The sequence below is a fragment of the Rutidosis leptorrhynchoides genome, chromosome 7 (assembly GCF_046630445.1).
Source record: "Rutidosis leptorrhynchoides isolate AG116_Rl617_1_P2 chromosome 7, CSIRO_AGI_Rlap_v1, whole genome shotgun sequence".
In the NCBI taxonomy this organism is placed as follows: domain Eukaryota; kingdom Viridiplantae; phylum Streptophyta; class Magnoliopsida; order Asterales; family Asteraceae; genus Rutidosis; species Rutidosis leptorrhynchoides.
In genome coordinates, this window is record NC_092339.1 from 378385272 (window position 1) to 378457360 (window position 72089).

At 33.1% G+C, this 72089-nt stretch overlaps 2 long non-coding RNA genes across 7 annotated transcripts; both read right to left on the minus strand.

Moving 5' to 3' along the window:
- Positions 1–12801: 12801 nt before the first annotated feature.
- On the minus strand, positions 12802–17199 carry LOC139857749 (uncharacterized). 3 transcript variants are annotated; one of them, XR_011762672.1, is made up of 8 exons: positions 16868–17199; positions 15752–15937; positions 14253–14346; positions 14039–14120; positions 13634–13665; positions 13340–13417; positions 13177–13254; positions 12802–13101 (listed from the first exon to the last, which is right to left on the minus strand). It is a non-coding gene; the product is annotated as an uncharacterized lncRNA (long non-coding RNA). The 3 variants fall into 3 exon arrangements; XR_011762671.1 differs by having other exon boundaries at positions 15752–16059; XR_011762673.1 differs by having other exon boundaries at positions 14039–14136; positions 15752–16059.
- Positions 17200–18007: 808 nt separating this feature from the next.
- LOC139858067 (uncharacterized) lies at positions 18008–22372 on the minus strand. Of its 4 annotated transcripts, none has more exons than XR_011762800.1 (8): positions 22145–22372; positions 21152–21286; positions 20821–20906; positions 20593–20675; positions 20248–20390; positions 19202–19310; positions 18988–19112; positions 18008–18180 (listed from the first exon to the last, which is right to left on the minus strand). It is a non-coding gene; the product is annotated as an uncharacterized lncRNA (long non-coding RNA). The 4 variants fall into 4 exon arrangements; XR_011762802.1 differs by having other exon boundaries at positions 18008–18207; XR_011762801.1 differs by having other exon boundaries at positions 19202–19393.
- Between the last annotated feature and the right edge of the window lie 49717 nt (positions 22373–72089).

Below are 72089 nucleotides of genomic sequence, written 5' to 3' on the forward strand. Positions count from 1 at the left end.
AAATATTGAATATAACATATGAAACTAAACAATTCTTCAAGTTTGCCACTTGATTTCGTCTTAAACCTCATTTGTATCTTCACGATTACATTCTGCGTTCAAACCTTTCATGATTCTTGAAAACACCTCAATCGATAGGATGAATCAACCGCACTTCATCTACGGAAGGAAAGATTTATGCATATAGTTATGCACCTGAGAAACTCTCGGCAATTGAGTAAAAGTTCAACACGTAGCCGCGTCAGATCCTTTGGCATTTATTAACAAAAACAACTTTGCGATCCCTTTTCAAAATTAGCCAATTTTGTCACAACTCCAACAAGTCAACTTCGACTTTTCGTACGAAACAACCTTATTATAACGTTTATATATACGCGTGCTCTTTTATTGTTACCAGGTAACCTTTCATATTCCATCATATTACCATCAGCGTTTAATCATCTAAAAACACAATTCTCCTGAAACCACCTCGGATTAATAACCGATGATTCAGATATCATAGCATTAAATGCAGAGGAAACAGAAAAATGGTAGATGGTCTAAACGGACAAAAGTTTGATGATAAAGAAAGGAGTGTTAGGAACGCTCGATAGAAAATTGGGTATTGAAAAACAGATTGAGTTACCCATGAAGGAGACCAAGGACAAATACAAGGACCAAATCCTATATTCAAAGGATTCAGGTAATTCTGGATCCGTTGAAATCTTTAGAGAATATCTTGCTCCGAAGTCATGTTAAAATCTTGCGGAAAATCTTTCTCCATCAACCGTCAAACTTAGAAATTCCAAAATATCATCATCAATATCTTTGATATTTCTGAGGATATTTTCATAAATATTCTCGTCCGAAATTATATACCTCTTCGTACTTCCTGTGTATCAATATATTGGAAACATTCAATAGAAAATATAGTACCGAAAAGCAGATTATGCGAAACTATGAAGAAAGCCGTGGATAAATCACAAAGAATAAGTTTGACTTCAAAGAATCCAAATAATTCAATGTCTGCTAAAGTCTATAGTGAATAACTTGCTCCTTACTCTAAACCCTTGCAGATAATAGTTTCTATCATCCTCTGATCTTAGATATTCTGAGATATTATCGTACCTTTCATTATAAATATCCTCCATATTTCTGGAGATATTTTTATAACTATTCTTATCTAAAATCATTAATCTTTTCGTGCTATCAGTATTACATCATATAGAAACTGTTAGTTTCTATATTCTGTAAATTTTCAAGCTTAAAATATGAATGTTATTGTAGTAATGATGGGAACTGATGCATGAGTTAGTATAATATAATGACACTTGATCAACGTGATTATATTACAGTAAGTCATGCTGAGTTTCTAAATGAAACGTGATGATTCACAGATCATAACGTCATCATGTGCCATGTTACATAACTCTTTCATCCTACTTAACTCCGTAACAAATCAAGAAAATGTATTCTTGATGGTTCTATCTTCCGTGATGTTGATAAATTTGAAAATCAAATCGTGCTATCACGTTCCTTCATGCTTAGAACATTATAATCATTCGAAACTCTATATCTATAAATTCTGGACCATTATTCGCTTGACTTGAAGTCGGGAAGAGAAAACAAAAGCATAGAGATTTGAAATATAAGGGAGAATATAAAGTCCGATAACAACACATAAATTACAAACCGTGTATATCAATGTTTATCGCAACATAAAGACACGGGAGAATTAAAAACATTATAATCCCGAGGGCGAAGTAGAAGAAAGCAGATTCCTTTGGTGGAAGTTGGAAAAGGAGAATGATTGTTGCGATAGTAAGGATGAGGACAAGGATCAGAACTGGATTAATCATTTTCAGAATCTTTTGGATGTATGAACTAAGAAAGAAAGTATAAGAATGGTGAGAATAATGGAAAGGAAGAGCTTAATTTATACTGGAAATATCAGACGTAGTAATCGGGGCAGATCACCGTATTTAATTAAAGAGATCTTAATTTCCATAAATCCCGAAGAATCAGATTTTATAGATCTTCAAGATTTTCTTTAAATCCCTTAAATTCCGGAATTCAACCAAGGCAATGTCAAAAGTTAAGACGCGCCTTATTTTCTAAATTCAAACCTGACTACGTCAAAAGTTAAAAACAAATCTTTGTTTCTCATTTCATTCTTTTGTGATAGCTTCTCTCGTACTCTTCGAATAATCGAATTGTTTTATCTATATTACTCAATGATGATAAAACTCTATTTATCAACTCATATTCATCATGAAAACATTTTTATTGTTAGCCATGACCACCTCACTCAAATTTCGGGACGAAATTTCTTTAACGGGTAGGTACTGTGACGACCCGAAAATTTCTGACCAAATTTAAACTTAATCTTTATATGATTTCGAGACGATAAGCAAAGTCTGTAAAGTTGAATCTTAAAAGTTTGAACTGTTTCATATGTTCATTTGACCTTTGACTGCTCTCGACGATTCACGAACAATTAATTGTAAATAGATATGTGTGTATGTATATATAAATAATAATTCGAAATATAATTCGAAGTATTATATGTTGTTGTTATTAATAATTAATAAAATAAAAATAGGATATTATAATAACTTTTATTTAAAATATATCTATAGATATAAATAAAGTATATTAAAAATAAATATTAAATGATTGTAATACTCGTCTGATGTTCTGATTGATATTAAGCAAGTTAATTTCAAACTTATGTAATTTTAAAATAAACAGTGACACGAAAATGAGTTCTATAAATTTTAGACTTATTTAAAATATATTCAGAAACTATTTGTTGAATTTTAAAACTTTTTATATTTTACTTAGAGTTGGGAGTGAATAATTAATGTAATTTTTATTTAATAGTTAGTGACTGAATTTTATACCATAATGACTAAAATAATTAAATATAGTTAATTTAAAAATATGGGATTTTTCTGAAGACTTTTATCCGCCACTGATTAACAATGGGCACGAAATAGCACTCCGTGGAAAAAGCGTCGGTAGAAACACCCAAATGAAAGGCTTCTAAGAATAAACACGTTTTAATCTTTATTGAATATTAATTATTATTATTATATTATTTTATTTTATGTTTAACCGGATGTCTTTGCTTCCCAACTTGTCTATAACATATATTGTATTATATATATATATATATATATATATATATATATATATATATATATATATATATATATATATAATTTACCACAGTTTCGGTTTCCTTCTATATGATTCACGACCACAATTATTGTTATTTGTCAAAAAGTAAGAACCCATATATGTAAGTGTGTATTAGTAATATGATATAAATAACCTCTTTGTCCTTATGTATAATACTCTAAAACACAACTAACAACTAATATAATTAATTATGAATCACACTAAAATTTGATATATGACAGTTGCCAATTTAAAATAAATGATATCTACATATGATTTAATATTCAAATTGAAATCTTGGAAAAGCATAACTAATAAATAATTGAAGTGTTGAAGTAAAGTTGAATATAATATAAATAATAAATAAATAAATATAATTAAAGAAAGCGACTGGTTAATTGCAAGTGTCTCATTTTTTTTTAAATAATATATATTGAAACAACCTACTTCTCAACTTTCATGTCGCTTCTCTTCCCTTGTTCTTCTTGTTCCATGTTTCTTCTTCAAAATAACTAATCTAACACTATAATCCTTCATTAAAATCATTATAAATACACACTATTTGCTTAAAATCTAGAGAAGGCGACCGCCCCTCCCCGCCTCCACTAAGATCCGCCCTTACTCCCATATATCTCAACTAAAAAAAAAAAAAAAATAATGGAAGCAAATAGATAAACAAATACGTCAGGTGGTTACGAAGTACAACATAGGTAGCAACTTCTGATCAGTTTCACGGTGCTCGTTCGGTTTCGATTCAGAAGGTATAACGTGATCCCAACTTGAAACATTAATTATTAGTATACTATAGTAAATATAAAATGTTCATATATATGTTATTATTGAACCAACTCGTATATGTACATGTTTATAATCTCCGTTCATATATGTTATATATATATATATATATATATATATATATAACTACACGAATCACCGATTTAGTTTATGAATTTCATAACTTGAAATGTGTCATAAAATAATGTAATAATTGTAAATCGTAATATAAAAACTTATAGTTTTCAAATCTTGAATCCTAACTCTATGTGATAAAAATATAAAGTTTTTTTTTTTTAACGATGCTTAACTAATGATTTTAAGGCTAAAAATAATTGACAATCCATTTTCATTAAAAATTAGATACGTACGAATAAAGATTAGTTGATATTTTATATTTACAATTACAGTCCCTAAGGTATAACCACTTTTTCAACTTTGCATATAAAACTTATGATATATACAATTTTAGTCCCTGATGTACATAAAGACTTAAGCATATAAAATTTACGGATGTATTTTGTGATTTAGACTTCGAATATTCAAATTGGGTCCTAATCGTTATATTTTTTTTAGTTTACTTGGAATTAGATCACAACAATAATAAATTTGACTTTCACCTCAAAATCTATCATACTAAAATAGCCACATTCATTATAATATAGCCACATTCATTATAATAATACTTATTGAATAACAAATATACTTATATATTTAATAACTATGAGTTAAAATAATAAAAATGTGGAAAACAATAATTTGAATTGTAAGTACGAATGTATGTCAACATATTAGTTTAAATTTTTGGATCTAGTCTATAATGTATATACAAGATTATAAGGAAAGAGGAACAATTTAATATATTTACATCTAGTCATAGGACTAATTCACCATCCAACTTTAATATGGTCGACTATATGATTTAATATATATACGAAATGAATTACATATAAACATTTTATATAAAATGTAGTATTTATATACATATGAAACATATTATAAATATAATATATGAATAAAGTATTTTATAACACTTATTAATAGATTACAATAATAATAATAATAATAATTATTAGTTAAACATATTAATATTAATTATGTAATAAATTATTTTAATAATAATTTAAGATGTTAATAATAATAAATTATTTTGATAAAATTATAATAAAAATTAATATAACATATAATATAATAGGTATATTACTAATATTAATATGTAAGCTTATTTGGTTACTGTTATATGTTTTAACATATATAAATGATATAGGTTCGTGAATCCGAGGCCAACCCTGCATTGTTCAATGACGTCATATGTATTTTTACTACAAAATACAGTATCGTGAGTTTCATTTGCCTTTTTACCCTTTATATTTTTGGGCTGAGAATACATGCGCAACTTTTATAACTGTTTTACGAAATTGACACAAGTACGTGAAACTACATTCTATGGTTGGATTATCGAAGTCGAATATGCCCCTTTTTATTAAGTCTGGTAATCTAAGAATTAGGGAATAGACACCCTAATTGACGCGAATCCTAAAGATAGATCTATCGGGCCCAACAAGCCCCATCCAAAGTACCGGATGTTTTAGTACTTCGAAATTTATATCATGTCCGAAGGAGGATCCCGGAATGATGGGGATATTCTTATATATGAATATTGTTAATGTCGGTTACCAGGTGTTCAATCCATATGAATGATATTTTTGTCTCTATGCATGGGACGTATGTTTGTGAGAAATGGAAATCTGAAATCTTGTGGTCTATTAAAATGATGGAAACGATTGTTTAAGTTAAACTAATGAACTCACCAACCTTTTGGTTGACACTTTAAAGCATGTTTATTCTCAGGTACGAAAGAAATCTTCCGCTGTGTATTTGCTCATTTTATAGATATTACTTGGAGTCATTCATGGCATATTTCAAAAGACGTTGCATTCGAGTCGTCGAGTTCATCAAGATTATTATCAAGTCAATTATAGTTGGATATATTATGAAATGGTATGCATGCCTGTCAACTTTCGATGTAATGAAAGTTTGTCTTTTCAAAAACGAATGCAATGTTTGTAAAATGTATCATATAGAGGTCAAGTATCTCGCGATGTAATCAACTGTTGTGAATCGTTTATAATCGATATGGACTTCGTCCGGATGGATTAGGACGGGTCTTCACAACAAGCATAAACTTGCACACCAAACCCAAAACCCGACATTAACAACAATAAATCCGAATCTTGGTGTTAACCTTCAATTAACAACTAAATGGGTTTCACCTATGAATCATACAATCAAAAGCCCTAAACTTGAATGATGAACACGAAAATGAATTTCGGAGTTAGAGCTTACCACTAGTATCACCGTGTAGCTAAGAACGAGGAGAACACACTTGTCAACTACGCCAAAGATCAAAACCCGCTTCTTCCTTTCCAAAATCCCACTTGAAACACTTGGGGTATTTGAGTTTCTTGAGAGAAAATGAAAGAAAAGGAAAAAGAAAATAAGAAATGAAATGGGTGGACCAGATTTTAGATCCCCATCTGGCTCAATCGTGAAATGACCAATTTGCCCTTGAACTTCATTTAAATTTACAAGAATCTGGTGCCAGTTCGCACCATTTGCCGCGCCGCGGCCTAATTCGTCGCGCCGCGACGATTGCCTTGAACTGGGATCACTTTTAAACGAACTTCTGGTCTGGATTTCTTCGAAACGCCGCGCCGCGGCCCTCTTTGTCGCGCCGCGACCTATAACTGGGTCTGGGATCATTCTTTGTCGTACTTCTGATCTCGACTTCAGTTCATTGTCGCGCCGCGGCCTCCTTTGTCGCGCCGCGACACAAAGCTCGACCTGAGCCCTTCTCTCGCGTACAAGACTTTAACACCCGAACATGTCCCGAACCCTTCATAGCCTATCGTACATACACAATACACTTATAAATCATGTACGGGGAAAAACGGGGTGTTACAACCCCACACTATATGAAATAGTTAATATAAGTGTATTAAGTTCATACAAAAAGTTTCAAGTCTCAAGTATTGGTCATTATTTTTATAACCCGAAACATTTGCAAAAACACAAGTTTAAAACAAGGTTTACAGCAGCAACTTCAGTGATTTTTAGAAAAATCATCGCAACTCCAAATCAGTCACCGCCAATTGGAGATGCGGAATTTTTAAGTGGAGAATCTACCCAATTTTTCGTATAGTCTGATTTGTCCCAGAAAAGCCCCAGTTACAAAATACGTTAAACTATGTTCGTGCAGTTTTCAGAAATCAAACAGCATTTTTATTAACATGTACCAAACTTTGAACAAGCGTCAAAGTCTGAAGAAAATTCGAATCGACCCGATTCTTGAGTCTAATATCAGTGGTTTTTCAAGTCCAACAACCCTATGAACTTATATTATCAGTTATATGTCATTTAGCATGCCAAAAATGTTCACCTTTAATCATACAAAAACATAACTTCAATCGTTCATAACTTAAGTTCTATAAATCGAAAACATATGATATCTAAACGAAAAATTAATAATTTTTCAAGCTCTTTTCAAATATTATCATGCCAAGAACAGATTGTAAACTCAACTTTTCCAGATTAGCATTATCAAATAAGAATTTTCAAACCAAAATCAATTAATCACAATTTTTGATCTAGAAATCGAAATCGCGCAATATCTATATGAAAAATTAACTACTCTTCGATAGCAATTCAATTATTAACTTTTATTAACTGTATTTAACATGTAAGAATGAGTTCATATCAGTTCAAAAATGGGATTTCATTATAACTACTCAAATGATCAATTAAACACCATTTCATTTGTAAATATTCAAGGACTTGAGCACTAGACACTATATCTACCCTAATATGTATCAAAAACATGAAAACTCAAAAATTAGAGTTTTTAAAACTTACCATAATCAAGAAATTATTGGTATAGATGTGTAGAGCTCTTCGAGAGGAGTCCGAATATGTAAAAGATTTTATGATCAAGTGATTTCTTGAAGGTGTTTTTAGGAAGGAAGATCGATGAAGATGATGAATAGTAGATGGGTGTTCTTAAGAGAAAAATTGTGTACGTGGTTGTTTGATGAAATGAATCTGATATAGATAATATAGATAAGATAGAGTCACGGGTAAATATCAATCTCAATAATAGATATCACGGGTATTAACTGTATAGTCACGGGTATAGATATATCATGGGTGTAATATTAAATAAACACGGGTTATAAATTTTTGTAGTCACGGGTTTAATAGTAAGGAAATATAGATATAATATATAGTCAAGGGTAATTAACAATGGCATTTACGGGTATCCCTAAAATATATATATTAGATATTTATTAGATTTTTATCCGTTATCTAAAACCCAATGTATTTTGCCTTAACATGTTTCTGTGATTGATAAATTTTATATTTAAAAAAAAATACATCTATGTATATTGTTCGAAACCTTTTATATTTAATTCCAGTCAATTATTAAGATTATGTTTAAATATCACTATAATATTTAAATTATATGATAGAGTAATTATAATGTTTATAAGTCATGTATTACGTAAATTATGGGAGTAGTTGGCAAGTGGGTTACGAATTTTTATATCCATTATATAATATAAAATATTATAATAATAAACTGAATTATTAGTTTGAATTATTAAACTGAATTATTAATTTGAATTATTAATTCATTTATTAGTTTGAATTATTAGTGTATAAAACTATATATCTAGAAACGTTCGTATAATACGCGTATAAATACTTGTTGAATTAAAATATAAGTATCATCATCTTATTTAATTAAAATGATTTTCAAAACTCAATTGTTATATAACCTAATTATTAACGAGCTTATAGCTCAGTGGTACCCGATGCCTTTGATCCCTGGGCCCACAGTGGGGGAAGCTTTGATCCGAAGAAAGGCGCAAGTTCGATTCTCAGTCTGGGCGCCCCGCATGGAATTATTTCTCCCTCCGGGGGGAAATTTGTGAAGTGTTTCGGGGGTCTAGCTAGCTGGGGTAAAAATCGCCTTGCCGTCACTGTGGTACCTGGGAGGAGGTACTTTGCCGGCACAGGTCTCTTTCGAGGTGGGATTGGTGAGTGCTACGGCACACAGGGTTAGCGTGTCCCTGCCAACTTACACGTTTTGATCCGAAAATTAATAATCATACATTTTGTTGTCTTAAAATATTTTTTTTTTCGTTTTCACTAACCGTAGTGTTTTCAATAAAAAAGTAACCAATATTAATAGTAGTATATTATTAAAAAAAATACATATAAAATTGTAGATTTTAAGTAACGGTTGTTATGTTTTTTTAACGAAAAGTTAACGGAAAAAGTCGGGTTATTACATAGTGTTAGCAAAATAACAAATTAAAATAATTACAATAACATGTTTAATCCATATTAAACTTATACTTATTTTCATATTTTTATCAATTCTACAATTTTTCAAATAAGCATATATGAAAATGTATACAAAGTTCATAAGCATTCAACTCAAATAACATGTTAAAATAACCATTACTAGCAATTAAACAAGTTTCAAATGGCATTTATATCAAAATAATCAAGTTCATGAATTTTAGACTTAAAAAGTCCACTTTGATGCTTAAAAATCATGTTTAGGATCAATGTTTGGATCATTTAACAACCTAAACATGTTACACTACTTAATTTAGCACTAATTCATAACAAAAATCGGTCATAACCTGTTTATATCAAAAAGCCCCAAATTGCTCAAGAACACAAACTCTAGATTTCTAAAATTTTTGAAGTTTAAGGCTTCAAATCATGACAAATAGCATCAATCTAGGCTATACAGGCATAATATATTAACAATTTAACTCTAATTATACTAGAAATCATCAAAATTAAATTAGGTAAAAATTTGCTCAAGAACACTAAAATTCGAATTTAAGGAGTTTAGGGGTAGAATCGTTACCTTCTTTGAAAAACTTCTGAACAAACGCATGATTAGAGCGGATTATAGCAAGAAAATTGGTGAATTTTGGTGAAGAATTGCGAATTTTTGAGGGTGTTTGGGAGAGTTTTCGTGTATGTGTGTGTTGAAGTGGGAAGACAGAGAGCAGCTCGCTGTTTTTTGTTTATGTCCAGATTTTTACTTCCATGCTATCGCATGGTTATTTTGTGCAAACCCCATGCGATCGCATGGGGTCTATTTTTTTTTTTTTTTTAATAAAAACCTTTATCTTGTAAAACACTTGATTAACTTAATTTTAAAAATTTGTTTCTTTTTAGAATGAGGGCGTTTCGGTACGTTGACCTAGTTCGCCCCTCGACAAAATTTAAAATTTGTCATTTTAAAGCGATTGTTTTAAAAGCAAAGATTTTTGAGTTTTTTTTTTAATGTTTTTGGCATACTTTAAATCAATAAGATTAAAAATAATGATAACAAAATTTCTCGCCCCGCCCTTGGGTAAAGCAATTTCGGTTCAACGACCTAATCTTCAACTTACGACGAATTTTAAAAATCATATTTTTAACTTAATGAAATAAAGTACATTTTTGTTTTTAAATTCACACCAAACTTAAATTTAAAATGCATAAAATTAAAAATTCATATAAATATCATTAATATTTTTATACATTAACTAGCTTAAGACCCACGAATTCGCGGGTTTATTTATGAACGAATTAAAAATTGATTTGATAAAATAATTATATTTTATATAGCATTTGTTAGGATGTTAACAAACCAAAACAGTTTCAATAGTAAAGTTGAATTACTAATAACAAAGCAAAAAAGTTATAAGCTTCACAAAATAACTCATAAGTGGAAACCATATACTGAAAAAAAGTTTTATTTTGCAATTAGTTTTCTCGATCGAGTTTCCCAAAGATTACTTTATAATTTAATATTTTAACATGTTAACGAATTATATATAAAGCGAAAGCTGTTTGTTCTTATAATTTAGAATGTTAGAATGGTAAAAACAATTGCCTCTTTAGCATATGTTATGAATATGAATATTATTATAACATATGGTTTTATTACATGATGAATCTTTAACAATTTGCTTGGATTGTTACCACAATTGCCATATATCTTGAACTTTTTAAAATAGTTTAAGATCTGTAAAATTTGTGGATCTTTTTCATGTCTCAATTTGAATAAAACATTTTCAATAAAAATTATTTGTTAAGAATTGGAAGTTAGATTACAATTGAGAAAATACATTACGTGCCACGTGTGGCAGCCCGTGTATCCTGGTCTCCTTGGTTGTTTTTGCTTGTTTCCTAGCTCGTAACTTTGTTTCCGGGTCGTAACTTGTTTTTCATCGTTTTTGTTCTAGATTTTTCGTTTTAAGCCCATTTTCTTCCATTCTTCTTACATTGCCTTCGTAATTACTTAATCTATAAAATAGAGCAAATAAATGCCTAATATAGAAGTCTGAAAGAATCTTTAACTACGTACGCGGTAAAATAAAAGAAGTAAATAGACTTCGAAAGTACTTTACAATAAATATGATAAACAACTACATGACGTAGTTAAATTAAATGGTCAAGCCCCTCATAAATTACTAAATGCTATCTCTCATGCACATTAGTTTCATTTGTAACTCAAAGTCTAACTATAAAAGCAATAAAGTCTACAAAGCTAAAAGGCAAGCTTCTTACATTTGGAATTAATTATGTTACCTTCTTAAGTTTCAAAGCAAGTTGCACACAGTAGTATTAACACAAAATACAATATTTAACATTCATAAATCACTGTATTTTTTCTCTACTTTCTCAAATCACTTGAAAAGGACAATGTACCACAAAAGGAAAAGAAATTTAAACTTATACACTAAACAATTATCTTAAGGGGTTTAAATTGCAAGTTATATGGAAACAAAACTTATTATTTCCAAATTGCATAGTTAGGTAACGCAATTAGAATGGTCACTTTAAAATACTAATATGCTAGGTGCAACGAATAAAAAAAAAAAAAAACATGACATAATGAAACGACAATGTAAAAAGAACAAAACTGCATAAAGTTGGCATAAATAAATCTATGTAAAAAAACGAACTCTGATTTTGAATTGTGAATTTGAACACAAAACATCGAAGACCTCTCTCGGGACAAACTCTGCAATAAGAAGATGCAAGCCCACATTCAAGTAAACAAAACTTGAAGCAGTACAACACATCACATGATCTAACTAACAAAGATAAAAAAAAAAAACTAATAGTGATTACCACAACAAATTCATATCTGAAAGACACGATTAGTGTTTTCTTGAGTGTTATGAACCCGTGCATTGCACCGCTTATTATTAATGGCCATATATAATAAGTTTTGAGTTTCTCGAAGTGTTATTTTTGTGAATTACCCTGTATCAACTACTCCTATGCAACATGTATGATATCCATTAGGTTCTTCTATAGTTGAACTCCGAGTTTTAAAAGTAGTCCATTACGTTTGCGTAATATTATTGCATTAATAGATCGACCGCCCATAAATCACTACAAGAAAAAAGAGCTTTAGTAACGAGGGCTTTTTGGTCACTAACCACACAAAAATGGTCACTAAATCAAATTAGTGACCAAAATAAATTGGTCACTCTTCGTCACTATAGGTCCGTCACAAAATTTAGTTAGAGACCAAAATATGAAGTAGGTCACTATAGTGAGGTCACTAATATTAGTGACCAAAAAAAGTAGTCACTCTCACTTATCATTAGTGACGAAAAAAATGGTCACATTATTGTTGTTAATGACCATAAACATGGTCACAATTTAGAGACCTAAATGTGGTCACATATTAGAGACTCAAAAGTGGTCACTATTTTTCTATTAGAGACCAAAAATGATCACAAATGTTAATAAAACATCTTTTATTATGCTATGATTGTTATTGCATTCAATTAAACCTCAACTATATATTAAACAAAATCAAAGTGTTTTCGGAATGTAACAACGTACAAACAACTAAAGTCAAATGTCAAATTCGTTTACTTACAAATTGTGCTGGAAACAACTAAAGTCATTGAATTACATAATCTAGACATAAAATGTTCTACTTATTTCAGTCAGTTTCTTCGGAAGTGATCTTTTCTGCAACATTAGCCGTTCTTTTTCTCGAACAACCTTTTGTAAAGCTTCTGAAACTCGGATTTCTTCTTTTGACCAAGAAAATAGTTGTTCTTCCTCCTCCTACAAAAACAGTATTTGGATCAGTTCATAGTTTAACAAGACATGTAGCATCATTGTAATTAAAACAATGTATACCTTTAGATTCACTCCTCTGACAGCAGTTACATCATTAAGTTTCTCAATACTTTTGATCTGAATATGCTTTGCTTCAGACTGATATGTGCATAAAATTTCATGAAAGAAAGACCAAGTTAGATAATAGTTGAAGAAAACTTTAAGACAATAAAAGCCAAACTACCTTAATGAAGAAACGGGTGCTTCCAACGGCTTTTTCTGACCAACAGTTGCCTTTTTCGGGGGAGTCTTTGCATTACTTCTGAGAACCAATGAAGAGTTTACAGCAGCCTAGATGTATTTTAGAGATTAAACATTTACAAATTTAACAAATAATTCAGAAAATAATCAAATAAAAAGAACTGCTAAAACGAGTCATATTACGTTTGAGTTGTGCACTTAATTGATAATACAAGATGAAACCGAACCTAAAATGCTACCCTTATATCTCTAGTTAATGAGAGGTGTGAAAGCTTACCTTCATTTCAACATAAGTTGATCTTGAGTACCCTGGATACAAGACCAAAAAACTAAATTAAAAAACAAAAATCTCAGAAGATGAGATATTGAAAAACTGGTAAAACACTAAAACAACAAGGGATTCATCATGAGTTTTAAATTCTCTAATAATGCAGTTTAAAGTCTCCTTTTCCCTGCAACCATAAGGAGGACTCGTGATAAAAGAATCCAATATTTACCATGTAAACTATTATAGTAATTGAAGTACATATGTGGTTGAACTATGTGATTGATGTATGATGTCACATACATATTTATGGCAACAAATGAGTGACATGGTAATGCAATACATTGGCATTGTCTTATATTTATTTGGTACCTAATACTTTATCAACTAAAGACAATAAGATTTCGAGTTGCTTACTCGTCGATGGAGTTGTAGAATTCTTCGATAGGTGGGTTCAAATATGAGTAGGTGGTTGCGGTTCCTGAAAGTTGTGGTTGATCTGCAAGGCCAATGAACTTAAAAAAATGTGAAATCTGTTTCTTGTAAAACTTGTTGTAATGGTAGATATAAAGAATATGAGTAATGAGTAGTGTTGTGTGCCTCCAAATTTTTTGACATAAAATGAACTTACAGCTATTATAATCGGTTTTTACGTAGACCTGTACACTTTCGTATCGAATTTTTTAGCAGGGTCATTCCATTGTGCCAACTCAATCACATTGTCACTACATCCGATCAACAAACTGAAGTTAGTAAGGCTTCGTATATTGAAATTAAGTGAATGGTAATCCTCTCTCTCTCTCTCAACAAAGAAATAAAACCCTAAACTAAATCTAGTCGCCGCCATCCGTTTCTCTCCTCCGGCCGTCGGTTTTCGCCGGCGGTCCGGAGGACCTCCCTCATCCTTCGTTTTTTCTATTCACTGTTCTCCCTTCGTTTTATTTCGCTATCTTCATTCGTTTTAGGTGTTTCAATTCGAGTGTATTAAGGTTGAGTTGTTGAGGTGTTGAGGTGGATCTGCCGGATCTTTCCTCGTCGCTTTTTCGGCGTAGATCTACAGGTGTCATGCAATTAGTATTATGTGGGTCTTTACGATTTATCGGAGGTTCGCGGCTGCCGGCAGTTTCGCTTCCTTTCTCCGCCGCCGGCGGGTTCGGTTTTCTCTTGCTCCATCGCCTTCCTTCTGCTATTGACTTCAGGTATTGTCGTTGTTTAGGTTCGTGGTTGTGGATTTCGAGGTTGTGGGTTTCGTGGTTGTGGGTTTTGATTCGTGGGTGCGTGGGTGTTGATTTGTGGGTTCGTGGTTGTCCTTTCGTGATTGTCGATTCGTGATTGTTAGTTATGCGTACGAAGTTTGAATACTTCGATCGATCTATTAGGTACCGGTGTTGGTCTCGTGATTTCTAGTCGGTGGACCCCAATATTGGAGGTCTTGGATGGGTGGTTTCATTTGCAGGTATCCCCGTATCTTGATCCTCTGTCGTGATTATTGTTGGGTTCCCTTGGTTCGTCACGTGGTGTTCAATCTATTGAATGGTTTTTTCTTTGTTAATCGTATTTACATAATACATTATCACCACTCGGTTTGAATGTGTGATCGGATCTTTGATTTAGATTATCGTGGGTTTTTCGGGTCGTTGTAAGTGTGCTCTGCTTTCATGATTTAAATTGGGTGCTTGCCCTTAAGTGGTATTGTGATATGTTTTGGTTAACAAGGGGTTTCCTTAGATTGTTGGCCCGTTCATTTGTAGTAACTTTTTGTTAGAATTCGTGTTCGAGTTAGTTTTAGAATCGTTGATGTTGTATGTTTTTTATTTAGCTTGTTGTGTGCTAGTCGTTTCGTGAGTCATTGCATTGTAGAAGGTTTGGTGGAGGTCGTGTTATATGTAATTCGCTTTGCAATCCTAGCATCTTGCTAGTTTTTATCAATTTAATATAATTATTATTGCCTTTCAAAAAAAAAAAAAAAAAATAACAAACTGAAGTTCGTATAGTCATTTCTATATTTTTTTTCATGGTATGCTATGATGAGGGTATCGAATGTTATTATAAATCTTACTTTATAATGGCAATATGAATGGTACAAATCATAAAACTGTGTAGGTGAATAGTATGAATGTTTTACATTACCTGTCAGGACTTAGCCTGTTGGATATCTATCTTGCAGCTGATCATATGGTTTGAATCTGAAATAGTGTTTAAGAAAAACTGTGGCTAGTATATTTTCAAACCCTATGTTTTACCGAACTTGACTGGTGTAAGCTTTGGCACAACTCTTTGCCATTAGTGAGGTGTCTTGAGGATAAATGCCAAAACCTTACAAGCAAAATCAAAACAAACCACATCCAAAACAACATCAGCATAAACTTTTATAATTAGAAAAGAAGTATTACCAAAAAGTAGCAAACTTGTATCCCTTTCTTGCAAACATATTGCCACTACAAAAGTTTCAAGAACTTTTCATGTCAAACATTAGGAATCCTAATGATTGTAAGCTCAACGTATAATATTAATAAGGTACATACAAGAGATTTTACTAAAGGCAATGTAATAAGAATAGTACATTCCATAGATTGACTTAAGAACTATCTATAACTAACAAACCAGTTTAAGTAACACAACTGCTAACGGCAATACTACTTTTATGCAAACCATTGGTGATTTAAGGATAGTACCTTACTTAGAATTAGTCTTGCCCTTGGAGAAATGTGTTTTAGATTATATTTTAGCAGACACATTACTTTTTTAAGCTAGTTGGGGATGCTTATTTTGAGCGCAAGTTTCAAGCCCCAAACACTTCATATAATGCAATTCAACTCCAAACACCGTAATATTTCGAGGAACATTTTCGAAGGTATCACAGGAACAGCTCAAACAACATACACAACAAACTAATTCATCGTCTACGATTAACATTGATACAATTAGTCAATTACATCTATGCCAAACCTTCTTAGAGAAAGTAAACCATAACTTCATCATCAACCTTTCCCTCAAATTAGACAATACAACTTAGTTTACTTTACTTTAATTAAATATGCAGATCATAAATTAATAGCACAATAAGAATTTCAACTCGATCTGGTCTACTTAGTCACCAATTTAACCAATATCTTTGAACTACCTATTAATCACAACATACAGAAAAACAGGATGACGAATTGAATTAATCAAGTAATGTACCATTACGATATGTATATACACATATATGTATCTATATGTATATAATGGAGTAAACAGACTAACCGATAGTGATCTGGAATAATGAAATAGCCACGAACGTGCCAATTTTCATTCCTTTAAGTGCGAGGCCGTCTAATTGAAAGCTGGCACTGTCTTCATGCGTTGTAACGGAATCCGTGTGTAAGGCGGTGCAGTGTTAATTTACTGAAATCTGGAACTGTTGATTCAAGTAACCTAATATATATTGGAATCATGAAGTGTGTGGAGGTGGAAGTGTGTGGCGGTGATGTTGTTGATTCACCGGAGCTCAACAAACTTTTTGGAATAGGACCTCTAGGGTTTACAATTGGGGAATTTTAATTTTGTTCACAAAAGGTGAAGCTGTACGTGCTTATGTTTTTACTCGTATACACATCTATACGTAGTATAGTTTATTACTCCGTATTTAAGAGTGTTACTACGGAGTAATACTCAACACTTAAAAAGCGTGAATTTCCTTCGGGATTAATATCATAAAATATGTACTGACTTTTCACAATCACATTTAAGTTAAAAAATGCTATTCCGTATTTCGTATTTTAATATCTCTGAGAACTTTATACAAACTAATTTGTTTACACACTTCAAAATGAGATCAAAATTTATACTTTGAAAATAAAGAGGATGTATATGTATATTTTCAATACTAAATATATATTATGTTATTGTATAACTTAAAAATTAGAGAGTTTTTATAGTTATGTGTAAAATTCCAAATTGAGAGCACTATTTTTTGGTATGTACTTCGATAAATTAGTGACCACATTTTCGTCTCTATTGTGCACATATCTTTGTAACAACTATTTTTTGGTCACTAATACCGTATAGTGATCAAGATTTAGTGACAACTTTTTAATGGTAACTATATGACATTATTAGTGACCAAATAAAAAGTCGTCACTAAAAATTGGTCACTAATGACCTTTTTTCTTGTACAGAATATAAACATATAAAATTGCAAATGTGAGATACATTACAACTGCATCTGGCAGAAATTCTTTTAGGCTCAACAATTTTGACAAAACATTCTTACCAGAATAAACACTATGAAGATTCATTCACATATAAAGTACGTAGTAGTAATTTTGATCATTGCTTATTTTGACATTCAAACATTTATTTAAAGCTGTCTCAACATCAAAGTACTAACTACTAACTGTAGGCAACACATAAATTTATAGACATTAAAAAGTCTAATAACTAATTTAGTATATTCAATTTAAAAGTTTCATAATCGAAAAATAATGGCATATCAATAACTTGAAGTAAGATAATCCATATCTATATTCTTCAGAGCACCTCAAGGATGTTTGTTGACCATAGTAATAGCTATAAATCTGCGTAGACAACTTTACACCATGAATCTACAGGTACATAAGTAAACACAATTGAAAAGAGACATCAATATTATATAGCAATCCACATCCATAGCAATAATTTAATTAATAAAAGTTTAGATAGCCTTCTTAGTGGATTCTATTGATTCAAATAGATACAGATTAAAATCAATGCTGATTCATTTTTAAGATCTAATGCATATTGATCACTTACTCTGTCCTGATATTAGTTTAAATTATCATTCTAGAAATCCGAATTTCAATAGTAATAGGAGTATGTATATTGAACATCGTATAGTAAGGTTATAACAATCAGCTTTGTAATGGCCTCAAGTCAATACCGTGAATGAGACAAAAAGTCAAGGATCAAAAGTGGGATTCTCCACCCGCCAACATGTCCGATAACCCGAAACAAATTAATAACTCATTATCTATATAAAAACCAACCCACCAACCCAAATTGTCAAAATGATACTCGTTTGACCCGTTTGCCTAAACTGTATAGAGCAGGTTAGGTTCTATGTTCAAGGCTTTCATCATAATCATGACAAATTTATCTTTATGGTTACATACCATGTTGATCAATCCCTGAATTTAAACATAAAAACATATATGTAGTATATGTAGTATAGATGATGAACAACAAAAAAACAAAAATAGAAGAATAATTTTGAAAAGAAAAGTAATTGCTAAAAAAATGTAGTCAACACATACCATAGACGGAGATGTTCGTAACAGACATATAACGTAGTCAAACTGCACCAATTTATGCGATATTTAATAATCTAAAGAACATCTAACACGTACCATACACATCACGAACATCCAGAACCCTATCATAAGCCAAAGAACACATCCTCTTCAATCTCCCAAATCTTAAGATTTGTTATTCATTCTGTTACACTGTTACACTTTGACGTAGTATAGTCAAACTGCACCCATTTACAGTGTCCATATAAGCATTCATTATTAATTATTATATAATATAATATAAATTGCTTCATGGTTAAGTAAATTGTACCTTGTACCTGAAGTATATAACACGACTGCGATTCAGGACAAAAACAAAACTAAAGTAAGCATCATCACAATCAAATTGGGAATGTTAAACCTTGTACCTGAAACTCGAGCTTGAAAACCAAAAAAGTGGAAGATATTATTAGATTTCTTCCACTTGTATGATCCTTATCTCAGTATATAAGTTCACATATATCTGTATTCAGTACACAAATTTTTATGCCTGCAATTTATATGTTCATTACATGACCACTTTCTCCCTGTCAAAAGAAAGCGGCCATGCATCAATGTGGAGTTAATAAAGATCTATGACATAAACTACACACATAATACCACAGTGGTGTATAAATTATACACATAAAAATTTGCGGAGTTTTTGTAACGTACAAATCAAATATCGAATTGTTCTAGTAATATGATATTATATATATAGTACGGAGTATTTGTTAGGTTGTTTAGTAAAAGATATATTGAGAAACGATTTAAAATGAACTATATCTTTTTAGAAAATATAATCAGATAATTCATTTAGGATGAAGGTCTTCATCTTACCAATAATCATGTTACCTATATATAGTAATAATAACTAAATAACTTCTTAACAGTAGTATTATCATCATATTACCTACCTAATTGGTCATATGTGGTATGGGTACATACAGAAACAATCTCTTTAAAAAGCACTTAAATGTTACGGAGAAATAAGTAATTACATATAATTAACAAAAGAATATGAATTATAATGTAGATAACAAAGACGTAGTACATAAGTAAATGGGAAATTTTATATACACTTATATATGAACTTAGAATGAAATTTCAGTCATATTTTAAGGAATTTGTCGGTGCAGGAACGCGTTCAGTAGGATCCCTATGACCCTAAACTGATACCATATGATAGATCATCCAGGGTCTTTTTCAGTCGAGACAAAAGAACAGCGAGTAAAACTTGTAATACTAAGCATGTTATTGTGAAGTCATTCTATAGGCATGTATTTCAATAGGTTGGTCCCTAATTGGAAAATTACCATATACAAAAAAATATTATACCTTTCTTTCATTCTTTGTATAATTGTATGTCAATGGCATGAATGTAAATATCATAGAAATTCTTCGTCTTGATCAATCACACTGAATCCACATGTACCAATACTTTTTCCACCAATATCAACTTGCTTGATTCTATTTTAGGTCTGCAACAATATTTTTTAGGTACAGAAACATAAAAAATTTAGATTGCCAAAAAAAAAAAAAAATCTGTTTCAATCATTAGCCATCGTGTTGAAATTGAATTCCATTAGGACTTGCATCAAAGAACCCAAAAAAAAAAGTATTATAAACTTGTTGTAAATTCAAACATTCATATGAAAAGGAGGAGACCCAAAGATTACTTACATCGGAGGACCAATAGTTTTTCATCAAGAGTACGGACATTTAGGCTCTACCATAATGAACATGCTTTCACCAACCAAAAGATCCTACAAATCAAAAACATAGAGTATACAGTATCAGTTTCAAAGCAATATCACATATCACATTCATAGTACTTAACAATCAGTTTATATTTCCAAATATAGTAGTTTTGACTACCAAAGATTAAGTTTTTCAGAGTTAACATGGTACCTCTTTTGTACCAATCACTGGCAAGAACAGTGTGATCTCCGATTGTCGACTTAAATGCCACCGTAGCCTCCAACAGCCATGGTAACCTGTACACCCAACAAACTGCCAATTTATCAATATTCCCTACAAAAACTACAAAATCCAATTAGCATAATGACACAAATAACAATAAGAATGTGATATTCATGATTTTAAATACAAAGTAAACCTGTGGTTTAACACTCTATGAATAAATGCGACCATAAGTAAATTAGATTTTAGCTAAAAAAATCAGAGGCGCAATGATTGAGTATATGTTATAGCCTAAAACATACAAATATATAAAGCCCACCTCAAATCATGTGAACATTGCTGGTTCCTCTTCGATTCCAACTCGATCAATGCCAAATAACCTCAATGAAAACCCAGAAATCAAAATCCAAACAAACTGACCATATACTCTTTTTCTTTCCAGCCACTACACTATCTACATTCAATCACATGCCACAAAAGAATCAAGAGAAAATAACCCATTAATGTTACACATTAAACATGCAAAACTTAAATTTATAAATAAAACCAATTATTCAAATTGTAATTTAAATCAATAAAACAACATAATCATATTAATCAAAAAACAAAAGAAAATTTTAAAGATTAAGAGCTTAACAATATCAAAACAAACTCCCAGTTCTTCGAATTAAACAAAAATTAGTACTCAAGACAGAGTGATTAGTGCAACTGTTGATGATATCGATTCCATTTGTAGACCCTTTCTACAATTGAAAACGAAACACTGATGATACAACATCTCAGTTTGGAGTTGTACATCCACATGTATCACTGATTTAAAGAAACCAACTAATCCAAACACCTGAAAAATGACAATGATTAAAAAAATGAGAACATTAAATTTATAAGCACCTTTTAGCAATTGATTATCCAAATTCAGGTTTGAATATTCTGAAATCCTGTAATTTTGAGTTACTAAAAATAGTTGCACTAAATTCGACCACTTCTAAATTCGTCTAGTTCAAGCAATATTTCTCATACCCAATGAATACATATATAATCCAGTATATTCATACCCAATCGATACATATATAATCCAGTATAATTATATGTAAATATCATTCAATTGAGGTTCAATCAAAATAAGGTTCAATCAAGACATGTATTGAACCGTTCAATTGAATAATTACACAAAAAAAGACGATCGTAAAATATCAGATTTTAAAAGTTAGATATAGACAATTCAATTGAACCCTAGATGAAAAATTGAATTGTAAAATCTGAGATAAACAAAACTTTGATTCTGATTTAGTCATTGATGAATTAACAATACCTTGTTCATTGGAAATCAACCCGCAATCGTTGATTCATTGACGTGAATTGATTAGCAGTTGAAGATTCAACGTAGACGAAACCTTGATAGAGAGAGTCTTACCCTAATTCTTAGTTTGTGTGTGTCGACTGAATGATTTTTTTAGGGTTCTAAGCTTGAAGAAATTAGGGTTGTATGTTATTGAAGAGAGAACTCGACTGGAAATTAGGGTTGATGAGAATGGGGTGAAGTGCGTAAATGGCATGACCCCTATTCAGTTCAGATACTCCCGTAATTTTTATTGCATGAAGGGTATTATGGGAAGTCTTATGTGAATGCAATTAGTTATAAGGTTATAGGTTGATCCAATGGTTATTAAGCAAGGGCAATTGTAACACCCCAAATATTTAAGGTATTATTTTATGTAAAATTTTATTGCTAAGAAATTAATGGTAAAGGATATTTTATGTTAAATGGACGAAAGTTAATGTTGTTAGTTAAGTTTCAAGGGACTAAAGATGCAAGGTTATGATTTAGGACCTCCTTAACTATAGTTTACATGGGGAGGGTAGAAATTGCAATTATGCCATAGTTGTTTTAATAAAAGAAATTAGAAATGCTGGAAATTGATTATTATTCACAAAAAAATAATATACAGAGAGTGCTCCTGGGTTGTGTATGTCGACATTTGCAAGGGAAGAAGGAGGATCCATCATTTGTTGAAATTTAACTCATGCAAGCTTGAATTTGTGAAATCTAACACACCCTAATCACTTTAGCAAGCTCTAATCTTCCAATTTCATCTTCATTGTGCACAATTAGGGTTCTTAAAACTCTAAAAGACAAGGTATGGATTTTGTGTCTAATTATTGCTTGCATTGTATGCGAATGATGAGATTATGCTTAAGAAAGTTGCTATTTGTTAAATTGTGCACATTTGGATGAGTTAGTATGGATTTGTTGTTGATTTTGGAAGTAATTACATGTATGAACTTGCATTATAGATTTATGGCATGATTATGGTGAGAATGATGATGTTCTAGTTAGATTTCTAGTCATGCACACCAAGTGTTTGTTAAAATGCCTCAATGAGATGATTTTGTGTTCTAGCTAGAAATTTTGATGAAGGATGCTCATGTATGAACTTTTGTTATAGTCATAAGTTATAGAAATTGATAATTTGATAAGTTAATGGTGTTAGTAATGAAATTGAATTATTATGCACATTTGATGTTTAATGAAAGGATTAAAGGAAAAGTTGCATGATAAAGCTAAAAGTGATGAGTTAGTAATATACATGATTAAAATGTGATGTTTGATTGGTAACATGCTTGTTTTAGAAAAGATGAGTTCAAAGTTAGAAAGTATGAATGAATGTATGTTGTGATTAGGGGGTAAAGTGTAAGTGTAAGTATGAATGACGTAATGATTCAAGAAAGTTGTGATTTTGATTTAGTTATGTGATTAATGAGATTAGCTCATGTATAGGTGCTAATCAAGGAAAAGAAGTTACAAGTGACCAAGGAAATTCAATTAAGCAAGGTGAGTTTATAGGGGGTAATATGGGCGGGTCAAGAGTGGCTTAGTGTTCTCGGATTGCATCCGTGCAAGAGAGTAACGACTAAGTGCACTAGTTACGTAGCTTAGATAGAACTATTGGGTTAGCTCAATAGTTGTGTCTATGGATGATGCTTAGCTTAGGCAAGGTTATTACATTGCTAGTAATCTTGCCTATGGTTCATGTTAGCTTAGACACTTCGGGTGTCTATGTATGAGATGATGATAGCTTAGGCATATTTAGTATGTCTATGTTTAGCTTAGACATGATTACTAGGTTCGGCCTAGTAAGTCATGCCTATGGTATGAATGATCGGATCCGAAAGTATGCAAGCAATCTAAGGGTTGAAGGATAAGTGTTTTGAATATGCCCAAATGATTTATGTTTTGTGTTTTGTTACTTTCCTATAACTCACTAAGTGTAAAAGCTTACCCCCATGATGTTTTATGTTTTAGGTGTTAAGGTTCATCGAGAAGGTAAGGAACCCGTGTGAAGAGCTGGAGGAGCATTGGCATTAGCGTAAGTGGTATTGCAAGTCCCTTTTGTAATCACGCTCTATGGTTACCGCTTATCAAACGCCATGTATTTGAAGTGTCATGTTTGTCATTATTGAATTTGGGACCAAATGATGGTTGTGTTTCATGAAAACACGTTTGATGTCTAAATGTTGTTATTAGATGGTATACGATGTTAGAAACTGAATCTTAAGTTTGTGTATGAATTTGGTTGTTTTAAATGTGTTTGAGAATGATGGAACGTGCAAAAGTTGGTTTAAATACAATGTTGCAGGTCAGGCACCCGGATTAGGGTTATGTCGCGCCGCGGCAAAGGGGTCCGCGCCGCGGCATATAACTGAAGTTGGGAACAGAAGCAAGGTTAAGGAGTCTAAAATTTCCTGTGTTGTGTCGCGCCGCGACAAGGCTTGCCGCGCCGCGGCATAAGCCTTGTCCGGCCAGTGACTTAACTTTTCAAAAAAAAAAAAAAAAAAAAAAAAAAAAAAAATTTTACTCGAATCAAGGCGTTAAAAGTTGGTATCAGAGCTGTGGTTTAAGGGACTTGGGTAATCCACGATAGGGATTATCTAGGCTTAAACCATTGTTGTGAAAGGATAAGCGGTTTAGGACTTGCATAAGTGTTATAGTCGTATAGTTGTGCCATGCTCCATAGGGTAGAGTCATCGACTAGACCCGTAGTATAATGATTGATCTATGAAAGGAGTTTGATACCCGTTAGCCATGATGTCATAGTGGACTTAATGTGTAATGAAATGGTGTAATAACAACAGGCCATTGTTATTACTTCATTTTAGTACACATGAACGTCTACTATAGTCATGGTGAATCGAGTTAGGAATTCTTTCGAATGGTTTGGTTTTGTTGAATAATGGTGTTATCGGTATTTGAACTAATGGGTTGAATGTAATTTTTTTTAGAAATGGCTATTGTATCACCAAACCGAGGTCAAGATGAGGATGATGAGTACGTCCGCACCCCATCCGCGGAGTCTATAGAAGACTCTCAAAACGAATCGGGAGAAGTTAACATGCCAAATGACATTTCGGGGCAAATAGGGCAAGCCTTGATACGTTATACTCCAACTTTGTTAGAGAAGATTAAGACGTTGATCAATGATCAATTAGATGAGAAGTTAAAGACTTTTGTTGCTAATAACCCTACCTTAAGAGGTGAAGGGGGAAGTGGAGTAAGGCAAGAAGAGGTAGAAGCCCCTAAGAGAAAGGATGACCGTTTTGAATATAAGAACTTCGCAAATTGCCATCCTCCCGAGTTTCATAGTAAGGTTGACCCTATTGTTAGTCAAAGATGGATTGATGAGATTGAAGAAACCTTCATGTTGTGTGAATGCCCCGAACATTTGAAGGTAATTTATGCGGCTCATCAAATGAAGGGTAGTGGATACGAGTGGTGGAATTTATAGTTAAGTCTCATGGGCGAGACGTGGCTACGAGTTTCTCATGGGACAAGTTCCGTGAAATGTTTATGACCCAATTTGCTCCACCCGCCGAGGTTAGTAGGTTGAAATCCGAGTTTATGAATATAGAGCATGGAGGTAAGTCGGTGACCGAGTTTAATGCCGAGTTTAATGATAAGTCTCGTTTTTGTCCGGACTTCGTGTCAAGTCCCAAGTTGATGATGGATCATTATCATGAAAAGTTGAATCCCGAAATAAGTGAGTTTATCGATAAGAGTACTTATAAGACTTTAGCCGAGATGATGAATCGAGCACTTGTTAGAGAACATGAACTTAGGAAGAAGGCGGCGTTCAAGCGAAAGTTAGATCAAGACTCCAAGGTAATGCAAAATGTTAGTCCGAAAAAGGGTAAGTTTGGTTTCGAATCCCCGCACAAGTCAAAAGGGGGTTTTGTGTCGGGTAAGAGCGGTGGGAAAGAAGCCAAGTCGTGTACCAGGTGTGGTAAGAATCATACGGGTGAATGTAAAGCGGGTACCACCGATTGTTACTCTTGCGGGAGGCCGGGTCATAGGGCCGCCGAATGCCCTAAGAAAGGTAAGCAATGTTACTATTGTTTTGAGAAAGGTCACTTTCAAGCCGAATGTCCGGAATACAAGAAGGATTTAGCTAGTGGTAGTGTTAAGAAAGAGGTTAAGACGGAACCGAAGACTAGTGATAGCCGACCAAGGGCCCGAGCTCATCAGATTACCGCACTCGAAGCGAAGGAGTCCCAAAATGTGGTGTCAGGTACCTTTATTGTAAACTCTTTACCTGCGCATGTTTTGTTTGATTCCGGTGCTACGCGGTCGTTTGTATCATATTCTTTTTGTAAGCATTTTAATATGACCCCAAGTATGTTAGAACACCCATTAGAGGTTGAAATAGCGGATAATAAGACCGTGATGGTGTATAGTATCATTAAGGGGTGTGAAATTATTTTGGATGATGAAAAGTTTGTCATTGATTTAATACCCATGCAAATGGGTGAATTTCAAGTAATTGTGGGCATGGATTGGCTAGATAACAATGAGGGGATAATTTTGTGTCGTAAGAAAATAGTGTTAGTTCAATCACCAAGTGGAAAAGTTATATGGATTTATGGGGAACGAGCTAGGCGTGCAATTCCTATATGCACATATGCTAAGGCTAAAAGATTTTTGTCTCATGGGTGTTGTGCGTTTTTGGCACATGTTGTTGATGATTTGAAAAAGGTTGTTGAATTAGATGATGTACCAATAGTTAACGAGTTTCCGGATGTGTTTCCAAGTGAATTGCCCGGTGTACCTCCCGAGCGAGAGGTAGAGTTTAGAATAGATTTGATACCCGGGGCCACGCCAATTGCCAAAGCTCCATATCGATTAGCCCCATCGGAAATGAGAGAAATGATGACTCAATTGCAAGATTTGATAGATAAAGGTTTTATACGCCCTAGTAGTTCACCTTGGGGAGCTCCGGTTTTATTTGTGAAAAAGAAGGATGGAACTATGAGAATGTGTATTGATTATCGAGAATTGAATAAAGTCACTATTAAGAATAAGTATCCGTTGCCGAGGATAGACGATTTGTTTGATCAATTGCAAGGTGCAAGTTTCTTTTCAAAGATAGATTTGAGGTCGGGTTACCATCAATTGAAGGTGAGGGAAGAAGATGTCCCTAAAACAGCTTTTCGAACAAGGTATGGTCATTATGAGTTTGTGGTTATGCCGTTTGGATTAACAAATGCTCCGGCCGCGTTTATGGATTTGATGAATAGAGTTTGTCGACCGATGCTTGATAGGTTTGTAATTGTGTTCATTGATGACATTTTGATATATTCTAAGAGTGAAGAGGAACATACGGTACATTTAAGACAAGTATTAGAGACTTTAAGAAGGGAAAGATTGTTTGCTAAGTTCTCTAAGTGCGAGTTTTGGCTTCGTGAAGTTCAATTTTTGGGCCATGTCATTAACAAGAAGGGTATTTGTGTTGATCCGGTGAAGATAGAGGCAATTATGAGATGGGAACCACCTACGAATCCTACCGAGGTTAGGAGTTTTCTAGGTTTAGCGGGGTATTATCGGCGATTTATACAAGATTTTTCTAGAATAGCCACCCCACTCACCAAGTTGACTCGTAAAAGTGTGCCATGGAGATGGGAAGAAAAGCAAGAACAAGCGTTTCAACTCCTTAAGGAAAAGCTCGTTCAAGCTCCCATATTGGTTTTACCGGAAGGGAATGAGAACATGACGGTTTATTGTGATGCTTCTAAGAAAGGCTTAGGGTGTGTATTGATGCAAAATGGGAAGGTCATAGCTTATGCTTCCCGACAATTGAAGGAACACGAGAAACGCTATCCTACGCATGATTTAGAATTGACGGCCGTGGTTTTTGCTCTAAAGATTTGGCGTCATTATCTTTATGGTGTTAAGTTTTCCATTTATACCGATCATAAGAACTTAAAGTATTTGTTTGATCAAAGGGATTTGAACGATAGGCAAAGGAGAGGTCTCGATTTGGTGAAAGATTATGATTGTGAGATCTTATATCACCCCGGAAAAGCGAATGTAGTAGCGGATGCTCTTAGTAGGAAGTCAAGTCATCAACCGATTAAGATAACAAGCTTGGCTATGGTAATATCACCTCAAATATTTGATGATATTCGTGTTGCACAAGGTGAAGCATTATCGCCCGAAAACGTGAGAAAAGAAAGAATCAAGGGGCAAGTTGACGATTTTGTGGTAGATTCTCGTGGTTTAAGGCTTAGATATGGGAGAATTTGGGTACCTTTGCAAAGTGATGTTAGAAGTGAGCTCCTTGACTTAGCTCACAAGTCTAAGTATTCGATTCACCCCGGTGCTACGAAAATGTATAGAGATTTAAGGAAAGACTATTGGTGGCCGGGAATGAAGAGGGATATAGTTAAGTATGTGCACAAGTGTCTTACTTGTCTTCAAGTGAAAGCCGATCATCAAATGCCCTACGGTGAAATGCAACCTTTAGAGGTACCGGTGTGGAAATGGGAGCATATTACGATGGATTTAGTGACTAAGTTGCCTAAGACCCCTAGACAACACGATGCAATTTGGGTTATTGTTGATAGATTGACTAAGAGTGCATTATTTTTGGTAATAAGAGAAGCTTCGTCATCGGAAGCAATGTCTAAGTTGTATATGAAAGAAGTTGTTGCAAGGCATGGAGTGCCGGTTTCCATAGTTTCGGATAGAGACACTCGATTTACATCTCGATATTGGAGGAAATTTCAAGAGGAAATGGGTACTAAGTTACATGTAAGTACCGCGTTTCACCCGCAAACAGATGGTCAAAGTGAGCGGACTATACAAACTCTCGAGGATATGTTAAGAGCATGTGTTATCGATTTTGGTGGTAGTTGGGATACTCACTTACCTTTAGTTGAATTTTCATACAACAATAGTTATCACTCTACAATTGGAATGGCACCATATGAGATGTTGTATGGAAGGAGGTGTAGAACCCCGATTTGTTGGGGCGAGGTAGGTCAACGAGAATTGGGAAGCACGGAAATAGTGCAACAAACCACCGAGATGATTGATCAAATTCGTGAAAGAATGAAGGCGGCACAAGATAGACAAAAGTCATATGTTGATAAGAGGAGAAAGCCGATAGAATTTCAAGTAGGTGATAAAGTGATGCTAAAAGTTTCTCCATGGAAAGGCATCATCCGTTTTAGAAAGAGGGGAAAATTGGGTCCAAGGTTCGTGGGACCATTTGAGATAGTGGCGAAAGTTGGGAAGGTAGCCTACCGTTTGGCTTTACCCGATGAATTGAGTAATATACATGACACGTTTCACGTGTCACAATTGAGAAAGTGTTTGGCGGATGATTCAACCTATGTTCCTTTGAATGAAATTGAGGTCGATAATAAGTTAAGATATGCGGAGAAGCCGGTAAAGATTTTGGATCAAAAGGTTAAGCACTTGAGAAATAAGTCGGTTATATTGTTGAAGGTATTATGGCAATTTAGAAAAGGTTCCGAATGCACATGGGAACCCGAAGAATGGCTCATAAAATATTATCCGGCGTTGCATCAAGAATGGTTCGCGAGGACGCGAACAATCCAAGAGGGGGAGAGTTGTAACACCCCAAATATTTAAGGTATTATTTTATGTAAAATTTTATTGCTAAGAAATTAATGGTAAAGGATATTTTATGTTAAATGGACGAAAGTTAATGTTGTTAGTTAAGTTTCAAGGGACTAAAGATGCAAGGTTATGATTTAGGACCTCCTTAACTATAGTTTACATGGGGAGGGTAGAAATTGCAATTATGCCATAGTTGTTTTAATAAAAGAAATTAGAAATGCTGGAAATTGATTATTATTCACAAAAAAATAATATACAGAGAGTGCTCCTGGGTTGTGTATGTCGACATTTGCAAGGGAAGAAGGAGGATCCATCATTTGTTGAAATTTAACTCATGCAAGCTTGAATTTGTGAAATCTAACACACCCTAATCACTTTAGCAAGCTCTAATCTTCCAATTTCATCTTCATTGTGCACAATTAGGGTTCTTAAAACTCTAAAAGACAAGGTATGGATTTTGTGTCTAATTATTGCTTGCATTGTATGCGAATGATGAGATTATGCTTAAGAAAGTTGCTATTTGTTAAATTGTGCACATTTGGATGAGTTAGTATGGATTTGTTGTTGATTTTGGAAGTAATTACATGTATGAACTTGCATTATAGATTTATGGCATGATTATGGTGAGAATGATGATGTTCTAGTTAGATTTCTAGTCATGCACACCAAGTGTTTGTTAAAATGCCTCAATGAGATGATTTTGTGTTCTAGCTAGAAATTTTGATGAAGGATGCTCATGTATGAACTTTTGTTATAGTCATAAGTTATAGAAATTGATAATTTGATAAGTTAATGGTGTTAGTAATGAAATTGAATTATTATGCACATTTGATGTTTAATGAAAGGATTAAAGGAAAAGTTGCATGATAAAGCTAAAAGTGATGAGTTAGTAATATACATGATTAAAATGTGATGTTTGATTGGTAACATGCTTGTTTTAGAAAAGATGAGTTCAAAGTTAGAAAGTATGAATGAATGTATGTTGTGATTAGGGGGTAAAGTGTAAGTGTAAGTATGAATGACGTAATGATTCAAGAAAGTTGTGATTTTGATTTAGTTATGTGATTAATGAGATTAGCTCATGTATAGGTGCTAATCAAGGAAAAGAAGTTACAAGTGACCAAGGAAATTCAATTAAGCAAGGTGAGTTTATAGGGGGTAATATGGGCGGGTCAAGAGTGGCTTAGTGTTCTCGGATTGCATCCGTGCAAGAGAGTAACGACTAAGTGCACTAGTTACGTAGCTTAGATAGAACTATTGGGTTAGCTCAATAGTTGTGTCTATGGATGATGCTTAGCTTAGGCAAGGTTATTACATTGCTAGTAATCTTGCCTATGGTTCATGTTAGCTTAGACACTTCGGGTGTCTATGTATGAGATGATGATAGCTTAGGCATATTTAGTATGTCTATGTTTAGCTTAGACATGATTACTAGGTTCGGCCTAGTAAGTCATGCCTATGGTATGAATGATCGGATCCGAAAGTATGCAAGCAATCTAAGGGTTGAAGGATAAGTGTTTTGAATATGCCCAAATGATTTATGTTTTGTGTTTTGTTACTTTCCTATAACTCACTAAGTGTAAAAGCTTACCCCCATGATGTTTTATGTTTTAGGTGTTAAGGTTCATCGAGAAGGTAAGGAACCCGTGTGAAGAGCTGGAGGAGCATTGGCATTAGCGTAAGTGGTATTGCAAGTCCCTTTTGTAATCACGCTCTATGGTTACCGCTTATCAAACGCCATGTATTTGAAGTGTCATGTTTGTCATTATTGAATTTGGGACCAAATGATGGTTGTGTTTCATGAAAACACGTTTGATGTCTAAATGTTGTTATTAGATGGTATACGATGTTAGAAACTGAATCTTAAGTTTGTGTATGAATTTGGTTGTTTTAAATGTGTTTGAGAATGATGGAACGTGCAAAAGTTGGTTTAAATACAATGTTGCAGGTCAGGCACCCGGATTAGGGTTATGTCGCGCCGCGGCAAAGGGGTCCGCGCCGCGGCATATAACTGAAGTTGGGAACAGAAGCAAGGTTAAGGAGTCTAAAATTTCCTGTGTTGTGTCGCGCCGCGACAAGGCTTGCCGCGCCGCGGCATAAGCCTTGTCCGGCCAGTGACTTAACTTTTCAAAAAAAAAAAAAAAAAAAAAAAAAAAAAATTTTACTCGAATCAAGGCGTTAAAGCAATGAAGGTCATTTTTTGATCTAATGGTCCAGATTCAAGGATGCTAAAAAAGTATATCTCAATTTTTCTTTTCTTTTAATGTACAGTATAGATAGATTTTACAAACTTATATTGAAAATATTAATTTTTAAAATATTTAAAAACTTAAATATATTGGTTTTAAAAATTTAACAATAATAATTTAATATTAATTTAAAAACAAGGTAAAAATTAAAATTAAAAATCTTTTTGGTCTTTTATCCCACTTTAATCAATCAAATATTATCAAAAATATACGCCCCTCTTTTGGGTAAAGTAATTTCGGTTATTTTACCTAGTTTTACTCCTGACGAATTTCTGAAATATTTTGGATTGATTGATTAAAGATATTTATACCTTATGAATAAACGGTAAATTTCGCAGTGATGCATTAAATTTTTGTATGATATCAATAATTTCGGTTTCGCATACCTAATTTTATTGAATATCAATTTAATACTTTATAGCGAACGACTCAGCGTTTATTATCAAAAAGTTAAAAGCAATAAAATAAAAATAAAACTGTACATACCTACCTGTGAGATAGAATTCTCAGAAACCTGCTTTAGTCGACTCATAGGAGAGTCGTGTGATTTGGTTTTCCATAGCTACATAAGCGTAACCTCGATTCTTTAACAACTTTTTTTCTAAACATATGAACGGTCCTTCTCTGCATAAAGTAACGAATTCGGTATTTGAATATGTTTGATTGTTCGAACATTTACCTTCGTGTGACCATTTTTCGCATTTATGACATCTTTTAAGGTGTCGTGCTCTTCTTTTTGTTGCGGATTTTGATTTTCCTTTACCAAAATGTGTCTTATGATGGTCTTTCCTGAGTTCTTTCCTCACTTCGTCTATTTTGCCTCTTATGAATGATACCAGTTCATTCGGGAAGATGTAATTATTACGTTTAGTAATCATAGCGTGTAGTAGTAGACCATGGTTCAGATCAAAGGAATTCTTCATCTCGTAAAACCTAAAAGAATTAAAAATTCAGAATGGAGAGAGAAGACTAGTTCTTTAGGGTCTGCTAGGGAAAAACCATTCGGATTCCATTTTCAAGAACTACACGAAAACAGAAAATCTAACTCTAACAGAAATATATATTATCCTTAAAAAGACTTGATTATCCCCAAACTTAGTTAGCTGTGGTGTTGAAATTGAGATTAACTTCATTGTTATCTTCAATTGGATCATCAACAACTTGCATATCTCTGACTTTGACTTCAAGCCATTGATTGATTTCTTCTGTAACATTCACAAATTCAATTAACATTTCCTTTTCTTTAGGCGACAAATTGGATACTAATCGATTACATAACTTAAAGTTCCCCTTAATCCTAGCATCTTGAATCCATTTATAAAGTTTCTTCATTGAACTGTTGAAAATGGGTTCATCTAATTTCGTATCAATAACGGGGTTCTTTATTATCGGGTTATCATTAGGTGTTTCTTCATCTTTCCCACACATAGGCGTTTTTATGGGTTCAACAGTTTTGGTTTGTGGAGATCTAAACTTTCGGTTCACAAAGTTAACCTATTTGTCACCATCCCTAAGTGTCATTCTACCTTCTCTTACATCAATGAATGCTTCGGTGGTTGCTAAAAATGGGCGACCTAAAATTAGAGGAATATCAAGGTCTTCCTCCATATTAATAACTATAAAGTTTGCAACAAAGGTCAAACTTCCCACTTTAACAAGTAAATTATTGGCTATTCCAACCGGGTGTTTAATGGTTTGATCAAATAATTGAACACCTATTCTGGTTGGTCTTAATTTACCCACACCTTATCTTTTGTATAAGGAAAGAGGTATAACGTTTGCACTTGCTCCTAAATCTGCGAGTCCATTATACATAGCACCATCATTAAGCAAGCAAGAAATAATAAATTCACCTGGGTCTCCTACTTTAGTAAGTAGAGTTGGTTTGTTAACCTTTTCCGGGTGATCTTTTCTTGGTTCTTTCACTTCTACTTGAACTTCTTGTTCACATTTTTCTTCGTTTCTTGGAATGGGAGGTTTGTATAAGAATTCTTCTTCATCACTCCAATTTGAAGCTTCCCCGTCTTCCAATTTTGGTTTTTCATATGTTGTTGATAACATATTTATGTTTTCATTCTGAGGGTTTTCTTGGGTGGTGAAATTATGATTGACTTCATTGTCAACTTCCATTGGACCATGTATGTAATGTTTAACTTTGTGACCATTAACTTTAAATTCAATCCCATTTGAATTTATCAACTCTATTGTTCCATATGGGAAAACTCTTTTGACTATGAATGGTCCAGACCATCTTGATTTCAATTTTCCAGGAAATAGCTTGAATCGTGAATTGAAAAGAAGAACTCTGTCTCCTTCTTTAAATTCTTTTGAACTTCTGATTCTTTTATCATGCCATTTCTTCGTTCTTTCTTTATAGATTAACGAATTTTCATATGCTTCATGTCTTAATTCTTCTAATTCGTTTAGTTGACTTAACCGTAGACGTCCAGCTTCATGTAAATCAAGATTACATGTCTTCAAAGCCTAAAATGCTTTGTGCTCAATTTCTACTGGAAGGTGACATGCTTTTTCGTAAACGAGTTTAAAAGGTGAGGTTCCAATTAGAGTTTGGTAGGCTGTTCTAAAAGCCCAGAGTGCATCCTCCAATTTCATGGACCATTCCTTCGGATTTGATACTACGGTTTTCTTTAGAATACGTTTTAATGCTCGGTTGGTATTTTCAACTTGTCCACTTATTTGTGGATGATAAGCGGTTGAGATTTTATGAGTTACTCCATATCTTTTAAGAACTTTCTCAAGTTGATTATTACAAAAATGAGTACCCCGATCACTTATTAAAGTTTTTGGTGTTCCGAACCTTGCAAAAAGACGTTTTAAGAAGTTGACTACAACTCGTGCATCGTTAGTTGGGAGAGCTTGTGCTTCCGCCCATTTAGATACATAATCAATGGCAACGAGAATGTAGAGATTATTATGAGATTTTGGAAATGGACCCATAAAGTCAATAACCCAAACGTCAAATACTTCACATACTTGAATGACATTTTATGGCATTTCATCACGTTGACTTATTTTTCCGGCCCTTTGACATGCATCACAGGATTTACAAAGAAGGTGTGCGTCTTTGAAAATTGTAGGCCAATAAAATCCAGCATCGTAGACTTTTGTTGCTGTGAGTTGAGGCCTATAATGCCCTCCTGTTGGTCCTGTGTGACAATGGTTTAAGATTTGACTAGCTTCATCTCCGAATACACATCGGCGTATTATTCCATCGGGACAACTTTTAAACAAATGTGGATCTTCCCAAAAATAGTGTTTTATATCACTAAAGAATTTATTTCATTTTTGGTACGACAACCCTTTTTCAAGGAATCCACATACTAAGTAGTTTGCATAGTCTGCAAATCATGGAATTTCATTATAATCGATCTTCAAAAGATATTCGTCAGGAAAGTTATCTTGTATGGCCGATTCATTTAGAACTTCTAATTCAGGATTTTCAAGACGAGAAAGATGATCAGCTGCGAGATTTTCTGCTCCCTTTTTGTCTCGGATTTCAATATCGAACTCTTGTAAGAGTAAGATCCAACGGTTTAATCGTGGTTTGGCATCTTGTTTCGAAAATAGATATCTAATAGCAGAATGGTCGGTATAGACCACCGTTTTAGCTAAAACGAGATATGAACAAAATTTGTCAAAAGCAAAGACAATAGAAATGAGTTCTTTTTTAGTAGTTATGTAATTTTTTTGTGCTCCTTGTAACGTCTTACTTGCGTAATAAATAGGTTGAAATCGTTTTTCAATCCTTTGTCCTAAAACGGCTCCCATTGCAAAATCACTTGCATCGCACATGAGTTCAAATGGTAGATTTCAATTTGGAGTTATTATGATCGGTGCATTAGTGAGTTTTTCTTTAAGAATATTAAAAGATTTGATGCATTCATCCGAAAAGATGAATGGAGCATCCTTTTCTAGGAGTTTATTCATAGGAGTGGCAATTTTAGAAAAATCTTTTATGAAATGTCAGTAAAAATCGGCATGCCCTAGAAAACTTCTAACTCCTTTAATGTTGGTGGGATGTAGAAGTTTAGCAATTACATCTACTTTAGATGTATCCACTTCAATTCCTTCCTTTGAAATTTTATGACCAAGAACGATGCCTTCTTTAACCATGAAATGACATTTCTCCCAATGAAGAACTAGATTTGATTGCTCACATCTAATAAGTATTCGTTCAAGATTAACTAGACATGATTCAAAAGTATCACCGAAGACTGAAAAGTCATCCATGAAAACTTCCATGCATTCTTCTATCATGTCGTGAAAAATCGCCATCATGCACCTTTGAAAGGTTGCAGGGGCATTGCAAAGTCCAAATGGCATGCGTTTGTAAGCAAAAGTACCATAAGGGCACGTGAATGTGGTTTTCTCTTGGTCCTCGGGTGCTATTGGAATTTAAAAATATATGGAAAAACCGTCAAGAAAACAATAGTAACTATTCCCGGCTAATCTTTCCAACATTTGATCAATGAAAGGTAAGGGAAAGTGATCTTTTCTGGTGGCGTCATTTAATTTTCTATAATCAATACAAACACGCCATCCTGTTACAGTCCTAGTAGGAATAAGCTCATTTTTTTTATTTGTGATGACAGTCATGCCACCCTTCTTAGGTACGCATTGAACTGGGCTTACCCATGGACTATCAGAGATTGGATAAATTAAACCTGCATCTAGCAGTTTAATAATTTCTTTCTTAACAACATCTTGCATATTAGGATTTAGTCTTCGTTGGCGTTGCACATAGGTTTTATGGCCTTCTTCCGTAAGGATTTTATGTGTGCAATACGAAGGACTTATGCCTTTAATGTCATGAATTTTTCATGCAATAGCTGGTTTATGAGCTTTTAGCACAGAAATGAGTTGAGATTTTTCATTTTCCGTAAGAGAAGACGATATTATTACAGGTAATTCAGATTCACCATGTAAATAAGCGTATTCCAGATGGTTTGGAAGTGGCTTTAACTCTAATGTCGGTGGTTCTTCTATCGATGATTTATATCGATATTTGTCTTCCTCTTTTAGCATTTGAATTTCTTCTGTTGTTGGTTCATATTCATTAGCCATAAGTGTAGCTAACATTTCAGCTTCATAAATTGGTTCAGTTCCTTCTCCTAAAGAACATTCTCTTGTTCCTTGTAATTCTGGAAATTCTTCTAATAATTCTGCATGTGAATCTATAGTTTGAATATAATAACATGTATCATCTGCAGATTGCGGTTGTTGCATGGCTCTATCAACAGAAAAGGTAACACTCTCGTCCTCTATACTTAGGGTCAGTTTATTGCCGAACACGTCTATTATTACTTTGGCCGTGTTTAAGAATGGTCTTTCTAGTATGAGAGGAACTCGAGAATCTTCTTCCATGTCCAGAATAACAAAATCTACTGGAAATACTAAAGTATCAACTTTAACTAGCATGTTTTCCATTATCCCTCTAGGATATTTTACTGATCGATCGGCTTGTTGTATACTTATTCGTGTTGGTTTCAATTCTCCAAGGTCTAGTTTAGCGTATAATGAATATGGCATTAAATTTATACTATCACCTAAGTCTGCTAATGCTTCTATTGAACTAAGACTACCCAGAAAATATGGAATTGTGAAACTTCCTGGATCTGAGAGTTTTTCTGGTAGTTTATTCAATAGCACTGCAGAACAATTAGCATTCATTGTAACAGCCGAAAGTTCTTCCATTTTCTTTCTATTTGTGATTAGATCTTTCAAGAATTTAGCATATCTTGGTATTCCTGAAATCACATCAATGAAAGGAAGATTGACATTTATTTGTTTAAACATATCCAAGAATTTGGATTGCGCGGCTTCAAGTCTTTCTTTTCTCATTTTACTTGGGTAAGGAAGTGGTGGTTGGTATGGTTTAACATAAGGTTTAGCCTTAACTGTGTTATCCTCATTAACCTTTTCAACTACCAGTTCTGTTTCCTTATCTTGCTCAGGTTGTGGTGCCTGTGTAGTAGGAATAGAGTCATCAAAAATTACAGGCATTTCAGGTGATTTAAGTGTAATACCACTTCTCGTGGTAATGGCTTTAGCTGTTTCATTCCGGGGTTAGCATTTGTATCACTAGGTAGACTCCCCGGTTTTCTTTCACTTATCAACCTTGCTAGGTTACTTACTTCTTATTCCAGATTTTGAATTGAAGCTTGTTGATTTCTAAATGCTTGAGCATTTTGTTCATTCGTTTATTTCTGAGATGTGAAAAAACTGAGTTTGAGATTCAACTAGCTTCGACATCATGTCTTCTAAATTTGGCTTTTTATCATCGGTTTGTGGTGGTTTATTTTGAAAAATAGGTCTTTGCTGATTGTAAGTATTGTTAGATACTTGTTGATTGCTAGGACCTTGTTGATTGTTGTATGGAACATTTCGGTTATAATTCTGATTGTAGTTTAGTCTTGGCGGTTGATAATTATTCTGATAATTATTTCCAGGCCTTTGGTTCATGTATGAAACATTCTCTCTTTGTTCCATTGTTTGTTAAATACTGAGACAATCTTTTGTCAAATGTGGTCCTCCACACTGCTCACAACTAATTCGTATTGCGTGAATATCTTTAGTCATCTTTTCCATTCGTCTTTTGAAAGCATCTAATTTTGCGAAAATGGAATCAAAGTCATGGCTAGAATCGGCTCTAGCTGCTTTAGATGATCTAACGATGTCTTTTTCTTGATGCCACTCATGTGAGTGGGAAGCAGTGTTATCAATAATTTTTAAGCTTCAGTTGCGGTTTTCTTCATAATGGAACCACCAGCTGCTATATCGATGTCTTTTCGTGTAGTAATGTCGCATCCTTGGTAGAATATTTGTACTATTTGATAAGTGTCTAAACCATGCTGAGGACATCCTCTCAATAACTTTCCAAATCTTGTCCACGCCTAATATAAAGTTTCATTTGGCTTTTGTGTGAACGTAACAATTTCTCCTTGAAGTCTTACGGCTTTAGATGCCGGAAAGAATTGTTTAAGAAAATTTTCAACTAAAACATCCCATGTGTCAATCGCCCCTTCAGGTAACGATTCTAACCAATCTTTGGCTTCTCCCTTTAAAGTCCAGGGAATAACATGAGATAGATCTGTTCATCCTCAACTTCTCTGATTTTGAATAGAGTACAGATCCTATTAAAGGTACGAAGATGTTCGTTTGGATCTTCCTTCGGCGCACCACTAAATTGGCATTGATTAATTACCATGTGTAGGATTTGTCCTTTGATTTCATAATCTGGCGCATTAATGTCTGGTTGAGTAATTGCGTGACCTTGGCCAGTGCGTTTAGCTCTCATTCGGTCTTCCATACTTAGAGGTTCCAGATTTTCCATGATTGAAATTGTTGAATCTGAATCACTAGAGGATTCTGACTTAATGGTTTCTTCCTCGACAATCTATGGATGAGTAATTTGTGGTTCAGGAGGAATGATTAGTGGTTCAGGATCTCTGAATTGTCCTTGAATATCCTCCGGATTCTCAATTGTGAGGTCGGGTTCAAAAAATAGATTATCGGAAATTTGAATTGGAGTACTTGGTTGACTAGATGACGATTCTAAAGAAAAATCAACGGCGACAATATTGGCTAGATGTCTTGATCGAGTTACAGGAGGTGAACGTATGAAAGGTGGTGAACGTTTTGCTCGGTGCATTCACTGAATATCCTATTAGTTATAAATGATAAAAATTATATAAGTTATCAAATTAATAGACTTTTCTGATTTTGCCCACATTTCGAATAGCCAATAGATGCAGCAGGTAGCCAGAACCCTTTAAATCGGAAGCCCACAACTCGCCACTAACAAATCCAACTATTACTACGAACCAGAAAATTTTGAATGTCTATCAATTTAACCGCTTAAAATAATTTTTTCGTCGAAATTTAAAGAAAATAAAGAAAATTCTATGTCCTAAAAACTAGAGCGTCGAAATGAAAAAGAAAAAGCGCGTCGAAAAACAAGAGGTCGAAAAATAAACGTCAAAAATAAAAAGTCAAAAAACAAAAATCAGAAAGTAAAGCGTCGAAACTTAAAAGCCTAAGAATTAAAACTTACGTCTAAAGGTATTAAAGCTTAAAAGGAATTCTATATCCAAAATGGCAATAACTTAATTAGGCACTAAAATCTAATAAATATTAAAGCGATAAGCGACGTTGTAAAATTATAAAGCGCCTAAATCTTAAACTAAAGAAAAAGTACTTAAGGGATTTTACGGCAAAGCCTAGAAATCTAGAAATATAAAATAACTACGGCAAGAACTAAGTTTACACTAATTACGAACGATAAATATACAATTTACGAATAAACGCTTAAAAAGATACGAAAATATAAAAATAAAACTAAAGTTATAAAAATACAATTTTTTATAAAAATATTATTTTTATATTATTATTTTATAAAAGGTACTAATTTATAAATTAATAAAGCTAAATAAAACTTAATATTACAAATTAAATAATAAAACTAAAACTAATATTAAAAACTAATTAATTAATTAAAACCTAATTAGGGTTAATTAATAATAATTAATAATACTCCGTAAACCTAATCCTGTCGTACCAGGTACCAGAGCTGTCAACTCACCTCATACGATCGCATGAGGTTCCTTTGATATTACCATGCGGTCGCATGACCTGTAGGTTCAGCTGGGTATGCAGGCCAAAATCGTGCAGGTTCAAATCTATATTTTTTTTTTTGATTTTTAATAATATAAAAATAAAATAACTTAAATAAAACTTATAAATAAAAAAATAATTTACTTATTAGTTTTATAATTCTAAAATGTAAACTTTTTAAATACTTAAAAATATAGAAATATATTTTTCTTTTTATGTTTTTAAATTTTTAATATTTAAAACGTATTTTTAAAAAAATAAATTAAAACTTAAAAAGAAAATCTTTTTTTTAATAGCGTTTCGCTTCGGCGTTTAAGATGTCCCCGGCAGCGGTGCCAAAAATACTTGATGTTAAAGCGAAGGGGTATTAAATACTATTAATTTTACTATGAAATACTATTAAATACGATACAATTTTACACAAGTTATTTATTTGTTTATAGAGTGGATATACCTATACCTTGCTACAACACTTATAGGCAGTGTACCTAATCGTAGAGTAGTGTAGTTTTTAGTAAGTCCGGTTTGTTCCGCAGGGAGCTAGCCAAGTTTAACGCTATATTTTTAAAACTATATATATATATATATATATATATATATATATATATATATATATATATATATATATATATATATATGTATATTATTATTATTATTATAAAAGGGGATTTTACCGTTTAATGACCGGTTTGTCGATTTTAAAACTTTAGTCACAATTAAAACCTAATGCAAAATATAACTTAATTTAAAGCGTAAAGTAAATGACGATAATTAAAGTGCGATAAATTAAAGTGCGATAAATAAAATGACGGTAAATAAAATTGCGATAATTTAAAAGTACGATAATTAAAAGTGCGATAAGATGTAAAATAAAGAAATTATGCTTATTTAAACTTCCGTAATCATGATGTTCAACGTGTTGATTTTAATTTATTACCATGGTTTAATTTTCCTTTGTCCTGGATTATTCGATATGTCCATACGGTTTTGTCCATAATAGTCCATCGATCATAATTATAAAGTGCGAGGATCTTCGTCAAATTAACCTTATATCCGAAGTCAAATATTCCAACTAATTGGGGATTCGAACTGTAACAAGGTCTTAATACTTTGTTTAATGAATACACCAGGTTATCGACTGCGTGTAATCCAAGGTTTTACTACTTTGTTAACAATTACACCAATTATCCTTGAATGTAATCCACCCCTATTTTAATGAGTCCATTAACTATTAATCCATCCCCGTGTCTGGTCAAATGAACAATAATTTGTATTTATAAATATCCCGCCCACCGTACCCGATTAAGCGTATGTGGTTATTTATAGATACGTCAAATTGTAACCTTTATATTAAATTAACGAGATATCATTTAGTTAATATAAAGCCCATTAATAGCCCATAGTCTAATTTCCACAAGTGTCATTCTTTTGTCCAAACCCCAATTATGGTACAAAGCCCAATTACCCAATCTTAATATTTAGCCCAACATCACGATTACTTCGGCTTAAATAAGCATAATAATAATTTATCTACGAGACATTAATTTAAAAAGGTTGAACATAACTTACAATGAGTATTAATAGCATAGCATTACACGGACAGAGTTTCGACTTACAAACTTAAAACATTCGCTAACATAATCTTATTATGATTAAACTTAAATTAAAATTAAAATTAAAATATAAATATAAATATAAATATATATTTGAGAGATAGAGAGTAGATGGATATATATTGGTGTACATAAACTAGTCCGAAATTTGCAATTTATAGAACCTGACCAGCTACAGTACTCCATGCGATCGCATGGAATTTCTTCTTCATGGCCATGCGATCGCATGGTCGCCTAGGACAGCTCATTTCACTTTGTTTTCTTGTTTGCCGACGGTTTATAAATAATATAATATATATAATTTTATATAATTATATATATATTATATTATATTCATGTGCGTAATTGAATTGTAATTTTTGGTCCGTTGCGTCGCGCGTTGATAGTTGGTTCATGTCTTGGTTCTGGATTTTCGAACGTCCTTGCGTACTATTTAATATATTGTACTTTGCGTTTCGCGGCTCGTACTCTTATAATTTCTAGACGTTTCTCATCAATAAATTGAACCACTTTGATTGTACTTTGTACTTTTTAGCGTTTCGGTCATTTGCGTCTTCAACTCATCGAATCTGTCTTTTGTCTTCACCTTTTATAATTTAAACGAATATATCTTGTAAATAGAACAATTGCAACTAAAAGCTTGTCATTCTTGAAGGATAATGCTATGAAATATATGTTCGTATTTAGCATTATCAACGGCTCCATGTAATATCTTTAAAATGAGCAAATGCACAGCGGGAGATTTCTTTCATACCTGAGAATAAACATGCTTTAAAGTATCAACCAAAAGGTTGGTGAGTTCATAGGTTTATCATAACAATCATTTCAATATTTTAATAGACCACAAGATTTCAGATATTTAATTGTACACGTAACCCGAGTACAAAATAATACGCGTAACCCACGAATTAAAAATCATTCATATGGTGAATGCTTGATAACCGAACTAACAGGATGCATATAGAATATCCCCATCATTCCGGGACTCTCATCGGATATGATAATCGAAGTACTAAAGCATTCGTAACCCGAATGGGACTTGTCAAAGTCCATAGATATATCTTTAGGATTCATGTCAATTAATGGCAATTATAATAAACACTAATTCTTAGGCTACCAAGCTAAAAAGGGGCATATTCGATTCGATAATCCAACCATAGAATGTAGTTTCGATTACTTGTGTCTATTTCATAAAACATTTATAAAAGCAGCGCATGTATTCTCAGTCTCAAAAATATATATTGCAAACGCATTTAAAAAGGGAGCAAATGAAACTCACTATACTATATTTTGTAGTAAAAATATTCATACGACGAAACTGAACAATGCAGGGTTGGCCTCGGATTCACGAACCTATATCATTTATATATATATATATATATATATATATATATATATATATATATATATATATATATATATTAACACATATAATCGTAATCGAACAGATTTATACATTATATCTTAAATTATGTATTATATATATTTAATTTGTGTATATACTTAAAATAATTAATATATATATATATAAATATATATATATATATATATATATATATATATATATATATATATATATATATATATATATTAATACCTAATTTGTTAAAAATGTTAATATGATTAGTATATACTTATATGTAATATTACTATAAGTATATTTTTATATCAATAATAGTAACAAAGGTTGTATTCAATTATAATGATAATATTACTAATAATAATATTGATAAAAATATTAATTATAGTAATAATAATAATAATAGTGATAAAATTAATAATAATGTCTCTAAAAATAATACTGACAATAATAATGATAATAATAATAATCCCAATAGTAATAAAATGGTAATTTTACCAAAAACTTTATTTTTTAATAATATTGATAATAATAATTTTTAATAAAAATAATATTTTTACTAAAATGATACTTTTCATAATAATGCTAATAATGATAGTTTTAGAAATAATGATGTTTATAATAATAATGATAATAATCATAACAATATTGGTTGTAATCATAATGATAATAATAATAATAATAATAATAATAATAATAATAATAATAATAATAATAATAATAATAATAATAATAATAATAATAATAATAATAATAATAATAATAATAATAATAATAGTAATAGTAATAGTAATAGTAATAGTAATAGTAATAATAATAATAATAATAATAATAATAATAATAATAATAATAATAATAATAATAATAATAATAATAATAATAATAATAATAATAATAATAATAATAATAATAATAGAATACAACCTTTGAAGAACAAGCTTTCTAAAAAAAAGCCACAGACTGAGCTCGAACCCGCGACCTCTCGCTAAACCACAACACTCTGAACCATTGCTCTACCCATTCATTTATGATTTAAAGCACAACTTAAATATATTTAACCCAATATCAGTTTCATTTTCTATATCACAACTTCATCATCAATTCATGATTTCTATCACCATATTTTAGTAATTATCATCACATAATCATGATCATAACCTCATTTATATCGAATATTCATATAATCAATATCATCAAAATCATATACTCGCCATCATCATCATTCAAAAACACCATCATAATTCATCATCATTCAAATACAACTATCATCATTATGAACATTGCCATCGTCATCATAATCACATACCCATATCATTTGTAATCGTGATCTATTTTAACCATCATTATAGTACTAATAATATCACGGATCATATTCATATTCATTTTATGTTTATCATTGATTCAATATCATATGCCATGTATCTTTATCATCATTTTCATCATTTCGGCCCACAATCAAACATCACGGCCCAATAGTTGGAATAACATGATCTAAGCCCCATTCGATGTATTTAGTTTATTGTGAGCAGGTGAAAATGTAAAAGTAATGAATATTATACCATTTTTAACTCAAGTGGGAGTCACTTGTTTGTAAATGTCGGCCACTAATGTTAATATGTTCCATATGCATTCATTTGCCTTGAAGCTTGACAAAATAATGCATTTTTAAATTCAATACATTATCTTTATCATGTATGGGTGGGTGTTGAGTTACACCGAACAACAACAGAAGCAAAGATCTTGTTTTAACAGCACTTTCGAGCCGTAGCAGCAATATAGCAGTAGGAGGGCAGCAGTAGCATTGATTGTCGACGGTGGTTTGTGGTGGAAGTGGGTCGCAGTGAAAAGTACAGCAGCAGTCATGATCGAAATATAAATAGTAGCGGTTGAGGTTGTAGTTATGGTGATTGTCCTCAACGAAAGGTGGTGGTTTTTGTAATGGTTTACGGTTGACAGAATCAGAAAAGTATCGAATAGCAGAAACAAAGAAATGAAATGGTTGCAAGTTGATGATGGTGCTACGGTTGTGGTGTTCTTTGATTCTTAAAAAGGAAAATAGAATCATTAGAGTAGTAGGTAGCTTTATAGTGAATGACGTTTATGGTGGTGATTTGTTGCAACAAGAGACATAAATGGAAGAGATGGTGGTTAGAGGTGGTCATGGCTTATGATGGGTGTGGTTTTCTAGCTGACCAAAACCGTAACATAATAAGTCGGGAAATAGCAGCTGCAGGCAGTAGCAACTGCACTGCAGTAGCAGCTGCAGTAATTTAACAAGTGATGATGTTTCACGGTCAAGCTTAAGAGAGAGATTAGAGAGAGGTGGAATGGTGTCACGGTGCTTAAACAAAATATATATATATATATATATATATATATATATATATATATATATATATATATATATATATATATATATATATATAGTAACACAATATGCAGTTCATGTTGATCTTAAAGGGTTGGTTTTAGTGTATGCTTTAAACAGAAAACGGGTAGCGGTATTTTGGCTTTTGGGTATAGATTAGGACACAGTGAAGTAAAAGTATAATAGCTCACCGTTGGTTGTTTGTAGGTGGTTGTTGAGGTCTTCTTGTTCGTTGTACAGCAACATAGACAGTGATGATGGTGTTCGGTTGAGGTTTAACTTGCAGTGTGCATAATTATATAACTATATGCATATGTATTATATGTATATATAGTAAACCAAGTTAAGCATAGTTTTAATCAAGATATCAATTGTCAAAAGCTATCAATTAGTAGCAGTGAAAATTGTTTATCAAACGAAATAGAAATACTTTAAGTAGACAAAATTGTTCTTGGTGGGGTTTAATTGGATAAAAAAAGGAAAGAAAGTGTGATCTTTGTTTGTCTATAAGCATATGTATGTATATAATATTCGATTTCATGGCTCGATTGTTAAATATGCAGGTATGAATATATATTCATGCTATATGTGTATATATGTGTGTGTATATATATATATATATATATATATATATATATATATATATATATATATATATATATATATATATATATATATATATATATATATATATTGTATATATAAGGTGACTGTTGATGAAGTGGATTCAGAAAGGAATCGAGTTGATAAATTCAAAAAGGAAACAGTATAAAACAATCAACTTGTCTATTTTATTCACGGGTATGATAACCAACTTGTAATTTTAATTATGGTTAGTAAATAAAATAATATATTCTAAGAATATGGGAAAAGAAGAATTATCGGTCGCGGTATTTGGTTGGACATTTGATAGAAAGAAATAAGAAAGCAGAGAAAAACATGTTACCTCATAAATTACATAAGCATATATGTACACATATAAATTAGATTATGGAAGTGTCTACTTTAATCAATCACAAGTTCACGGGTATGATTAAGAAATATACTGCCGACACTTTTAATTGGGTATAATATCGTGCTCCGTTGTTAATCAGTGGCGAATAAAAGTCTTCAGAAAAATTTCATATTTTTAAATTAATTATATTTATTTATTTTGGTCATTATGGTATAAAATTCGATCCTTAATTTGTTAAATAGAAATTACATCAACTGTCCCTCTCAATTCTGGGTAAAATATAAAAAGTGTTAAAACTTAATAAATAGTTATTAAATACATTTTTAATAAGCCTAAAATTTATAGAATTCATTTTCGTATCACCGTTTATTTTAAAATTACATATGTTTGAATTTAACTTGCTTAATATCAATCGGAACATCAAATGAGTATTACAATCATTTAATATTTATTTTTAATATACTTTATTTATATATAGAGATATATTTTAAATAATGATTATTATAATATTCTATTTTTATTTTATTAATTTTAATAACAACAACATATAATACTTCAAATTATATTTGGAATTATTTATATATATATATATATATACACACATATCTATTTACAATTAATTATTCGTGAATCATTGAGAGCAGTCGAAGGGTAATTGATTACATGAATAAAATTCCAAAATTTTTGAGATTCAAAATTATAGACTTTGCTTATCGTGTCGAAATCATATAAAGATTAAGTTTAAATTTGGTCGGAAATTTCTGGGTCGTCACATTACTCATGACCCGACTAGTTAGTTTTACACAAAACCGAGCATGGTGATTGGGACTACGCTACCCAATCCTAAATCGAGTCTAAAAGCAAGATCTTCTAAAGCAACCTAGCGAAGATCTCTAATCCCCATGCTTACCCGAGCCGCCATTACGTGAAACTATAAAAATATCAACAACGAGAGGGTAAGCTAATGCTTAGTGAATGTAAAAATACTATACACATACATATGCATAAAATGGCTACGCATCACCAAGCACGAAAAGTAAACACATACCACCTCCGTATGGTAAACAAGCTACAAAAGAGCACATACACAAAGTAGCTACACGCTACGTAATCACCAAGCTAACGCCACAAGATTAGCTACAACACAACAATAAGTATATACGCATATACAATAAATATAATCAACAACGTCAATAAGGTTAACCCCTTAACTTAAACCACATGAAGGTTGGCCAAACTACCCGGACCTTAGTGAATTCACACTACCCGAGATTCACTTCCTTCACCGCTTCAACAACCGAGGTTGGCCGAACTACCAGAGTCTTAGTGAATTCGCACAACCCGAAATTCACCACCTCATCACCGAGATGACCGAACTACCCTAGCCATCATGAATCCGCACTACCCGAGATTCATCTCCTCAACAACAAATGCTAGCAAAACCCATCGCCAAAGGGTTTATCCAATACGCTAGCCAATCACAACACAAAGGGTAGAAACTCAAAACGCATAAGCGTATCACATGGACCCGAAGCACAAGTGGAGTCCATTCTCCCACACAAACATAGAGTAAACCCAAGCAAGGGTCACCCTACACACACGCACCCATCCTATACATACATACATGTATAGTAAATTTACACTCACCTTAAATGCCTCGATGAAGTGTAATCCAATCCTGCAACTCGCCAACAAAATGTACCTATTCCATTTATCACATAATCATCAATACAAACTCATTTGGACTTTCGACCAGCCCAAATGAACAACAAGTGCAAACCACACCCTTTTGCACTTTTAACGCTACTCGAAGGTCCGAGACCAACAAGACCAAATCCCGCGTTCCCGAAATAGCTAATTACACCACTTTTAGCCTTTAAACTCATTTCATAACGACATTTGCACAAAATATCATTTTGACCTAAAATCAAGTCAAAACACTCATTTGCATACTTACACTACAAATCACTTCCAACACAAGTTAATTGGTGATTTAAACTCTTAAACATGTTTATCAACTCACCAATTTCATCATCCAACCCTAAACCCACCAAAATGGTCTTCCTCACCATTTACTAGTTCAAACCTTCAATTTAACAACTAGTGGGGTTTTGTTCAAGATCATACAATCAAAAGCCCTAAATTTGAATGATGAACACAAAAACGAAATTCGGAGTTAGAGCTTACCGCTAGTATCAACTTGTAGCTAAGAACGAGGAGAACAACTTTGCCTCTTGCACCAAAGATCGAATCACGGATCTTCCTTTCAAAAATCCCCTTTGAATGATTTGAAGTATTTATGTTTTGAGAGAAAAGGTGGAAGAAAAAGGAAAAAAAATAAGAAAATGAGATGAGTGGATGAGGTTTATGGACACAAATCTGGCACACACGCGAAATAACCAAATTGCCCTCACTTCCCTTTAAAATTGCGAAATTCGGAACCAGTCACCCAGTATTGCCGTGCCACGGCCCTCTTTCCTCGCGCCGCGACCTTAGTCATGGTCTGGTGGTCTTGTTTTCATGTCGAGTGATCTTGATTCAAGTTAAATGTCGCACCACGATCCCACTAGGCCGCGTCGCGACCTAGTGTGTGTTTTGTCCATTTTTCGCGTACTAGAATCCTTCCTCTCGTACACGCTTCGAACTCTTCATTCTTGCAATGTACATGCACTTTTGAACATGTATAACAACCCTTCGATCACTCTCGTACTCTATTTACGTACATGCAGCATATATACATACTCGATACACATATATATATATATATTCTTTTCATATATATATATATATATATATATATATATATATATATATATATATATATATATTCGTTATACGTCGTACGAATAAACGGGTCTTACATTTAGTGATTTTGGAGGTAATGGAAGCCAATTGGATGCATTTGTTTGACTAATTTTGAAATGGGTCAAAATTAGGGTTTAGGTGTCATTTTGGGCAAAATAGGTGTTTAACACTTTTGATTGGCGTTATTAGAACCATTATCACTCTAGTTAGTGATTATTGGCGAGATTGGGCATGTGTTGTACTTGGAAGTGCATTTGAGTCGAAATTGCACTAAGTCCCAATTTGGGTTGGTTTGTAAATCCACCCTAATTGTGTTGTTTGTTAAGTGATAAATGGAATAGGTACATTCCATTGGCGATTGCGGATTTTGGTTTTGCATCCATTAAGATTTCGAGGTGAGTGTCAATATACTATGTGCATCTATATGTATAAGATGGGTGCGGGTTGGGTGAAGTGATCCTCGACTATAGAGCTCACCTCACATATACGTAGATTTGATGGACTTGTGTAATTGGTCCAATTAGCACAATTGTGAATTTTGGTTGACCACCTTTGGCGAGGTGCACACTTCGTGTTTACATTATCACATGGGCTTGTGATGTGGATTATACAACCCCGATGGCGAAGGGTTGGTATTGAGTTGTGATGTATATAACCCCGATGGCGAAGGGTTAGTATTGAGTTGTAATTTATATAACCCCGATGGCGAAGGGTTGGTATTTGAGTTGCGGTTGAGTAACTCCGATGATGTGGATTTATATAATCCCGAAACTGTGGGTTTTGATTTGGGAGGTAAATCACGTGCGGTGTGGATTCACGGTGACACGTGTAGATTCGGTCATCTTATTGAGGTAGTGGTCACGTGTGGTGCTGATTCACTAAGGCTCGTGTAGTTTCGGCCAACCTCGATGTTGTAATGGTATTGAAGATAATAGTCGCGTGTGGTGCAGATTTACTAAGGCTCGTGTAGTTTCGGCCAATCTTCATTTGGTATTGGGTTAAGGGGTTAACCTTGGGCGGTTTACGTGGTGTTATATATATATATATATTGTCGTATTGTTGTGATGTAGCTAACCCTCCGGGTGTGGCTTGATGGCGTTGTACATATCGTTGTTGGTGTACTTACATTGTTGATATATTAGCTTGTTGTATAGCGATCGTACGGTATGCTTAGATTAGCTTGCCTTTATGCTCGGACTCCGGTATGTGCTACTTGATTATTATTGTGTAGCGTATCCATTTTATGCATATATATGTATGTAGTATATTCTCACTCACTAAGTATTAGCTTACCCTCTCGTTGTTTACATTTTTATAGGTTCGCAAGGTGGCGGCTTGGGTAAGCATAGGGACTAGTGCTTCGCGGTTTGCTTTAGAAGATTGTGCTTTAGACTTTTGATTAGCATTGGTAGCGTTTCCAATTACCATGCTCGGTTTTTTTGAAAAGTAAAATAGTCGGGTCAAGGTTACCTTTTGGTTATGTCAAACGGGTCTTGAGTTGTATGCCCGCTTTGTATTTCAACTTATGTAATGTATATTTTAAAGTCGATTAAAGTTACTATTGTAATGAAGATGTTTTTGGAAACATAATTGGGACATAAATGTTGTAATTATTATTACGTTAAAAAAAATATGGGCCGGGATACGACGGGTTGGGTCGTTTCAAGTGGTATCAGAGCATGGTCTAAGAGATTTAAGTGACTTGAGATAGGTGCCTAGACATAGACTTTTGTGTGTGCTTATTTGTTGCGGGACTTGTAGGAGAACGGGTTGGATGGGGATTTGGTTAGTGCCTTAGCGTGTAGGTGAACTAACTAGGACTGTGGCTTGTATCATGATATTATTCGTGCGTGTGTTTATATCGCGTAGAAATTTTGTTTGTGTTGGTTTATATCATCGAGGGAGGCGGTCATTGTACTAACAAGTTGGTACGGCATGTGCGCGTAATAATGACTAACTACCATTGTTACGGGTGCAAATCGTATTTATCAAATGAATGACAACGAGTGTTGAGCAAGATGAGGCGGTGTTGTGCGTGTGGTTTTATATGTTGTGGTCTAATCGTTTTGCATTCTTTAGAATGACGACGAGAAACGGGATCGAGGCGAGTAATAATAAGTTTAATGCTAGAGTGGCGGCCGCCGTTGCGGAGCAATTGGGAGCATTACGAGAAGAAATAGATATGAAGTATTCCGAATTTTGAAGTAGTGGTGAAATGGAGCGTTGTCATAAGAGCTTCATGAGGACTAAACCATCGATGTATGACGGGAAACCGGATCCTTTGATAAGCACAACATGGATCTCGGATGTCGAAGGGTGTTTTCGCACTATTGAATGCCCTCCTGAGAAGAGGACAAGACTCGCTACTAGCTTGTTGCGGGGTAGGGCGAAGGATTGGTTGGATGGTAAAATTGATATTGTTGGTGGTGAATCATTTATGGGGTTATCGTGGGACGATTTTAAGAAGGAATTCTTCGAGGAGTTCCGGACACAAGCCGATTTGGCGGAGTTGTGTGATGACCCGAAAATTTCTGACCAAATTTAAACTTAATCTTTGTATGATTAACATTTCCGACACGATAAGCAAAGCCTGTAAAACTGAATCTCAAAATTTTTGAACTACTTTCATATATTCAAATACCTTTCGGTTATTCTTGACGATTCGCGAACAATTATATGTATATAGATACATATATATATACTATAACTTGAAAACGTAACAATGTATTAATTGTTTGATACCTTACATTAAACTTATTGGTTTAAATATTTATTTGAATATATATGATAAGTTGGAATATTAATTATATGAATAACTTGCGACGTATATTTAAAACGTATTTATGAATGTTGAAAATATATATTAACTTGGTCGTAAAACGATTTGTTATTATATATATATTAACAAATAGCGAGACAATGATTTATAGAAGTAAATGACCAAAACACTCGAAAGTTTAAGATACACTTTGAATGATATAGTTTATTGATAATTTAAGACTATATTTTGACAAAGGTACGAGTCACAAAACGTAAATTGCGAGTTTTCTAAGCGTACAAAAATGCGTTCGAGAAACCGGAACCAGGACATAAGTCGAGTGACAACGTACGAGTCATCGGAATGAAATTTACAAGTCAACTATGTACATGAATTTAATATAATATATAATTAATTATTTAAATTATATATATTATATATATTATAAAATATTATGTCGACAAACAAGAAGTTAAAAATTTGTGAGCTGTCCCAGGGTGCCATGCGATCGCATGGCCTTGAAACACAAATCCCATGCGATCGCATAGGGTACTTTTTCAGAAAAGGTTCTATAAATTCAAACGATTTCATTTCAATCACACACATATATTTATCTATACTTCGTTTATAATTATTATTTATATTATTATTAATATAATTATTATTATTATTATTATTATTATTATTATAATTATAATTATAATTATAATTATTAAGATTAATATTATTATTATTAATTTTATTATTTTTATTAGTAGTATTATACATAAAATACTACGACGAAGTCATGAGCATGTCACTTTCAAAATGGGTTTTCAAGCGGGATAGAGCTAAGGAAAATATGGGTTATTATTAAGGAGGTTATGGGTATTGTTCGAGGGTTTTGCTCGTGAGTCAAACTAGTGTTTATCATCTCTGTTGCGTCTACGTACTTTCCTACAATATTGAATCTCAATATTGATACGTAAGCACTCATATTTTATCTTTTATAAATTAATAGTGTATACATGTCTAGTGCTCGAGTATATATATTTATACATGATTGTATACTAAATTTCGGCGTTAAACAGTTTATAATAGATCACGAATTAAATACATATATTACTGGTAAAAGGTATATGATATACATGTTTTTAAAAAGATGGCGAAAAATCAATAACTTTTCATTTAGATATCGAATAGTTTCGATGAACGGATTAAAAGATATGATCAACTGAATTATAATTGACGTTAATTGGAATTGCTTTTGAATATGCAATTAATATTTAAATAACTTGTCGGTAAGATTGATAAATTGAATTTTTGAATATTACCAACCGAGTAAATGAATCCTTATATAAGGCACGTCTCGTTTTGTTAAACTATGGTCAAAATTGACTTTTTGAAACAACTTTGGATAACTTTTGTATGTCAATCTCGAGCATTAGGATTGTGATACACTATGACCTGACCTAGCATGATAGACATTTATTGACCAACATATGTTCTCTAGGTTGAGATCTACGATTATTTGGTAATCCGAGTTTCGGTCACATTTTGGTGAACGACTTTATATGCTGCTAAGGTGAGTTTCATTTGCTCCCTTTTTAATTGCTTTTGCAATCTATATTTTTGGGCTGCGAATACATGCACTTTATTTTAAACACAATGGATACAAGTACATACTAAATTCTACACCGAGTTTGAACCGAAAATCCCTTAGCTTTGGTAACTAGTAACTGCCGGTTATAAGAACTGGTGGGCGTGAGTAGTATTATATGGATCCATAGGGCTTGATATCCCCGTCCGAGCTAGAGCACTAGCCTTTTAACGGACGTATGCTATTTAAGAAGCGTACACGTTGGTTTGCGTGTATTATTAAGATGATTATACAAAGGGTATAAAATATATATACGTTAAGTTTAGTTACCAGGGTGCTCAATTTCGTAGAATATTTTGATAAACGTTTCTGGATGGAACAACTGAAATCTTATGATCCACTTTTATATACAGATTATGCGCAACATTAAAACTATGAACTCACCAACCTTTGTGTTGACACTTTTAAACATGTTTATTCTCAAGTTTCTAGAAGTCTTCCGCTGTTTGCTTATACGTTATACAAGCTATGTGCATGGAGTCATAGATGCTTTATTCAAGAAAACTTTTCATTCACAAAATCATCACCATGTATCTTATTTTGACTGCATTGTCAACGAATGTAGTATTGTAAACTATTATATACGGTGATTGTCTATACGTAGAAATCATCAGACATCGAAAAACTTGGATTTATATATTCATTTATGGTGTGCCTTTTCAAAAGAATGCAATGTTTACAAAACGTATCAAATAGAGGTCAAAACCTCACTATGAAATCAATGAATGATGTATTCGTCCAAAGGGATTTGGAAGGATCGTCACAGTTGGTATCAGAGCGTTGGTCCTAGCGAACCAGGTCTTGCATGAGTGTGTCTAACTGATAGTTGTTAAGATGCATTAGTAAGTCTGGACTTCGACCGTGTCTGCATGTTAAAAGTTTTGCTTATCATTTCTTGTCGGAAATTATATGCTTATCATTCTTAAGTCTAGACACGTTTTCCTGCATTTATTGTATAAATAGTGTATAGACAAAAATTCATATCTTAGCATATCTGTTACTGTAAACTTTTCCTGACATCTTCTGAAAATTTCTTCGTAATTTACGGGATTTTGGTATTATATATACATATGTAAATTATGTGTTGAAGAGTACCAATCTAAATTCTATAATCTATTTCATATCAAAAATCATCCCTCTAATTAAACAAGATGGATCACGTATCAAGTTCAAATTTCTTAAACTCCGACAGCTATTCCGATATGGATATTCACCTGAATTCCGAAGACAGTGTAACCGGAATGGATCAACCAATTAGCCATCATCTATTCTGGATGAATTGGGGATGGGTTCGTAGCCTGCTTAGTCATTGGAGATAAGAAGAAGGTGATCCCTTCCATCCACCGCATTGCCCTCTTGGCGAAGAACCTGAAGCACTTACCGGCGAACCTATTCGAGACACCATTTTCTCTCTCATTTCCAGAGTGTCTCGTCACGATTATATATTATCTCAAATTCTAGATCTTATTCGTCCACTCGTCCGAACCTACAATCACCCCGGTGTAATAGAAGAAGTCAACGAGCTTCGCGCTCGGGTAGTGGCTTTGGAGAATGTGGTGTAAAGGTTACAAGCACCAGCAGCAGCACCGACAGCAACAGTACCACCATCAGCAACACCAACAGTACCATCACCACCACCAACAACAACATCCGCATCCCACACCTCAACATCACAATCTGTACCTCGAACATCAACGTCATACGTACCATAGATACCAAGGAATACCAACAACAACAAACGATGAAGTATTGATTCATAACTTCATCGAAGAAATATTTTGTAGAGAATATGTAGTTTCTAAAAGTTTTAGAGATTATATATTCTAGTCCTAGTCGAAAACCAGATGAGAATAATATTATGTTAACTCATTTAAATCATGATTACATCTAAAGAAAATATATATGTAGGTGTATTTTCATAAAGAATGTAATTAAGAAAACTCTTTTGTACAAACTGTTAATGGTGAGAATATTTTAACGGGTAGGTAATACCCGAGAGATATATAAATTCACTATTAATATGTTACATTCTTTGATTCTGATTCAACAAATCATCAACTATACGTCTATACTCACTACTTTCACAACAATATATATTCTTTTATAAAAATCAAAACAACCATCCTCATCTAAATTTGATTACATATTTTGATTTTGACAAATCAAAATCCAAAGTCAAGATTTAACAAAAGACATCATTCTTAGATTCCTACATCTTTCGAAGCTATACTTTGACTTCAAAACTGTGCTAGAACATCATAGAACCCAGAAAAGTATTTGTATCATTCAAATTCCTAAAACATCATATGAATATTAACTATTACAATCTATGTTCAAATTCCACGAAATTCCTGAAGACACTTCAAATAATGAATCATCGAGATGATGATCCAACCACATGTTACCCACAGTTATGTACCTGAAAAACTCTTGAAACCAAAGTCATAGTTTAACACGTATCCGTGTTAGACCCTTTGGCATTTATTAGCTAAAATAACTTTGCAATCTCTTTACAAAGTAGTCAGTTTTGTCACAGCCCCAGCAAGTCAATTTCGATTCTTCAGTCGAAACAGCCTTATTATAACCTTGATATATACGTTGCCCCTTTCGCCATCATTACCGGGGAACCGTTTATATTCCACCACAAATAAACTTACCAACAACTTCACTGATCTTTGACTTTCCGAAAAATCATTATACTCATTAGAACCCTATCATGTACTCGTCTACATCTTCTATCAATAATTGCCATACCAACTACCGGGAATTAGCAATCAGTATTTTGAATCTCGCAACAATTCTACGCCAACAGTTATATATATATACATATAATGTCTATCTCCTAGACTTACTTACTTCGAATGTGAAGTTTCTGGAAAAACATCCCAAACTATGAACTAGTTCTTTGAAATTGGAACAATGCTGATGAAGCAGCAAAAACTGTAAACGACCTTAACAATCAAAAGTTTGATGATAAAGAATAGTATGGTGGTAAAGCTAAGAAAAAGAGAAGGTTTGGAACTGGAAAACGGATTGAGCAGACTATGAAGGAGGCTGTGGACAAATCACAAGGACGAAATCTACCTTCAAAGAATCCAAATGATTCAGTGTCTGCTGAAACCATTAATAAGAACCTTACTTCTTATTCTAAACCTTCACAGACAGATTTTCGCATCATCCTCTGATATTAGAAATTCTAAGATATCATCATATCTTTCATTATAAATATCTTCGATATTCCTGAAGATATTTTCACAACTATTCTTATCTGAAATCATTTATCTCTTTGCGCTATCTGTATTACATCATGAAAGAAACTATTTTAGTTTCAAAAATCTGAAAAATTCAAAAAAATTGATGTTTGAAGTAATGTTGGGAATTGAAGCATGAGTTAGTATAATATAATGACACTTAATCAACGTGATTATATTACAGTAAGTCATGCTGAGTTTCTAATGGAACGTGATAAAGGTTCACAGATCATACCGTCATCATGTGCCATGTTACACGACTCTTACATTCTACCCAATCTCCAAACATATTAAGAATATATCTTCATGATAGTTCTATCTTTCCGGATATTCTAGTAATTTGCAAAGTAAGATCGTGTCATTACGATTACCTTCTTAGAACATTAAATATGTTCATCCAAAACTCCATACCTACGAATTCTGGACCATTATTCGCTTGACTTAAAGTCGGGAAGGAAAAATAATAGCATGAAGCTCCAAAATATAATGAAGAATAAAAAACCCGATAAAAATCCCGAAATTAAAAACCGTGTATATCAATGCGTATAGCAATATAAAGACACGGAAGAATGAAAAACACTATAACCCCAAGGTAATAGTAGAAGAAAATAACCTCCTCTGGTGGCAGATGAAAAAGAAGAATGAAGGATACGATAGCCAAGAAAATATCAAGAATCAGAACTGGATTAAGCATTTTCAAAATCTATTAGGAAGTATGAAATAAGGAAGAAGCTTATAGGAGTGGTGAAAATAAATGAAACGGAAGAGGTCAATATATAGTAAAATATCAGACATAGCAATCGAGGCAGATTACGCATTTAATTAAAGAAGATCTTAATCTCCTTAATTTCTGAAGAATCAAATCTTATTTAGATTATGAAGATTTTCTATTCCTTAAATTACGAAAATCAATCGTTAATATGTCAAGAGTTAAGACGAATCTCTATTGTTCATTTCACTCTTTTACGATAACTTCTCTCATACGCTTCGAATAATCGGATTGTTTTATCCATATTATTCAACGGTGATAAAACTCTATTTATCAACACATATACGTCATGAAAACATTTTTATTGTTAGTCATGACGACCTCACACAAATTTCGGGACGAAATTTCTTTAATGGGTAGGTACTGTGATGACACGGAAATTTCTGACCAAATTTAAACTTAATCTTTGTATGATTAACATTTACGACACGATAAGCAAAGTCTGTAAAACTGAATCTCAAAATTTTTGAACTAATTTCATATATTCAAATACCTTTCGGTTATTCTTGACGATTTGCGAACAATTATATGTATATAGATACATATATATATACTATAACTTGAAAATGTAACAATGTATTAATTGTTTGATACCGTACATTAAACTTATTGGTTTAAATATTTATTTGAATATATATGATAAGTTGGAATATTAATTATATGAATAACTTGCGACGTATATTTAAAACGTATTTATGAATGTTGAAAATATATATTAACTTGGTCATAAAACGATTTGTTATTATATATATATTAACAAATAGCGAGACAATGATTTATAGAAGTAAATGACCAAAACACTCGAAAGTTTAAGATACACTTTGAATGATATAGTTTATTGATAATTTAAGACTATATTTTGACAAAGGTACGAGTCACAAAACGTAAATTGCGAGTTTTCTAAGCGTACAAAAATGCGTTCGAGAAACCGAAATCGGGACATAAGTCGAGTGACAACGTACGAGTCATCGGAACGAAAATTACAAGTCAACTATGCACATGAATTTAATATAATATATAATTAATTATTTATATTATATATATTATATATATTATAAAATATTATGTCGACAAACAAGAAGTTAAAAATTTGTGAGCTGTCCCAGGGTGCCATGCGATCGCATGGCCTTGAAGCACAAATCCCATGCGATCGCATGGGGTACTTTTTCAGAAAAGGTTCTATAAATTCAAACAATTTCATTTCAATCACACACATATATTTATCTATACTCCGTTTATAATTATTATTTATATTATTATTATTATTATTATTATTATTATTATTATTATTATTATTATTATTATTAATATTATTATAATTATTAAGATTAATATTATTATTATTAATTTTATTATTTTTATTAGTAGTATTATACATAAAATACTACGACGAAGTCATGAGTATGTCACTTTCAAAATGGGTTTTCAAGCGGGATAGAGCTAAGGAAAATATGGGTTATTACTAAGGAGGTTATGGGTATTGTTCGAGGGTTTTGCTCGTGAGTCAAACTAGTGTTTATCATCTCTATTGCGTCTACGTACTTTCCTACAATATTAAATCTCAATATTGGTACGTAAGCACTCATATTTTATCTTTTATAAATTAATAGTGTATACATGTTTAGTGCTCGAGTATATATATTTATACATGCTTGTATACTAAATTTCGTCGTTAAACAGTTTATAATAGATCACGAATTAAATACATATATTACTGGTAAAAGGTATATGACATACATGTTTTTGAAAAGATGGCGAAAAATCAATAACTTTTCATTTAGATATCGAATAGTTTCGATGAACGGATTAAAAGATATGATCAACTGAATTATAATTGACGTTAATTGGAATTGCTTTTGAATATGCAATTAATATTTAAATAACTTGTCTGTAAGATTGATAAATTGGATTTTTGAATATTACCAACCGAGTAAATGAATCCTTATATAAGGCACGTCTCGTTTTGTTAATCTATGGTCAAAATTGACTTTTTGAAACAACTTTGGATAACTTTTGTATGTCAATCTCGAGCATTAGGATTGTGATACACTATGACCTGACCTAGCAGGATAGACATTTATTGACCAACATATGTTCTCTAGGTTGAGATCTACGGTTATTTGGTAATCCGAGTTTCGGTCACATTTTGGTGAACGACTTTATATGCTGCTAAGGTGAGTTTCATTTGCTCCCTTTTTAATTGCTTTTGCAATCTATATTTTTAGGCTGCGAATACATGAACTTTATTTTAAACGCAATGGATACAAGTACATACTAAATTCTACACCGAGTTTGAACCGAAAATCCCTTAGCTTTGGTAACTAGTAACTGCCGGTTATAAGAACTGGTGGGCGCGAGTAGTAGTATATGGATCCATAGGGCTTGATATCCCCGTCCGAGCTAGAGCACTAGCCTTTTAACGGACGTATGCTATTTGAGAAGCATACACGTTGGTTTGCGTGTATTATTAAGATGATTATACAAAGGGTATAAAATATATATACGTTAAGTTTAGTTACCAGGGTGCTCAATTTCGTAGAATATTTTGATAAACGTTTCTGGATGGAACAACTGAAATCTTGTGATCCACTTTTATATACAGATTATGCGCAACATTAAAACTATGAACTCACCAACCTTTGTGTTGACACTTTTAAACATGTTTATTCTCAGGTTTCTAGAAGTCTTCCGCTGTTTGCTTATACATTATACAAGCTATGTGCATGGAGTCATAGATGCTTTATTCAAGAAAACTTTGCATTCACAAAATCATCACCATGTATCTTATTTTGACTGCATTGTCAACGGATGTAGTATTGTAAACTATTATATACGGTGATTGTCTATACGTAGAAATCATCAGACATCGAAAAACTTGGATTTATATATTCATTTATGGTGTGCCTTTTCAAAAGAATGCAATGTTTACAAAACGTATCATATAGAGGTCAAAACCTCACTATGAAATCAATGAATGATGTATTCGTCCAAAGGGATTTGGAAGGATCGTCACAAGTTGCGTCATGAGTTGCGAAATTTACAACAAGGTTCTATGGATTTGAATACTCTCAAGACGACCTTTATGGCGAAGACTCTTTTTTCCCGGAGTATAACGGACGTGATAGTATGTTGATGGGAGATTTCTATCGAACTTTGAATGATGACTTGCGGAACAAAATTAGCCTTGGTCAAGTGAACTCGTTGGCAGAGTTATTCGCCGTGGCTAGGGGTTTCGAGTCGCATTCGTGATCGATAGTTGGTGAACCTTCAAGTAAGAGAAGGGTTGTTTCGTATGGTGCTCTAAGTAAGAGAACTAAGGGTGCAAGTGTGAGCACGGGTGGTATATGGACGGGTATATCGGATTCTAGTGCGTCTAGGTGTTACAATTGTGGCGTGAGGGGTTACAAGTTTTGGGAATGTTCGGTGCCAAAGGGTGATGGCACGGTGTGCTTCAATTGCCAAAGAGAAGGACATCGCAAGTCGGAGTGTCCCGAGTTAGCGGGGACGGGTGTGGCAAGAAGACGTTAAGGTACTTTTTGTTTTAATAAATATGTCCTTTTATTATTTATTATGTGCTGATGAGTTCGGGTTGTTAAATGCATTGTGTTGTGCGTGTTATTATTATAGGTGACATTCATAATGGAATTACCCTGCGGTGGCATTTGGATTGATGGATGAAGGGCGTAAGACTTGGTGTAACCAAGCATTCCTTAGTGTTTGGGAAATATTTCTACCAAGCCATGGGAATGGGCTTTGGTGTTCGGTTGTTAAGTGCGTGTTCACTTTTGTATTGAGGATGACGAACCATGAGGTTCATCGGGTGGATGGAACTCTAGAGATCGAGCATTTGATCTCGATGAAGGTTGGTAATGGAGTCTACGGGATGCAATGCTAGGTGCCTCTTTCATACCTACTAGCGTGGTATTCGACCCCGATGGTACTGCAGTTACATTGAACTTAGGGTACCGGTAAGAAACCCTTAGGTGCTTGAGTGACGGTGTGGAAGTTATAAGTGATAGCAACTCGGTGATTGCTAGAGTGATACTTGTACGGTTTGGTAAGTACTTCGGTAGAAGTAGCGAAGGATAATCCGAAATCCTTCGTATGCTCAAGGATGGGGAAAGGTATTGTGATGTGTATATCATGGGATACTATTATCTCAATGATGTGGTTATGGAACGGAGTTCTAAGTGGGGGAGTTTGTACTCTCGCACGAAGAGGTTTTTAGTGAATCGATGTTGGACGGAGCCCGTATAGATTCGGGGCTAGTGTTGACATCTACGTTGGTCGATTGTGGTAAAAGTACGGTTTGGAATAAATTGTACTTATGATGTTGGATTTAAATAATCACCAAGGTGGTAACGTGGTGAATCTCGTTGGGAGATAAATGGACGTGTTTGACGAGCAAGGTGAGATCCCTGGTTAAGGGATGTGCGTGTCGAACTCTCTTCTAGAGAATTATTGTTTTGTGCCTATGTGCGATATAGGTGGTTCTTGCTCGATTTTGGTGGCGTTGTGTACACGTACGTGTGATACGTATGCAAAGATTTCCAAGTGAGTGGAGTGTTTCTAAGTATGCGTATATACTTTTTGCTTGTGGTGATTGGTTAGTGTATTCCGTTAGGATTCACTATGGTGTGTGCAGTGCGCGATGCTACACCACTCGTTGATTGAGGCCAAAAGAGTGTGTGTGATTGGTGGGTTATAGCCGTTGACTCGGTCCACTAACTTTATGTTGGGAGTAGTGTTATACCGGCATGGTATAGCGTTATCGGGAAATGTGAGTACCGCGGGGAATGGGAGTACCATTCCTGTGTTGTGATTTTTGGAAGTGAGTCGCGTGTGGTGCGGATTCACAATGACGTGTAGATGCGGTCATTCTATTGGGATAGCGACTCTCGTGTGGTGCGGATTCACTAGGGTGCGTGTATGTTCGGCCAATCCCTATTGTTGTTGTGGTGGAGGTAATGAGTCGTGTGTGGTGCGGATTCGTTAAGGCGCATGTAGTTTTGGCCAGCCTTCATGTTCTTGGATTTGAGAACTATTGGTTGTTTCAAACGCCGATGGTTCGATCGGGAGGATCATGTTGTGTGGTTAGTGATGCAATAGCCGTGTTTTGCTCACATATTTGCGGTAGTTGCGTATTAGCTGTGTTTGCGCACTATAAGGGATGTTAAGTGGTAAGTGTTATCCGTAAAGATTCGCTTTTATTCGGTCTTCATCGGTTTGATTGTTGACCTTATTTAGGTATGTGGATACTTTAGCATTGTACTTGGTATGGGTACGCTAAGGAGTTGAGATCTCGGTATGAGATTGGTTGAGTTTTCCGAGGTAAGGGATTGAGCAAGTTATTGTGCCCGAATTTGCGGATTCGATAAATCACGGGTGACGATTTAGTTGTTAAAGGTGACTCAATGAGAAGAATTGCCTAGAGGAGTTAGAAGAATACATGTTGATTCCGCGTATTTAAGTGGTCGTTGTACACTTCGGTTGTTGTGTGCATTGCATGCCTCAGAACGCGTGCGAGTGTGTATTTGGTAAATGGAATAATCTTCAGGTTAATGAGAAATGTGGTGGAAGTCGGATTGGAACGATTGTCAAAGGACCGTAGAGTGTAGGTCCAGATTGGTTAAGTGACGAGGATCACGGGGACGTGATCGAATTTATGTGGGGGAGAGTTGTAACACCCCGTTTTTCTAAACATGACACTTGGGGCGTCATACGGAGTCCAAAGGTGCATATTTAATCCCTTGAATGTTTAATTTAAACCGCGGTCGATTTCAAATGGATTAAACGTTGGAAAGTGGACTAACTGGCAAACCATCGCGTATGAAGGTTGTGTATCGCGTTTTGGACCATCGCGGAACGCGATGGATTGGATTGAAACGCGACGACCTGAAAAACCCCATTCCTGATTGATCTGTCACGCATGGGTTGAACCTGTCGCATTTGGAGTCGTGGCGAAACGCGATAACCAGTCGCGAAACGTGATAACCAGTCGCGAAACGCGATACGTTGACAGGTCTGCTTTTCCAACTCGATTTTAAAGGGTATTTTGAGGGTGTTTTGGTCTTTTCGCTTTATGGACGAGTTTTAAGGCCATAAATCTAGCCAAACCTTATCTCTATCTCATTTTACACCCACATAAACACTCCCAACCATTTTTAGAGAGATAAACCCATTTTAGAGAGAGAGAGAGAGAGAGAGAGAGAGATAGAGCTCGATTTGGGGAAGAAGAAGGTCGAATCGGGTGAAAGCTCAAGTGTTAAAGTTGTTCATCTCGTTCTTGGCTACGTTATGGTTGTATTGGTAAGTTCTAACTCCGAATTTCATCTTTATGATTTGATATCCAAGTTAGGGTTTTGAGCTAGTTAATGGCGAAACCCATTTAGATGATGAAGTGGGTTTATGATGACTAGTTATTTTTAATACTTGGCGGGTTTTGGGTTAGTTGACGTTTTGACCATGATTAGGCTTTGATTTTTGGGTGTAATCACTTAGTTTAGTGATTTTGGAGGTATTGGAACCCAATTGGATGCATTTGTTTGACTAAATTTGAAATGGGTCAAAATTAGGGTTTAAGTGTCATTTTGGGCAAGATAGGTGTTTAACACTTTTGATTGGCGTTATTAGAACCATTATCACTCTAGTTAGTGATTATTGGCGATATTGGACATGTGTTGTACTTGGAAGTGCATTTGGGTCGAAATTGCACTAAGTGTCAATTTGGGTTGGTTTGTAAATCCACCATAATTGTGTTGTTTGTTATGAGATAAATAGAATAGGTGCATTCCATTGGTGATTATGGATTTTGGTTTTGCATCCATCAAGATTTCGAGGTGAGTGTCAATATATTATGTGCATCTGTATGTATAGGATGGGTGCGGGTTGGGTGAAGTGATCCTCGACTATAGAGCTCACTTCACATATAGGTGGATTTGATGGACTTTTGTAATAGGTCCAATTGGCACGGTTGTGCGTTTTGGTTGACCACCTTTGGCGAGGTGCACACTCCGTGTGTACATTATCACATGGGCTTGTGATGTGGATTATACAACCCCGATGGCGAAGGGTTGGTATTGAGTTGTGATGTATATAACCCCGATGACGAAGGGTTGGTATTGAGTTGTAATTTATATAACCCCGATGGCGAAGGGTTGGTATTTGAGTTGCGGTTGAGTAACCCCGATGATGTGGATTTATATAATCCCGGAACCGTGAGTTTTGATTTGGGAGGTGAATCACGTGTGGTGCGGATTCACGGTGACGCGTGTAGATTCTGTCATCTTATTGAGGTAGTGGTCACGTGTGGTGCGGATTCACTAAGGCTCGTGTAGTTTCGGCCAACCTCGATGTTGTAATGGTATTGAAGATAATAGTCGCGTGTGGTGCGGATTTACTAAGGCTCGTGTAGTTTCGGTCAATCTTCATTTGGTATTGAGTTAAGGGGTTAACCTTGGGCGGTTTACGCGATGTTATATATATATATATATATATATATATATATATATATATATATATATATATATATATATATATATATATATATATATATTGTCGTATTGTTGTGATGTAGATAACCCTCCGGGTGTGGCTTGATAGCGTTGTACATATCGTTGTTGGTGTACTTAACATTGTTGATATATTAGCTTGTTGTATAGCGATCGTACGGTATGTTTATATTAGCTTGCCTTTATGCTCGGACTCCGGTATCTGCTACTTGATTATTATTGTGTAGTGTGTCCATTTTATGCATATATATGTATGTAGTATATTCTCACTCACTAAGCATTAGCTTACCCTCTCGTTGTTTACATTTTTATAGGTTCACAAGGTGGCGGCTTGGGTAAGCATGAGGACTAGTGCTTTGCGGATTGCTTTAGAAGATTGTGCTTTAGACTTTTGATTAGGATTGAGTAGCGTTTTCAATCACCATGCTCGATTTTGTTGAAAAGTAAAATAGTCGGGTCAAGGTTTACCTTTTGGTTATGTCAAACGGGTCTTGGGTTGTATGCCCGCTTTGTATTTCAACTTATGTAATGTGTGTTTTAAAGTCGATTAAACTTACTATTGTAATGAAGATGTTTTTGGAAACATAATTGGGACCTAAATGTTGTAATTATTCTTACGTTAAAAAACAAAAATATGGGCCGGGATACGACGGGTTGGGTCGTTATTTGACCACGCTTTACCGGCACAAATCGAAACACCATTATTACATTGGAGTACATGAAAATGTTAATCTTTATTAAAAATTTGCCAAATGCTATACATGTTTATTAGACTCTGAGGAACAATTCTCTGCCGTTAGAAAAAAGAACAATGAGAAAAGGTCTGACACTCATACTATACAAAAATTCTAAAATAAGTAATATATATATATATATATATATATATATATATATATATATATATATATATATATATATATATATATATATATATATATATATATATTTGTTTATTTATTTATTTATATATAGTAGAGAGATCAAATGAGAACTTTTTTTGTGTAAGAACCCTGAGAACTCAAAAATACACTGAAATTCGAGGAAAAAAAGGGAAATTCGAACAAAAAAGTGGGCGAGCGAGCAAAAAAATCGGCGGCCGAACAAATAATGGGCTGGTCGAACATTTTTTCCAGGCTTGGTTCTACATTTTCATATTCGAACAAAAACAGGGGTATTCGAACAATTTTTGAGAAATTCGGACAATTTCTCGTTCTACATTTTGAATTCGAACGATTTTGTTTCTACATTTTTTGTTCGACCACGCATGTTTTTGTTCGGCCGCCATATTTTTGTTCGATTTCCTGTTTTTTTGCTCGCCCGTGTTATGTTTTTTGCTCGATTTCCTTGTTTTTTCTCGCCCGCCACCTTTAATTTCTGTGTATTTGGAGTGTTTTTGGAGTTCCTAGAGTTCTCACACTAAAAAAGTTCTCACTTGATTCTCTTTATATATATATATATATATATATATATATATATATATATATATATATATATATATATATATATATATATATATATATATATATATATATATATAGTGGTAGGATCAAGAGGGAAGTAACCAATCGGGGAAAAGCGGGGGGAAGCAAAAACTTTTTTTTTTGTTTTTTGAAAAAACTTTGTTCACGAACATTATAGATGAGATGAAAATATGAACATTTAGTAGACACACTTTGTGATAAATGTTTTTATATTGGCGGGAAAACGTTCGAAGAAGTAATATATAACAATTATCGTGTTTTTCGAGCGTATGTTGAGGTTTTAGCTATTGGGGTTTAGATATTAGGGTTTAGATATTAGGGTTTATAGGGTTTAGATATTAGGGTTTAGATTTAGGGTTTAGATTTAGGGTTTAGATTTAGGATTTAGATTGAGTTTTTAACACGAACGGTTTAGAGTTTAGGATTTAGGGTTTAGGGTTTGGTGTTTATTCCATAAACCCAAAACACCAAACCCTAAACCCTAAACTCTAAATCGGGCTAAATTTTACTTCACTAAACATGGAAAAAAAAAACGTTCATATTCTTCACGAACAATATTATCTTGAATGTTATTTTTGTCGATCGTTTTCCCGCCTAAATAATAACATTCATCACGAAGTGTCTATTCTAAATGTTCATATTTTCGTGTGATCTTGACGCCGGAAAAAAAAATTCCAAAAAAAACGAAATTTTTTTTTTGCTTCCCACCGCTTCCCCCCGATTGGTTACTTCCCCATTGATCTGCCCATATATATATATATATATATATATATATATATATATATATATATATATATATATATATATATATATATATATCCAGATAATAAGAACATAAAAAAAGTTTGGATAGCGAAAGTCATGTTCTTTAAAAAAGCCCTTGGCGTCCTTTACGCAGGTGGAGGTTCCCAATGGGCTTGACCCGTCTCTCTCGACCAACCCCCACAATTTATAAAAAATAATAATAATAAAATAGAAAAATGAACTAACTAGATACTCCAATACCCCATAATACTTTTTAATTTTACTTTTCTAATAACAATCATTAGAGTTGTGATTAAGAAATTTGATCATGGAAAAAATTACACTTGTACAGTTGTACATTATAAAAATCAACCAACCACTAGAGATAACTACCACATATCCATATACCACCGTTTTTTCCATTAAGTTAAATCTTGATGGGTTGTCACTAGGAAAAAAAACACAAATATATATATATATATATATATATATATATATATATATATATATATATATATATAGATAGGGTAGCATTCATGTAAGAATGTTCTCATTAATGGTGAAAACACTTTTTAATCACAAAATTATTTATCCAAAATTAGTCACACAAAAGTCAAAAAAGGGTACAATAGGAATTGTCTTCCTTCACCTAAAATTAGGAACTTCTTTATTTTCTACGGATAAAACAACTATAACATCAATTGAATCAAGAAAAAATAGATGTTTTAAAATAACAATTAAATGCATCAAGGATGAAAAAATCATATCATCTGAGGATTCAAAAAATAATTTCTAGATGCATGATAAGACGAGGATCGGAGGGGATGCACATACGTATTAATGTACGACTATATCAATTTATCATACAAGTGGGTGGATTAATTTATTTCGGATGTTTCATGAGATTTTACAAGGATGCAGACATATATTTTTAAGATAAATTGCTCTGTCATTCATCAATTTTACAATAAGAAGGATGCATACATATACATAATTACATATTTACATATACATATTTAAAAGGAATGCTTTTAATATTTGATGCATATATACCATGTGATACAAGAAAAAGAGAAAATATATTTATTATTTAATTGACAACTACTGCTCATGGTAGTAATGGATGAATGTGTAGTTTTTTTTTTTATATAATATTATAAAAAGATTTAGAGAAGTGTTGAAAAAGTGAAATGTGATCAATTGTTATGGTTGTGCTTCATACTATAAAGAGAAAATTACGCGGATAGTCCCTATGGTTTATAGCACCTAGCGTGAATAGACAAAGTTGGTAATTTGGGGTTGGATAGTCATTATTTTTGAAATGTTGAGCAAGAATAGCCTAAGTGACGTTTTCTGTTTGATTCTTCCGTTAACTCATTGTCATGTGCATTCCACATGAGGGCATTTTGGTCTTTATATTATTACATGTGAATATCCCCACCCACCCACTTATTTTTCTTTTAAACTCGATTAAATTCTATTGGTAGTTGTTCATTCCCCTCAATTTCTTCATCTCTTTCTTTTCTTCTTAATCAAACATTTTCAACAAATTGAAATCAACAAACAAGATCTGAATTATACATAACTATATATATTAAAACATTTCTTCAACATATCATTCAACAATTAACCAAATTAAAACCCAGCAAATAAAGATCTGAAATCTAAAAAAACAAAGATCTTGAACCCACCTTCTGTACCTATTTCTTCCTTCTCTCTAAACCCACCTTCTGTACCTATTTCTTAAAATAAAATAAAAAAATGAACAAATACAAATACAGATCTGGAAATTATTTAGGTGATATACTTGAATCGAATCGGGTCATTGACCCAAATTTAGATGTCATTGTTGTCGATGACACATTCAAAAGGTATGAATGAACGAGGATTGTTGATTCAGATGTACTCGCTGCACCACTTGACTGAAACGAAAACGGATCCATATATCTTTATATATCCCTTCATCAGTCCACTGATTTGCATGTTTGATTTTAACATTTTCATTCAGGAGGGAATTGTTTAAAGAGATGAAGAAATTGAAGAGATTGAATATGGAAGATAAACCCACCGCCGCCACAACCGCTATAGATCTGTTAGAATATAACCACCACCGTCAATCGGGTTTTCGTTTCATATCTAGGTTTTCAATTTCGAAAAAAACCTAGGTGGAAAATGCAGAAACATTTTCAATCAAGCACTGTATTAGGAGCGATTGTGTTTACCACTAATTGAGAAATTAAAACAAAAAAATATACCTGATAGTTCGTGAAAGATTAATTTGAATAGGTAGATTTAAAATTATAATAGAAATGCTAGTTTATTGAGGAAAAGAAATGGGTGAGGGATTGAGAGGTGAAAGAGACGAACATTGAGTTGGGAAGAATGAGTGACAAAATGTACAGGGAAGTAATGTCAAAAGGGAGAAAATAATAATCAATTCTAAAGGGTATTTTGGACAGTTACATGAAAAAGTAGTGGATGTATAAAAAATGTGAGTGGATATATTTCAGAAGGATAAATATAACAACCCTCACTTTTCGACTTCTAAATTTATTGAATAAACCCTAGGGTTATCTGCCTGACTATATGTATTAAGGGTTGTTATATACAATTAAATATTGACCGAATAGTAATTTTTAGTCAACAACGTACGCTTAAATAAATAATATATTATTAATTTATATAATTTGACATAATTTAACTAAGTATATAAACTTTGTATCACTTTTATTATTTAGTTAATGTATTATATATTTAACTATATAATAAATCCAATTATATATAAATGTAATAATATTTACAAACTTACTAAAACTATAGTTTAATAATTAAAATCATAATTATTATTAAAAATACAAAATACCGAATTATTTATTATTTTTATGCAAAATTCGTATTTATTAAATAAATAAAAATAAAAAAAATATTGACAAATATTCTTGGAAAAGTACTAAATCAATTTGTTTATTTAATATATATATATATATATATATATATATATATATATATATATATATATATATATATATATATATAAATCCTTAAAATAAATGAATTTTAAAAAAAAAAATAAATAAATAAATTACTTTTTAATTAAAAATTATAATGGAAAACTACTTTTATTATTTTATTTTGTGCATTATCTCATGACCTAACATTTAATACTTTTGAATTTTAAAATCCCATTAAAAATTAAAATATTTTTTTTTTCTTTTAATTATTTTATTCTTTTTACCTAATTTTTTCAAGTATAAATACCCCTCATTTCTCATTCAAACTCACACCAAAATTTCTCTCATTCTCTCTTTGAAGAATTACTACTAGTAAGTATTCTTTTTTTACTATTTACTTTTTACTTTTTACTATTTACTTCGGTTTATTATTTTTTTACCAAAACATGTAAATAATGTTATAAATTATATGCAATTAAAATTAAAATAAATAATATGTTATAATTAGTAATATATGTTACTAAAAATTATAAAAGTATTTTTATGAATTAATATATAGGAATTATAATAAAAATCGAATTAATGAATATATATGTATATACGCACCTAACGTGAAGGTTATAATTAAAGATAGCGTACAAAGACTACAAACATCACTGCTACTTGTGGCCTAGGGTGATCCTTGTTACCATTATGGGACACTTGTGGATCTCGAATGCCAAGACTTAGATTCTGGTCAAGAGATCCTGGGCCGCTCAGTAACAATAGATCATTCGAGTGACTTGCATGTTAGCGACGAAGTTTGGGCGAGATTGTACAACATCTTTTTTGTTAAGAATTATAACCCGAACATTCTTAAACTAGAAGCTTACTATAAGTGGAAGCTTTCCATAAATAGTAGGTTTCCAAAAAATAGAAACTTTTGAGAAATAGGAACTTTTCTCGAAAACCGTCACTGTCAATATAGTTGCTATATTAATAAACATACTTTATGTCAAGTTAGACATTAACTAATCAAACGTTATACCTCTAGGTTGATATCCAGATCACTTACTTGCTTTACTTTCCTTCTTGCGTGGAATACTTCAACTGCTATTTAAGGTGAATTTTATAGCCCCGCTTTTACATTTTTATGTTTTTATATTGGCGTGAGACACATGCTTTATTTTAAATGCTTTGACATGCTAGACACAAGTACAAACTTATTATGCGACCAACATGAGTATTTTATTATGTTCATTTGAAACATACA